Source organism: Carassius gibelio, chromosome A20 (genome assembly GCF_023724105.1).
Source record: "Carassius gibelio isolate Cgi1373 ecotype wild population from Czech Republic chromosome A20, carGib1.2-hapl.c, whole genome shotgun sequence".
Lineage (NCBI taxonomy): Eukaryota > Metazoa > Chordata > Actinopteri > Cypriniformes > Cyprinidae > Carassius > Carassius gibelio.
The window spans coordinates 24,504,106-24,576,194 of NC_068390.1; the positions used below are offsets into that span (position 1 = coordinate 24,504,106).

Consider the following 72,089-nt stretch of genomic DNA (forward strand, 5'->3'; position numbering starts at 1 on the left):
GCATTTGGCATGATGATTGTTAAAGGAAGGTGCATGATAAAGACTGCCCTCTAGTGGAACTGTATTTATCAGTCATTTAAAGCATTAAAGAGGGATGCGTTTCAATGAATGCATCACACAAGTTCTGCAAACATCATGTCAGTCTCTGAGATCTGGGACTCCCTCTACACAGACATCATGATCAATTAAAACCAATCAACGTTATTATCCCATGCAGCAGCGGGGTTGGCTGACATGCCGAACAATGTGTGATGATCAGAGTAATACACACATATGTGTACAATAAAGGATTGTCAGCGATTAAAATTAAAATTAATTACATGATGTGGTGATGAATTAATATATTTAATCATTTAATATTAAAAAAATTTAATTAAATCATTTAGTCAGTCATTTATGTTAGTAAAACAAATCTTCCTGTCAGTCATTATACTCCTAGAACGTGCTCTTCAAAAAATAAATCCGAAGGCGCACGCTGTAGCCTATATCATTTCATATTAAAGCATACAAGAAAATACAAGCATACAAAGTTGTTTATATGTATAAATGTTAAGTATATTAATCGTGATTAATCATGATTAATTTCAGAACAAAACATGCAATTAATTAGTTATTTTTTTTAAATCGAGTGACAGAACTAATATGTATATATGTGTGTGTTTGTGTGTGTGTGTGTGTGTGTGTTTTAAGTTTAGTTTCCATCACTTCTTTTCAATTTTACATTTCCCTGCTATTTGGTATTTATTTTGATGTTGGTGCCTCACTTGACAGGTTGACAAGCTGAATTCTTTTCAGGCAATTGTGTTCCAAAGCATTTTCAGAAATCTAATTTCCGAGCCTATCAGAGTGACGAGACTGATAACAAGTTACATTACATTCGAGACTCCAGAATGAACAGATGCCACCCCAAAACACACCCTACATTCAAAATCTCCAAAGGTTGCTGATATTGCATGGAAAGCTGGTCAGTGCTTTTATCAAACAAAGTACAGCGGACATGTGGTCAGGTTCAGAAAAGCCACAGTTTCGCTTGACTGATTGATTGATTGATGTCTTCACAACAGGTGAGAGGACTGTTATGTGAAATCTACCTCAACTTTCACTCACCCGAGAACAGCTTCTTATTTATTTATACCTAAAGAAGAGAAGTCACCTCAACGACCTCTCTGTAAATCCCAGAACCCTTACAGTTTGAGTACCTCCATTCAGATTCAATCATCAGATGCATCAGTCACTCCATGTAACTGCTAACCTAGCTTACTAGGGATGGTACTTTGTTCAAGCAGAGACAGTATTAGGAAAGATCTGCCTCTTCAATTGTATTTTTGACAGAGGATGCATTTGTTTATTTACTCTAGAATGCACGTCATGAAAGTTTTAGGCCAAGGCTTTTCCCATTCAAGTAGACTGAAGCATAAGCACAACTTGTATGTCAAATCAAGCAAACGCACCCTCTCATGTAAGTTTATACGTATGCTTTTAATGCATGTGACTAGTCGAGACCACTTCCATTAGTCATGGGGGAACCTGAGGAAGCATTTTTTATTTAAATGGGACATTAGTCACATGTCCTTGGCTGTAATCATGTCAGTCATGTGTATATGAGTGTTTTGCTATGGTACCTTAATCAATGCGCGCTTGTCTGCGAGCAGCACATTCCTCGATGCGCAGTTTGGGAATTCCCTCTGCCACAGCGTGAGCCATTCCTACCATTTCCTCAATCACAGTGATGAAATAAACAAGTCGCAAAGAGAACAGAACTCAGGTAAACACACACATATATCACAGATATTTCTAACCACTAAGAAACAAATCAGAATGCATTGGAGTATCAAGGCTTATTTTAAGCAACTACTTATTTTTATAATTCCAATAATTATTTTTATTTTATGACAGATAACTGATATGGCCATCATTCAATAAAGAATAAGAATAATATTAAATAGCATTAATTTATAAATTAGCATTAAGTAATAAATTATTTGAATTTATGCAACATTTATACAATTTACTTTTAATTTTTTATTAATACAATTTATTAATAAAATGTTTTAATACAATTTATTAAGTCAAGGCACATTTATTTATATAGCGCTCAGAACACAATGCAGATTGTTTTAAAGCAGCATCAGGGTAATAAACAGAAAAATTATCAATGTTAATGTTGCAAAATTCACCAATTACGAAACGAAATTCAATTTTAACAATTAAACTGTATTAATAAAACAATAACAAATCTGAATTTTTCATATGTACTTCATCTTCATATTGTACTTCATTATCATATTATAATTAAAAGTATCAATTATTTCATTATCATTATTATTTAATGTGTATTATGTAATATTTAACATGTATGAATAACAATTATAGCATGTATAATAATAATTTTACTCTATATTGGCAATATCAGCCATCCACCAAATGTTTTATTTATTTTTATTATTTAACATTATTAATTATATCAGTTATATAGTATTATTGGAATTATTGGAACAGTATAAATTGGCTTTATCAGATATCAGCCATAACAAAAGTTAGTATCATCCAAAATTTCCACTGTCTGTGTGTTGTCATTAATCATTTCATTATGTGCTTTTAAGACATATCAAGTGTTTAATTATAGATCTAAAATCAAGCGTTATGTAGAAATGTAAGGGGGGCCACAGGGCAGATGAGGTAGATTTAATCAGAACATCATTTGTTTAAAATACAGAAGCATTTTAGACAAATGATATGATAAAATGTCAAAAATGGGATGTAACACTATTATACTTTATTGCACCACAGCGTGTTTAATGTGACAAAAAGCAGGCCACAGTTAGAGCACAGTTAGAGTTCTGCAGGTGGTTCTGGAGCTGTGAATGTACTGTGTATGAAACCTGCAGAAAACCAAATACATCAATTGTTATTCTAAATTATTATTACATTTATAATGTATTATTAATATTAAATTAATTTAAATCATTAAAAACAATGTATTCATTCAGAAAAAGACCTTTCATTGCTCATCAGACTGGAGAAGATTACAAAACCATCTCTAAAAAGTTTAGACTCCACAAGTCCTCAGTCAGACGGATTGTGTACAAATGGAGGAATTTCAAAACCACTGTTACCCTCCCCAGGAGGGATCGACCAACAAAGATCCCTCCGAAAGCAAGACGTTTATTAGTCTGTGAGTCTGCAAAGGACCCCAGGGTAAGTTCCAAGCAACTGAAGGCCTTTCTCACAGTGGCTGATGTTAATGTTCATGAGTCCATCATCAGGAGAACAATGAACAACCATGGTGTGCACGGCAAAGTTGTAAGAAGAAAGCCACAGCTCTCTAAAAAGAACATTGCTGCCCATCTGCAGTTTGGTAAAGATCATGTGGACAAGCCAGAGGGCTACTGGAGAAATGTTTTGTTGACAGATGAGACCACAATAGAACTTTTTGGTTTAAATGGGCTGTGTTATATTTGAAGAAAACAACACACTGAATATAGCATTAGAACCTTATACCATCTGTGAAACATTTGATTTGGGCATGTTTTGCTGCATCTGGGCCAGTATGGCTTTCCATCATTGATGGAACAATAAAATCTGAATTATACCAGCAAATTCTAAAAGGAAATACCAGGACATCTGTCTGAGAACTAAATCTTGAGAGAAAGTGGTACATGCATCAAGACAACAACCCCAAGCACTCAAGGTATTTTAGCAAATAATGGTTAAAGAAGAACAAAGTTAATGTTTTAAATCATTTATTTTAAATTATAAAAATATACTTATATAAATGTTTATAAAATAATATTAATAAATGTTGAAAAATAACATATCTCTTTTTAGATATATTTGTAGATATTTTAAATATATTCAGTATTCAGTTCTGTATATATATATATGGAATTGTCTGGGGTGACGCTGGGGGTCAGGGGTCGAGGATACAGAAGTCGTCTGGATGTCAAAGTCACACAGGCTTTCCGTGCAGTCAACATCATGTATGCATTGAGTAAAGGAGAGCAGGTTTACTTTTTCAGGGATATTAAAAATAAATAAATAAATAAATAAATAAATAAAAATAAGAAATTAAATGCAAAATATTTCCTCGAGAAGCAAATCAGCATATTACTATTATTTCTGAAGGATCATGTAATACTGAAGACTGTATTATATCTATATGTTTTTACTGCACACACACACACACACAGAACAAGAGAGAGAGAGCATTATTATATTACATTTATATTACCATTATTCAAAGCATGTTACTAAATGTCCCATTTATGTATCCATTGAAGTTTGCAAACTTACAGGCATGTTTAGATTATACAGTTTAGAGCCTTTGCAAACTAACAATAATTGATCATCTAGGACGATGTACGTCACTTACATACACTCGGCGACATCATGATATTTTAAAACAAAATGTTTAATCAAAGAATCAAAATGAATGAATCAAAGCTTCCATTTAATGTTTTTAAAATATTCGGATGTTATTTGTGGCTAAGAGCCGCCATGAAATGACAGTTATAGTCAGGCCCGTCGCAACAAGGCAGGCAAACCAAGCAATTGCTTGGGGCCCCGAGCTAAGATGGGGCCACCAGGACAACGACTGGTTAAGAATAAAATGCAACGACACTGTGTGAGCGCCCCTTTGATCGTCAATTCAGTAACGTGTAATGACACTGTTATCGGGATCCCCCTCAAGGGGGCCCCTCTCAGTTGTCGCTGGCAGCAGCAGGCCAACCAAGTCAAGTGATCTCTGCTTTTTTTTTTCGAACGGAAGGAATATGGTTACTGTAATATGTTTTTTTTTTTTTTTTTAACGGGTTAAGGAAAACGCAGATCAGAAATCGCAGACTGCAAGGAGTCAGCAGTGTTTTGATTTGAGGGCTCAGGCAAACATAAAGAGAACGTCGTGGCATGTTTCGATTGCAAGAATCGCAGAATCCAGTCATAAAAACGGAATTTACAGTTTAACGCAGAATGACATGTAATTTGCCAAATTTTGAATGAATGAATTAAAAATAGGTCATTGCGCTTACATCAAACCACGATACGGACTAATATCTGTAAATATTAAGCAGGAACAGTCTGTTTAAATATGAATCCTGCATGTTCTGCGTGTCTCTGTTAATGAAAGGAGCAGAAGCGCGTCTTTCTTGAAGATGCACTGAAGCGCGCGTGACGCTCGCGGTGATTTCAGTCTCGCGTCTGATGTCTCACTAAATAAGGATGTGAACACATGAACAACATCTACAGAACTGCTCTTAACAAAAACTTTAGTTTGCTTAATTTTCAATAATTAAAAGATAAATTAATGTTTAGTGTTTAATGTGCATCTCAGAAAATGCTTTATTTAAAAACCCACCTCAATGGCACTTAAATGCACTTAATTCATCTGTCAACTTTATTGTCATTGTTCAAAGTACAAGTACAGACAGAGAAACAATAATTAATAATTAAAAGTTTTTTTTTTTTTTTAATGTATGCATTGCATTCTATGCATTTAAAAAAAAATCTAAAAAAGGAAACTTAGTTGTTCATTTAACACACCCCTGAGCTGGTAATAGTGACCTCTTTCAATATGCTAACAGTGAAATGGTAAAACGTACTTCACAGGTAATTTCAGATTTTAGTTTCAATTATTTCCCAGGTACACCATCAACTTCATCCTCAACATCAACAGATGCATCTCTTCTCAGTGCTGATGTTTCCTCTATAAAGCACACGGTACCACAAGCTCTATAATTATAGCTGATATCCTGCACAGCCCAGAGTTTAAACTAAGTATGTGCTGTCATATTATTAGAAGAAAAAAAAAGCACTATTGAAAAAAAAAGCGTTTGCTTGAATAGGGATTTGACATACAAGTTGTGCTTAATGCTTATGCTTCAGTCTACTTGAATGGGAAAAGCCTTGGCCTAAAACTTTCATGACGTGCATTCTAGAGTAAATAAACAAATGCATCCTCTGTCAAAAAAGCATTATTGAATTCTCACCAAACTATTTTTTCAAGCAGTATTTGCACTGTAAACTTTTTTTATTTTATATAAAGTGCGGGTGAACTTAAACTGTATGGCTATGCTGTGGTTCCTGTGGTGCTGTGGGGGGGGGGGGGGGTTGTCGGGGGGCCTCTATGTCCATTTTGCTTGGGGCCCCCAAATTCCTTCAAACGGCCCTGGTTATAGTTATAGTTACCGATTACTATTTTGAGGGTCTCAAAATCGCTGTCAAATTAATTTCAGCAGGTGGCGACATATCCCACTATAAATCTATCTATCTATCTATCTATCTATCTATCTATCTATCTATCTATCTATCTATCTATCTATCTATCTATCTATCTATCTATCTATCTATCTATCTATCTGTGTTTTAGAACTTCATAAAAATGCAATGAGAAGTCATTTTTAAAACCTGCCATGTCTCTGCATAAATAATGTTTTATACAAATGCATATTAATTTTGGTTAATGGAAAATATAATGTCTTGCCTCTCAGTTATGAAACACTGAATATTCTTACTGCCTGCTCTCTCTTATCTTATGCACAGAACAGATAATAATCAGAAATAAAATTGATCAGTTCCAGTTCCAACAGCACAAAGATTTCAAAGAGTTAAATTATCTTTATTAAGAGCAAGTTGATAAAATGTTAATTAAAGCCAAAGCACTCCACGGTGCATACTGAGTTTGTTCCACGTCTCATTTTTATACATTTGAATGAGACTTACAACAAATGTTTATAAGGGATAGATTGATATATAAAATATATTTTAAAAACAGTAACATGATCGTTCTGTCATATGCATTCAGCAGGATATGCTTTTATCAAAAGTGGCAATGCAGATAGTGGTTGTTAATGCCCCTCAGAATACAGAATTATCACCCATTACACCCTCCTGTAAAATACTAACCCTACTAAACTCATCACGGCAGTGGAGCCAGTCTAGTACAAATTAAAACACTGAGTTAATAATTCTGTTGTATTCATAGTTCCATGAAAGTGCAGTATATATATATAAAAAAAAAAACACTTGCATGTATCAAAATGAAACTGAGATGCTAAAATAGTATTAAGGTCATGTGTAGAAAGATACACCCATTTATTGGCAGAAAAAGAAAAGTTGAGAAGGTTTTATTGGTGGGGCGGGGACTCATGTTTCTCCTCCATTTGAGGACTTCAACCCTGCAAAAGCTAGTGTTTCACTCCAGTTTCAGCAGTTCCACGTCAAATATAAGAGTGGCATTGGGAGGAATGACACCAGGGTGTCCCGTGGCTCCATAAGCCATATCTGGGGTGCAGGTGATCTTCGCCCTCTGACCCAAACTCATCTGAAATTAGATGCAAACACTTTAAAGCGAGTGGAATCTGATAGAAATATTCAAGAATACATGCAGCACAGCATCAGACTCAATAACCTGTGCAACTCCTTCCTCCCAGCCCTTGATGACTTCCTGTCGGCCGATCTTGAATTTGAAGGGCTTGTTTCTGTCTCGTGACGAGTCAAACTTCTTTCCATTCTGCAGCATCCCTGCAATAATAATAATTAAAGAAAGTTAAATACACAATTATCATCATCATTACAACAAACAGTGTGACTCTGGATTACATAATCAAATTCCAAACATAAGGTACTCACACTACAATTACATTTTTATTAAATGTTTACTGATTACATTATTCACACAATAGCAATAAAATATTCATAACCCTTTATGAATTAAACAGGGAGCCAACAAGGGTGTTGAAGGAGGTTCCCTACAAAGTTTACTGTTCATAGTGTAAAAATCTAACCCTAAAATTAAGGAGAAAATGGAACAGCACAAGCTGCTAACAGATGTAAACAGACCAGCAGCTGATGAAGAAACTGCACAGTTGTGGTTCCCAGGCTTACAGGAGACAGTAATTGCAACATTGGACCAAGAATTGAAGAGATATCACCAGCACAACATTCTTAATCATTTATTTAACAGCAGATACACACTGCAACATAGTGGACAAAACAACAGTGCCCTAAAACAGCAGCTGATCAAACAGAGTCCACATCCACAATATCAGACCCAATGATCTTTCAAAATTAATTTTGAAATTGAATTTATCAGCAAATCTACTGGATTTCCTGACTAAAACAGCAGACCACACTAGAAGATTCTCTGTTTGACTCCTTCAGGGGTCTGCGGGGGTGCCTACAATCAGACAGGTGTGGTCCAGTAACACACAGCTGACCCACTGGAGGGAGCACATCTGTGCTTATCTAAATCTCCTGTGGAATCTGAGCTCTTGTGATCCAAATGAACAAAAAGAATCAAATATGAAACATTGGCCTAATTCACCAGATTATTCAGCCAGTTTAAGTAGGTCACCGCTTGCCTCCATCTTTATGACAGGAAGGAAAAGAGAAAGAGAGAGGAAGATATAATCAATAACACTCTGGTCTTTCATGATTACAGTACAATTATTCATAAGATAAAATACGTCTTGTGCCAAAGTGCCAAATGTAAAGTAAAGCATGTTAAACGTTTGTAAGATTAAGCAACAAAAGCTCAGTTTTGCCAGATGTACTTAAATACAAATGTAAAAATAAATAAATAAAAACAATGACGCTTTTTAATGTCTCATATTTTTTTAAATAGGGCTGTTAATCAAAATGTAAAATTGAACTCAACTGAAATATTAAATAGGTTTAATTGTATATGACGGTTAAAATTAATCAGCACAATTGTATCTTTTACTGTACTTTATTTGTAACCACTTTTTTATATTTAATTAATCACATCAAATTACCATTTTTACCACTTGTTTAATTTGAAAAAATATATAACAATAATTAATCATTAATCTAAATGTAAAAATCTTTGCCCTAGAAAGTACAAGCTTTCCTGGGCCTACAATTTATATTGTAGATGAGATATTGTGTTGCACAGAATTCAATATCACAAGCCCACATTTCACTATCAACACTAATTGTGTGAATAACCATCGAAATGTGAGGACAAATGTGTCTGTGCTTTGTTTAAATCAGAGTCTGACACACCATTAGAAGCATTTTATTCCTTACAGTTTCATCCATGCCGAGGGAGATATGAAAGATCCCTCACGCTGAGCGATGGTCCTCGTACAGCTCAGTATTAACTTTCACTCCCCCCTGGACTTACATGGAACTGAGACTCCCAGAAAGGACCCTGCGCCAAGATATCTGCAGAGTGGGCTTCATTCCAAAACCAGACAGTATATTATAATAGCAGCTTGTTCTATAACAAGGGTGAACTAAAGCTTATTTATGAATGATCTAAACTGACTGAATATATCCAGTGATGCTATAAACCTTAGTGGTTGTTAGAGCCAAAACCAGGCTCAGTACAAGTCACAGAATACCTTGCAGCTTCAATTATCAGCTCTCCTGCGATCATGATTATAATCAGAGGTCATGTTGGGAGGGAGCGTTTCTTTTGCTCATGAATATAGTGGGGGCAAGCCTGATCTGCTGACTGGCTTCACTGGAAAAAAACATGAAGTTGTTCTCTGTTGTTGAGCCTGTGCATGAGAGGTCGGTGGGAAAGAGTGCGAACCAGTATGGCAGGAAGCTATTTTTATCACGGCTTACAGTATCCATCTACAAGAGCTGGCAGCTGGTTTCTCTCAGTCAGCGTCAAATGTAATCAGATGCACACACTACCTGAATGCAACTGCTTCTTTTAGATTTGTTGGCACATTTCCACTAAAAAACGACACTGGTTCATGTATCATGTATCAAGTGCAAAGAGAGAAAGCTTAAATGTCATTTTAATTAATAAAAACTACTTTGCTCTCAAATACAATATTGGTAGTAACTAATATTAATTACCTTTAATATTACCTAATATTGCTTCTTTTTTATCCTTATATGTTGCAATTAAAAATACTATGCATATATAATATAATATATTCTTATTATGCAAGGCTTTTCTGCATCATTACTCCAATCTTCAGTGTCACATGATCCTTCAGAAATTTTACTAATATGCTGATTTGATGCTCAAGAAGCATTTCTTCTTCTTATTATTATTAATATTTTTGTGTAAACATACGTTTTTTTTTTTTCAGGATTCTTTGATGAAAGGGTAGTTCCAAAGAACAGCATGCATTTGAAATGTTTTTTGCAACAATGTAAAACCTTTACTGTCACTTCTGATCAATTGAATGCATATTGCTGAATGCACCAAGTCCTACTAACCCCTAACATCTGAAAGGTATGTACGTTTTCATGCTAAACTCAATCTCATATTACAGACTACTGTGTGGTGACCTGCCCGACTCATTCCCAGAACCTGAAACCCTTGCTGCATCCCAACTTTCAGACTATCCATTCTATATAGTATGCCAGAAGATTAGAGCATCAGGAATCATACTTAAAGGGGTCATATGATGTTTTTTTAAAGATCATTATTTTGTGTATTTGGTGTAACAGAATATGTTGACATGCTTTAATGTTCAAAAAACACATTACTTTTTAAATACTGTACATTATTGTAGATCCTCTATGCCCTGTCTCTCTCAAACACATTTTCTACAAAGTCCCTCCTTCCAACAAGTGCAGTCTGCTCTGATTGGCCAAATGACCCAGTGCATTGTGATTGGCAGAACACCGCAAGCACTCTAGGTAATGTAATGACCTCTCTCTCTCTCTCTCGCTCTATCACCCTCACATGCGCGTGTGCACAAAACTCCATTTGAACATTCAGTATTCTATTTTCGGTGGGGTTTCAATGCCTGTTTTTCAACAAATCTTATTACCTACAAGCCCCTGCACTATAAACGAAAAGCAATTTACTGCGATTGAGAACAAAAAACGTCATTTGTATTGTTATACCGTGAGAAGCTTGGACAACAAAACATATCCAAAACATCTTAAAATGGATAATAAAAAGAAATGTTTTTTGAGCAGCAAATCAGCATATTAGAATGATTTCTGAAGGATCATGTGACACTGAAGACTGAAATTCAGCGTTGTGTCATAGGAATAAATTACATTCTAAAATATATTCAAATATATATGGATGAGAATCAATTCCAGACTTGAGCAGCTTGGACAACAAAATATCTGCAAAATGTCCTCTTTTTTATACAGTTTGGTAAGAATAAATGAGAGACAATTTAGAGTCAATTACTCCATTAGTCAAAGTTAAAAAAAATCAAACATTATAGCTCTCATATAGGGTTTCTAGAATGAAGAGAAGGAAACATACCCATAACTGCACATGATGTCACTACTTTAAATGCCTCTGAATGCCTGGTCAGGGTTCAGGAAACTGGACACCTATAGTGGGTTTCTCCTCATTGCCATTACAGTGGCCTAATCCTGGAGCCCCCACCAATCACATGGGTGTCTCTTCAGAGCATATTTATACATAGTGTAGTTGCCATTGTTATTAATAGAGCCACCAGTCACGGGAGGCCTGACGGCTTCCTGTGCTCTAATAATAAACCCCAAGGGTTCCAATGGGGCTGGGCTAATTGATTTGTTCTGCCCGCTGGGTCAGAGAAAGGTAGATGTGCGACGGGAGTGGGGGTCTCTGCTAATTCAGACAGGAACCTGTGATAAAATCCATCCTGTTTCAATTGGCATGCAACCATGAGTACTGATAATATACAAACCTGAACATTATCTTACATTATAATATTAAAAAAGAGGAATGACAGGTTCCACTTCTTTCAAAGCAGCATCTATCATTTACAGCCTTTCCATTCATAATTCAGTCAAGTGAAAGATCAGTTTTCCATCAAAAAATAATAAAATAGATGCAACCAGTCAACAGTCACCCAGTGCCAGTGTGATTCAGAACTGGGTTCAGAAATTGAACCAAATTAAACAATTACCAAAACTACTGTTCAAAGATCATAAAAAAATAAATACTTTTTTTTTATCAAGGATGCATTAAATAGATCAAAAGTGACAGTAAATATGCAAAAAAGTTGTTCCTTTGAACATTCATCAACGAATACTGAAAAATATATCACTGTTTCCACAAAAAAAAAAAAAATTAAGCAGCACAACTGTTTTCAACTGTAACAACAGGAAATGTTTCTTGCAGCAAATCAGCATATAAGAATGATTTCTGAAAGATCATGTGACTCTGAAGACTGGAGTAATGATGCTGAAAATTCAGCTTTTCATCACAGTAACAAATTCGGTATTAAAATGTATTCAAACAGACAAACAGTTATTTTAAATTGTAAAAATCGTTTACATTATTACTGTTTTTACTTTATTTTTGATCAAATAAATGCAGTCTTGGTAAGTGTACAGTAAGAGACTTCTTTTAAAAAAAACACCATAAATGAAATGTGATTGAAATACCACTAATCATAACAATTGATACTACACAGGTAGTATTCTGATTTTATTCAGACTTTCATGAAAATAAGCATTTATGGTCTGTCACTTTATTGTGTCGCATTAGGATACATGTGACAGTCTTGGAGCTTTTCTTTTAGTTGATCATTTGCATTTCTTTGATTAATTCTCTGATGTGAGCTAAACAAAAATATGGAAAATTTTTTGCTCATTTTTAATCTGGACACTGTAGACAGATTTTACATTAAGAATCTTCAGACTGCGATCATAGCTAAATGACCATATGTGTATGTGCACAAATTTCCTTCCTGTTCCAGAAACCAAACATTTGCTCTATTGATTTAATTTATTTTTTTTTTTTTTGCTGTATTGACGTCTGCAGTGAGTCTGACCCTGTTACCAGCTCTGAGGGCTAATGACTGCCAGAAGCGCATCTCATAGTCAGTGTTGCCGGACTCATAGTTCTGCCTCAAGCTGTTTTCCTTTCTCCTGATACAGATACAGATAATTCTGCCAAGACAGAAAAAAAATACTTTCACTTTTATTTTATTGTGTTTTTAGCTTTTTTGTCAGTATTAAAAAATACTCTTGATCATAATGCTAAAAACACTATAAAAATAACTGAATAGGAATATTCAGTAATAAATAAAAATTTGTCCTATATCAAAATATAATATACTAATGAAAAGTTTGATCACAGTTAGATTTTTATTTTTTTAATTCATAAAAAAAATTATATATTCTTTTTTATTCAGCAATGACACATTCAATTGATCAGAAGTGACAGTAAAATTATTTTCAACATTGATAATAATAAAAAATGTTTGTTGAGCAGCAAATCAATACATTAGAATGATTTCTGAAGTATCACGTGACACTGAAGACTGGAAGAATGATTCTGAAAATTCAGCTTTGCATCACAGGAATAAATTACATTGTAAAATATATTCAAACACAAAAGTCATTTTAAACTGTAAAAATGATTCACAATATTACTGTTTTTACTGTATTTATGATCAAATAAATGCAGTCTTGGTGAGTATAAGAGTATACCAACGCCATACGTTTCAACAAGTAGTGTATAACTTAAAGGAATTATTTCACAATCTGCACAATTTCTAAGTGATTCATCTTGGTGACACTGATCATGTTTCTCCTACAGACAATCAGACAATCTTGCTTCGACTGAAGCACCTGGAGCTCTTTAGAACATCTAACATTATGCTGGAGAACATCATCGCAGGCCTGAAAGACTTTCTGAATTTCATGTCAATTTATCAAATTAAATTAATTTTTTATGCTGATATCATAATTAGTAAAGAAGAAATGTTTGGTAAATTATAAAAGAATACAAGCAAGCGCTCTCAGACTTTTTGACTCCATCAATGTTTTTGGTAACTATGAATATAATGAGTGGAAAAGACATACATTTTCTGATCTGGGTGGCAACATCCTGTACGTCAAGCACAATATAAAAGTCCAAAGTTCAAGCACTAATAATTATAAGGGCTTATTATGTAGTTGAGGACCAAGCAATTCAACATAGAGAAAGAAATGCAACATTCATCAAGTTCTACCTGCGTTTTCAAAAAGAAGCACTGGGATATTGAAAGGAAAGAAAACATTCAAGCAAGGGGAGACAGAATGTTGTTATCGACATCCCATTTCCTGTCTGTCTGAGCTGTTCGTCTGCAGGGCGCACCAGTCGCCTGAGCGAAGCGTCCAACAAACAACATATGAGAACCATTAGAGCAGATTGTTTACCTATGTAATGCACAACGCATGTCTGTCCTTTCTTCGGAAAGGTTCTTCCTGTAAGGAAATAGGAGAACAGAACAGTTAGTGGAAAGGTGATTCATATCATGTGAACCTTATATTGTAAGGTTTAGTATTGTCTGGTGATGAAGGAGGCTTTTCCAACTTGTAGTTCAGCATTGACCGTCCACTGAACGTCTGATATGTATTACACATACATGGCATGAACTGACTCAATTGACCAGGTCCAATCTAATTGGCTGGCTGACATATTCATCATCAGGTTATATAGCATAGAAAACAAATCCCATCTTCAGGATGCACTAACAAAACTTTAATGCACTGAAAGATTGTTTTATTGGTAGCTTGCCACTATAATTTAATCCACAAACGCCAAAGGGATCAATAAAATCACTTGGAAATCCAAAAAGCAGCTTCTACAGTCATGAGACCTGGGTTTGGTCTTAGACCTCATATGCAATCCTGATCTGAAGAAAGCATGTGTGTGTGTGTGTGTGTTGGAGGTGGTGTCTGGTTAATGTGTGGGAGCTGGACAGGAATGTGAGCCACATGACAGCAGGGGGTCAGATAGGATGTCAGTGGAGAGCAGCCCACAGACACAAGAGACCTGAGCAGAGTGAGAAAAGTGAAGGCGTCATTACATGGCACTCATTCCTGACACTGGTGACCCCAGAAGGCAGTTCTTGAGTTTGATGACTTGTGCCAAGAATTGTACGTCTGAAAGGTGTCAAAATCATATGAGATCATGGTCACTCTAGCACTTATTTACAGATTCTAATGATCATGTAAAGACAATGTTTAAAGACCGAAAGGCCAAATAAAAAGTCTATGAATAAAAATTACTTATGAGCTACCTTTGATGTTTTTTATAAAATATTAATAAATTACAAAATAAATGATATACAGCATCATATTAATACATATGAATATTAGCCGATATATATTATATATATATATATATATATATATATATATATATATATATATATATATATATATATATATATATACACACATGTATAAATTTTTTTTTTAGAAATTAATAGTTTTATCCATCAGCAACTGACCAAATTAAATTGATATGAATCATGGTTTTCACAAAAATATTAAACATCACAATTGTTTTCAACATTTTGCTTGTTTGTTGGTTTGTTTTTCTGAAGGATCATGTGACTGAAGCCTGAAGTAATGGATGTTTTAAAATATATTAAAACAGAAAATAGGGGTTTATATAATATTTCACAATATTTCCATAATATTTGACAATAGGACTGTTTTTACTGCATTTTGATCAAATTATTGCAGCCTTGCAGAGACTTTCAAAAAGCATAAAAAAAAACTTACAGACCCTCAATGTAAACCACATGTCGTCCAAATGCTATTATTCTCTAAATCAGTTTGGCCAATCAGATTTGAGGACTAGAACTAAACATACTACTAGAACTAGACATAGTCTACATCCATGTAAAAATAATGCTAAATTGTGTCAATGAAAGTGTCTTCATGTCCAAACGGTCAGTTGGGTTTCACCAGTAAAGAAGCAAAGCAACAAATGGCACACATAACAGCGTCTATACTGTGCCATTAGACCAGATCAGGTCTCAGAAACCCAGTGACTCTTCCAACTGTGCCAAATTACCCTGCAAAGCCCCCCTCACATTAACATCAAAGCTCAGGTCTAGCCAGGGCAAGAGTGCTGCCAACTGAGACATACATGATCAAAAATATCAACCTGTATTTCAGAAGCAAAATCAAACTACTGCACGCTGAAGATGATATCTGACAGCTGCAGCGAGAAATCATAATGAGAAGAGAGCTTGAGTTGGCACACATGGCACATATTATCCGCTGGGCACAGACACACGTTAAATCCCCGACTGGAAACATCCTCATAGCCATGGGATATAGCAATCATTGTATTTTCGTTAGAAATCTTAGTTTTCAAAGCTTTACGCAAATAATATGCAGTGAAAATTCTACTTATTCTATGTAGTTAGAGCGTAAGAATGTTTCCGCTTTTGCCGCAACCATGTAACAACATTCGAATCCGCAAGAATTTTTAGAACGTTCGTGAATTTGATATTCAGTTTATTAGATGATAGCGTCTTACCGTCTCCTGGAGATATTGTTTCAACCTCAACACCCATTCTGTAAGCGCGTGTAGATCCTACAGTAGTAAGACAGAGAGAGAGAAAGAAGACAGAGCGGAGACAGCAGCAGTAATGCACTCCGCCCACTGTCACATCACTCCGACTGAACGCGCCCTGCGATGGTCAAGCCGTGTTCAACTTTTAGACAAAACTACTCTCTGATTGCCCGACAAGATTTATTTTATTGTATTTTCTTTTTTTTTTTTTTTTATCGAGGTTCCTGCACGCTGCAGTAGTGTAGCCTACTGTTTAAAATCTACTGAACAGCACATGTTGTGCATATTTATATATATATATATATATATATATATATATATATATATATATATATATATATATATATATATATATATATATATATATATATATATATATAGGGCTATATATATATATATATATATATATATATATATATATATATATATATATATATATATATATATATATATATATATATAAATGTATGTATGTATATATACACACTTTACGTGCGTTTTTTGTCATAACTGAATAATAATAAACGTGTTTGTTTTAACATTTCAGGCTATTATTTTTTATGATTCATCATAAACAATAGCTCCCATATTATGACTCTTAGTTGCAGTCATGAAACAGTGACTACATGGGAGGGTAAGATTAATTTGCAGAAATATTAACAATTAAAACTTGATTGTATTTCTATCATTAAAACATGCTAACTTTGCTAACTATAAGTAATTGGTTTGTTTATTGTAATTGCAAAGAATTAGCGTAAAAATCATTTGCTTTACTAAATCATGGCTCCAACAACAAATACCAATTAATTTGACCAAACTATAATAAAACATATGTATATTGTTAGTTAACTGTATTATTGGCCTAATGTAAGGAATATTGAATGAAGGTGTAGGGGGCCATTTCGGATTCAGCCTCCGACTTCCCTTCACTAGTTTGAAAGTGTGTGACGTGAACTACAGTTCCCAGAATGCACGAGACATTCTCTTTCCGGTTGTCCATGACTTCAAAGGTCTCCGCCGGGAAATGCCGACACATGTTGACATGTTTTTCTACACGCGGAGTTGTTATAGTTACCGCAGTCTGTCACCGGGCTAATGGTATGTATGTAATATTGTCTTCGAAAAATGCTCGTGTGCGGTGACTTACATGTTCCGTTCATAATTTCAGGAATGTTCTAGATCTAGATTGCCTGCTTCACACATGTGAAACTTTCACATGACCGGGAACCAGTTATTTTTTGCTAGTCACTAACGTTACAGTTGTTGTTACTACTGTCAACTTAACATTACCAAAATTAGTAACCACGGTTTTTATATATCATGTTTAATACAGTTCGTTTTGCTATTATACAATCACAATACAAAACAGCATTCCCTTCTAAAGGCTTTTTAAAATCTTTCTATCATTGTCTTTAAGATGGCTTCATCTGGAAATCATCTGCTGTGTACAAACATCTGATAGATATCTTTAAGATGTCAGTTTTACATACATTCTAGTTAAATCATTTACATCTCAAAGAAATTTTCTAAACGCCTATTACGTCCTATAGATATATTGCAGATGAGCAAACATAAAAAATACATCTTGCAGATGTAAATGCAGACGTCTGTGATGTACCTGTGCTTTCAGGGAAGGAACAGTAGACTTTTTATTTTGGCTGCAGAATTTCGCTGAAATACACTAATGTGACTGCAACTTAATAGACTCAACAAATATATATATATATATATATATATATATATATATATATATATATATATATATATATATATATATATATATATATATGTGTGTGTGTCTTACATATATTTTTGTGCATTTCAGGCCTGGGACAGAGAAAAAGACAAAGTCAAAAGACGTAGCATCCCATCCTCAGAGGGTTTTATGACGTTGGGGGTCGTGTCAGCCTAATCTGGTCATCCTTGAGTGGAGCCTCACTCTGGCCAATAGGATTAGAGAGTGAGGGAAGAGGCTTTGTCTATTCTTGGAGTACGTGATGGCAGTCTTCTCCTACTGAAGCACAGAGTTGCATCTATCTCTCAACTCTGACTTCAAACTCTTTTTTTTCTGTATGACCAGGAACATTATTTTCCTTTCCATCGGAGAAACTGAACCAAGCATGGAGCTAGGAAAAGCCAAGCTTCTGAGGACAGGGTTAAACACCTTGCACCAAGCCATTCACCCGGTGCACGGAATAGCCTGGACGGACGGTAAGCAGGTTTGTCTCACGTCGTTGTATTCTGTCGATGGTGAGCCCAAATTTGGTGACACCAATGTTATTGGACAGTTTGAACATGTCTTGGGACTCTTCTGGGGACCATTGTGCTGCTCTGGATCCCCGGCGTTGCTTGCTGTCCAGCACAAAAAGCATATCACAGTTTGGCAACTTCAGCTGAGCACTACAGAGCAGAACAAACTCCTGTGCACGCAGACCTGCGAAATGAGTGAGCCGTTCCCGCTGCTCTCCCAGGGATGCGTCTGGCATCCCAAAATGGACATCTTAGCCATTTTGACCAAACGAGATGCCTCGGTCTTGTTTTGCGTTCGGGTTGATAATCGTCGTGTGAAGGCTGACATCAAGGGCAGCGGTTTGATCCATTGTGCCTGCTGGACTAAAGACGGAACCCGCCTGGTGGTCGCCATTGGTAGTGCTTTGCACTCGTATATTTGGAACGACATCCAAAAAAGCCTGGCGGCATGTTCCTTCTGCCCTATTTTCGATGTAGGTGGGTATATCTGTGCAATCGAGTCCACCGACGAAGCTCAAGTGGCTGTAGCCACTGAACTTCCCCTTGATAAAATTTGTGGGCTCAATGCAGGTATCACATTTGACCTGCCCAATGAGTCAGAAGCTTCGACGTGCCGCCCTTCTTCTGTTTTGACAGTGGATACAGACCATTATTTGGACAGACGGAGATCATGTGATTCTGAGCGCTTGGGACACGGTTCTTCATCTGGACCCATAGATCTAACGCACATTCTCGCCAAACACCGAAAATCAGACCCAAGTCCACTCATTCACTTGAGGCGGCGGGATAATGTGACTGGAACAGGTCAGGACTCGTCACATCTGATTCTGGTGACATATGAACGTAAGGTCACCACTACGAGGAAGGTCAGCATCCCTGGCATCTTGGTCCCTGATATTATCGCCTTCGATCAGAGCGGTAGCACGGTGGCTGTGGCATCAAACACGTGCAGCATGATCCTAGTATACTGCATCACAGATTCTTCCATGCCCAACGTGCAGCAGATCCAGCTGCAAAAAAATGAGAGGGCCAAAGGAGTGTGCTTTTTCACCAACAAAATGTTGCTCTTCATGATTGGCCGACAGAAGTCCAATGATCCTGCTTTCCTGCCCTCCTCCAACACGGACAAGTACATCTTGAGGCTAATAGCCAAGGAGCTTGTATTTGATGAGGAAGGTGCCACCCTGGTGGTTCCCAAATCCGAGTCGGCGAGCCAACATCATGGGATTAGACGTCATTCGGAGAACTTTTCTAAAGAGGACCGTCTATCAATTAAGGATCTAATACTTCCCGGAGGCTCGGTAATTGTTTCGCCATCCAGTCGGAGGAAACTAATCGAGGAGGTACGCAGCTCAGATTTGAGCCCCGTGGCAAGCTCCGTCGACTTCTCAGATAGAGCATCCAGTTCCTCCTCTATAACTCTGGAAACCTACGACATGGATCACATCAGCCGCATGGCCACGCTCGCCGTAGCCGGTCAGGCCAGCCGTGATTCCAGTCGACCCTGTTCGCCCATATACGAGGCCTCGGAAAAATTATACTCCGATGCCACTCCGCCAAAGAACAGCTGCCAGTCCAAAGAGAAGAACCTGGAGCAGCTGACGCAGAACATGGAGAGGATTTTCACCCGATTTGCTGACGTCCAGCAGTGCCTTGCAGAAATCAGAGACGTCACCCAGAATGGCAAGAAGATTGCATGCAGTTATCCGTCTGCTTATGAACCTCAATATGTGCACATTACATGTCAGGTATGAAATGATCCACCGATCCACCACTTTTAAATTGTGCGGGGAAAGTCTGCAGTCTTCTGTAGTAGAAAAATAAAAGAGTCCTTATTTGTAAATTTATTTATTTGAATTATTGCATAAAGGATTTGATTTCCAGCATTGTTTTGAAAAAACATTCTCTCGAAGGGTCAAGCCACATACTGTGTGATTAATTTTTTATAATGTTAAATTATTTTTATTACAATAATTTAAATGTTATGTTATATATTATGAAATATATTAATAACAATAATAATTACTATTCAATTTAAACCACTATAATTTATAAGTAACCTAAATTATAATTCATATAAATATATTTTTATTATTAATTACATAATTGTAATTTATAATGTAAATGTGAGCATACCATATAAGATCACAGACCCTTATTATTTATGTCATTTGTTTATAAATAATCAAAATTATTATTATTATAATTTATAATAATTGACATGACAATAATTTATAACACAATTTGTTGTCAACCATTTTTATGTTTTTTGACTATATGCATTAATCGAATTGTAGAGTTTCTTCATATTCCAAACGACTCCGCCGGGTTAAATACCCTCCACAATTAGTAAATCTTCATAGAGGTTTTTTTTATCATTTTTTTTATTTTTATTTGTATTTGAATGTTAAATTTCATATTAACAAATGATTACTTGATTAAATGATTTACTTCTGCAGCTAAGTCCTAATCCAAACCAAGACTCTCCAAAGCCCATTTTACTCTTAGTCAGACCAACTCGTAATTCCTCTCACTGTTGTCAATAAAACCCTTTGTCAGCAGATGCCAGATTGAAGTGATTCTGTTGACCCTGGCATAACTTGTTTTATGGGAATCATCAGACTTAATCCATGAGCACATGACCAGGTCTTTTGTCAATGATGAGTTCCCTTCCTAAGTGACTCATAGTGTTGCACTTTGTATTTGTCTTTCCTTTAGAAACAGTTGTCTGACAACGTGTATACAGACGAGAGAAGGCCGTTGTTGCTGTGTGGGGGGCGGATCTGTCTGCGGGTGGTGCAGGAACTCTTCAGCCTGACAGTCGTGGAGATGATGCATGGTACGTCTGAAAAAACTTGTCTCCATAACATGTAAATATGGAGGCTTTTTTCAAAATGCCAGTGCTACCGCCTTGATGAATGCATATGTAATAATATGAGACACTGTCCTTGTAGATCCAGTTACGTATGTACAATCCCTGTATGCTAGTGGTCAAACTTTCAGTTTGTGTGAAAACAAAGCCCAAACTAGACATTTTAGGCAATTAAAAAATGTTGGCCAAGACGTATCCAGGTCAAAAGAGTGATATTTTGAATAAAAAAAAAAAAAATGTTTGTGTTGACATTTCAGCCAGATTTGTTGTTTTGCAATGAGCAGATCTATGAATCCTATTTTATTTTGTTGAAGACGGATTGTTTGGTGTGCTTTGGCTAGGTTTAATTGTCAATGACTAAAATAGGAAGCGATTAGGTGGAGTAATTGGATTTAAGGGTTTAAGTTTGAATCCGCTTACAGCCTTTTGTGCTTTGCATCTCTACAGCTGATGTATTCTTGAACCATAGTCACTTATGCTAAGACCGCGTTTCTGCGCAGACATTTCTCATAGATTTAAAGAAATAGTTCACCCAAAAATGAAAACTTGCTGTAAATTTACTCACCCTCAGACCATCCAAAATGTAGATGGGTTTGTTTCTTCTTCAGAAGAGTTTTGTGAAATTTAGCATTCCATCTATTTCTCAATTTCTTCAAATCTGTTCAGATGAATAAACAAACTCATCTACATCTTGGATGACCTGGGGCTGAGTACATTTTCAGCAAACTTTTATATTTGGGTGAACTATTCCTTTAAATACATTTCTCTTCTTCTCATAGGTCCCATGTGGATCGTCTTGGTGGCTGATGCAGATGGTTTCGTTCCGCTCACATTTAAACACAAAGATGAGCTCACAATAAGGAGTGCAAGAAGGAAATCTCCTATAAGACCCCCGAGCTGCGCTGATGTATTTTTGCCAGAAAGTCCAGTGTCTCCTAATGCAGAAAAATAAAGCCTGTATCATCATAACAGGAATCATTAGAAATATTTGTATGATATTTGTCATGTGTTAGCTGGATATGTGTATCTAACACAGGGATATTCCAAACTCTTAGTTTGGAACTCAGGGAAAACTTCTTGCTGACATATTCACCACTGTGATATTTATTGGATGTTGATAGATTTGTGTAATGTGACAGACAGCTGTCAAGGGATGAACAGTTTTTAAATTTTCAGAAGAAATATTGAGTGCCTGCTTGGTTATTTTTTGCTTAAATAGTTTCTATTTGGTCCCACACAACAAAATGAAGGTACGTGTAATGTGAAATTAAAGACGATTCATAGTGATTGTATTCTTTTATGTTACATAATTGATTTGATTTTTAAGCTGTATGACATGTCATACCACATTTTGGTTCCGTATTAACAACCCACATTTAAAGAACTACATAGTTAAACTGAAACGTTTAAGTGGAAAAACTGAAAAAGTATTTTCTTGTAAAACAATAATCTTTAAAAAAAATCTCAATCCACCTTTGCACATTTTGCACTGCCTGATTATTATTTATATTCAATTTAAAGAATCCTTACGGTTCAAACACATACAGATAGATATATCAGTATATTTTACCTCAGGAAATCCTGATATATAACGATATATAGTCTGTCATTTTTTTATTATTATTATTTTTTTATGTTTCTGAAAGAAATCCTTATGCTCACCAAGGCTACATTCATTTGATTGAAAATACAGTCAAAACGGTAAAAATGCGAAATATTATAACAAATTCAAATAACTGCTGCCTATTTGAATATTTTGTAATAAGCAATTTATTCATGTGATGCAAAGCTGCATTTTCAGCATCTTTACTCCAGTCTTCAGTGTCACATAATCTACCAAATATGCCAATTTGCTGCTCAATAAACATTCATTATTTATCAATGTTAAAAAGTTGTGCTGCTTACTATTTTTGTGATTAGATTAATTTAATAAATCCTTGCCGAATGATTATTTTATGTAAAACTGACATCAAGGTCTTCACCTGAGCTCCTCCAGGGCGAGGTTGTTTCGTAATCTGACGTCTTCACTGATGGGGTACATCATGAGGATCATGAGGCCTGTGGTGATTGATACAGGCCACCGGGGCGGCACCGACGAGCAGCTTGAGCGTGTAGACCACTGGAGGGGGCTGTCTGCACGCTCCTGTGTCATAACCAACAAACCTATGGAAACCATGGACAACACATTTCAAATGTTTACGCCACTGTCTGTCATTATCATCTCCAGCCGTGAATACTGAAAGAGTGATCTCACTGTAGACAGAGCGTTGACACTCCAAGAGAAATGCCTGCAGCAAACTTTGTGAAGAAAGCATATAGGGAGTAGAAGATCGCCTCGTGTCCTCTTGAGCTGCGTAACATTGACCTGAGCAACAGGAAACACAAGTGGAGACCTCAGTCATCCCTTATTAAACATGGACATTGGTACCGTAAAACCATATCCTCTTTGTAGTAGGCACATAAAATCTGCTATTTACTCATTTTGGGCTTTTCCAATCAACCCAAGTGTGTCTTTAAAAACCAAAAAAATAGCATGAACAGCCATGAAACCTGTTATTTGGATACTGCTGGGTTATTAAACCTATGTATCCGAGTGGTAAGATCAAAGCTTGGGATGTTTAAATAAACACAATATGCTTTTATGGAACACAACACATGCAACTGAGGTACAAGAAGTATTGACATCCAAAAGTCATTGAAATCATTTAAAAATCACATCGACAGGTTAAAAGAAAAGCCTCAGGTCAAATATTAATTTATCACAAATTAACTGTTTGACAAACACTTCCTGCTCCGAAATGCCGATCTGAATCAACGGAGTCGCGAACAGGCTCCGAAGTGCCGATCTGAATCAACAGAGTCGCGAACAGGCTCCGAAGTGCCGATCTAAAACAACCGAGTCGCGAACAGGCTCCGAAGTACCGATCTAAATCAACCGAGTCGCGAAAAGGCTCCGAAGTGCCGATCTGAATCAACAGAGTCGCGAACCGGCTCCGAAGTGCCGATCTGAATCAACCGAGTGGCGAACATGCTCCGAAGTGCCGATCTGAATCAACCGAGTCGCGAACATGCTCCGAAGTGCCGATCTGAATCAACCGAGTCGCAAACAGTCTCCGAAGTGCCGATCTGAATCAACCGAGTCGCGAACAGGCTCCGAAGTGCCGATCTGAATCAACCGAGTCGCGATCAGGCTCCGAAGTGCCGATCTGAATCAATCGAGTCGCGAACATGCTCCGAAGTGCCGATCTGAATCAACCGAGTCGCGAACATGCTCCGAAGTCCCGATCTGAAAACTTCGACCAAAGAATGTAAAAAAGAACTCTATTTCTCTAATAACTCTAATAACTCTACAACTCTATGAAAGACTCAGATCACGTTTCTAAAAATAAATCACTATAGTAAAAGAAAAATAAGAGGAGTGAAGTTTCCTACCATTCTGCTGTGTTTGGTCCTCACGCGCGTCTGACGCTCTGAGGCGCGTCTCCGCCCTTCACACGCGTGTTTACAGCGCTAAATTAATCATCTTTGCTAATTATTATACATTTACTTCATTGTCAGCTTCAGGTACTTCATTTATTATTGTTCAATAAACTGTATGAAACAAAAAAAGTTTATATTTCAGTAATAATTCAAATTTATCAAAATAAAATATATAAAATAATGGTTTATATTTTAATATCCTTTAAAATATAATTTATTTCTGTGATGTGCAGCTGTATTCAGCATCATTCCTCCAGTCTTCAGTGTCACATTATCTTTAGAAATCATGAAAATATGATGATTTATTATTAGAACTATTAATAGTTGTGCTACCAAATATTATTTTGGAATCTGCAATACTTTTTTCAGGATTCTTCGATGTATAATTTTTTTTTAAAGAACACCGTTTATTCAAAATATAAATCTCTTATAACAATATTAATCTTTGATATCACTTCTTATCAATTTAACACACCCTGAATAAAAGATTCTAAAATCTAATAAAGAATACAAATTCTTATATAAAAAAAGAAAGGATAAAAATTTACTGACCCCAAACTATTGAACTGTAGTGAATATTGTTAGAAAATATTTATATTTTAAATAAATGCTCTTCTTTTTAACTTTTTATTTATCAAAGAATCCTGAAAAAAAGTATCACAGATTCCAAAATAATATTTATCAGCAAAACTGTTGATAATTCTAATAATAAATCATAATCTTATTCTGATTTTTGAAGATCATGTGACACTGAAGACTGGAGGAATTATGCTGAAAATACAGCTGCACATCACTTGAATAAATTACACCTTCATGTATATTAAAATAGAAAAATGTTAATAATATTTCACAATATTACATGTTTTCCAGTATTTGTGATCAAATAAATGCTGTCTTGATGAGTAAAATAAATTCCTGTACAAAAAAACATTAAAAATCATACTGATCCCAAACTCTGACCGGTAGTGTGTGTATATGTGTGTGTTTATATATATATATATATATATATATATATATATATATATATATATATATATATATATATATATATATATATATATATATATATATATATATATAATCCGACTAACACACTAGGCAAGGCAAGTTTATTTATATAGCACATTTCATACACAATGGTAATTCAAAGTGCTTTACATAAAAGAAAGTAAATTAATCATAAAGAAAAATTATAACAAAGATAAAACAAGCAATTTTAAAACTTTTAAAATGATTAAAAAATTTAATTAATTAAAATGAATTTAAAAACAGTTAAAAATTATTTTACATTAAAAATAAAACATTGAAAATACAGTGCAATCAGTTCGGACATTGCACAGTGCTCATTTAATAAATGCACAGCTAAACAGATGAGTTTTAAGTCTAGATTTAAATGTGACTGGTGTTTTAGCACATCTGATCTCTTCTGGAAGCTGATTCCAACTGCGAGCGGCATAGAAACTAAAAGCAGATTCCACTTGTTCTGTGTGAACCCTTGGTATTTCTAACTGACTCGATCCTAATGATCTGAGTGCTCTGTTAGGTTTATATTCAGTGAGCATATCTGCAACTGCAGTTTTTAAGGAGTTTGGAAATGTCCCAGAAAGAACATGCTCCGAAGTGCCGATCTGAATCAACCGAGTCACAAACACGCTCCGAAGTGCCGATCTGAATCAACCGAGTCGCAAACAGGCTCCGAAGTGCCGATCTGAATCAACCGAGTCGCGAACACGCTCCGAAGTGCCGATCTGAATCAACCGAGTCGCGAACACGCTCCGAAGTGCCGATCTGAATCAACCGAGTCGCGAACAGGCTCCGAAGTGCCGATCTGAATCAACCGAGTCGCGAACACGCTCCGAAGTGCCGATCTGAATCAACCGAGTCGCGAACAGGCTCCGAAGTGCCGATCTGAATCAACCGAGTCGCGAACAGGCTCCGAAGTGCCGATCTGAATCAACCGAGTCGCGAACATGCTCCGAAGTACCGATCTGAATCAACCGAGTCGCGAACAGGCTCCGAAGTCCCGATCTGAAAACTTCGACCAAAGAATGTAAAAAAGAACTCTATTTCTCTAATAACTCTAATAACTCTACAACTCTATGAAAGACTCAGATCACGTTTCTAAAAATATATCGCTATAGTAAAAGAAAAATAATAAGAGGAGTGAAGTTTCCTACCATTCTGCTGTGTTTGGTCCTCAGGCGCGTCTGACGCTCTGCGGCGCGTCTCCGCCCCTCACACGCGTGTTTACAGCGCTAAATTAATCATCTTTGCTAATTATTATACATTTACTTCATTGTCAGCTTCAGGTACTTCATTTATTATTGTTCAATAAACTGTATGAAACAAAAAAGTGTATATTTCAGTAATAATTCAAAATTATCAAAATAAAATATATAAAATAATGGTTTATATTTTAATATCCTTTAAAATATAATTTATTTCTGTGATGTGCAGCTGTATTTTCAGCATCATTCCTCCAGTCTTCAGTGTCACATTATCTTTAGAAATCATGAAAATATGATGATTTATTATTAGAACTATTAATAGTTGTGCTACCAAATATTATTTTGGAATCTGCGATACTTTTTTCAGGATTCTTCGATGTATAAATTTTTTTAAAGAACACCGTTTATTCAAAATATAAATCTCTTATAACAATATTAATCTTTGATATCACTTCTTATCAATTTAACACATCCTGAATAAAAGATTCTAAAATCTAATAAAGAATACAAATTCTTACATAAAAAAAGAAAGGATGAAAATTTACTGACCCCAAACTATTGAACTGTAGTGAATATTGTTAGAAAATATTTATGTTTTAAATAAATGCTCTGCTTTTTAACTTTTTATTTATCAAAGAATCCTGAAAAAAGTAGCACAGATTCCAAAATAATATTTATCAGCAAAACTGTTGATAATTCTAATAATAAATCATCATCTTATTCAGATTTTTGAAGATCATGTGACACTTTAGACTGGAGGAATGATGCTGAAAATACAGCTGCACATCACATGAATAAATTACACCTTCATGTATATTAAAATAGAAAAATGTTAATAATATTTCACAATATTACATGTTTTCCAGTATTTGTGATCAAATAAATGCTGTCTTGATGAGTAAAATTAATTCCTGTACAAAAAAACATTAAAAATCATACTGATCCCAAACTCTGACCGGTAGTGTGTGTATATGTGCGTGTTTATATATATATATATATATATATAATCAGACTAACACACTAGGCAAGGCAAGTTTATTTATATAGCACATTTCATACAAGATGGTAATTCAAAGTGCTTTACATAAAAGAAAGTAAATTAATCATAAAGAAAAATTATAACAAAGATAAAACAAGCAATTTTAAAACTTTTAAAATGATTAAAAAATTTAATTAATTAAAATGAATTTAAAAACAGTTAAAAATTATTTTACATTAAAAATAAAACATTGAAAATACAGTGCAATCAGTTCGGACATTGCACAGTGCTCATTCAATAAATGCACAGCTAAACAGATGAGTTTTAAGTCTAGATTTAAATGTGACTGGTGTTTTAGCACATCTGATCTCTTCTGGAAGATGATTCCAACTGCGAGCGGCATAGAAACTAAAAGCAGATTCCCCTTGTTCTGTGTGAACCCTTGGTATTTCTAACTGACTCGATCCTAATGATATGAGTGCTCTGTTAGGTTTATATTCAGTGAGCATATCTGCAACTGCAGTTTTTAAGGAGTTTGGAAATGTCCCAGAAAGAACATGATCCGAAGTGCCGATTTGAATCAACCGAGTCGCAAACACGCTCCGAAGTGCCGATCTGAATCAACCGAGTCGCGAACAGGCTCCGAAGAGCCGATCTGAATCAACCGATTCGCGAAAAGGCTCCGAAGTGCCGATCTGAATCAACCGAGTCGCGAACAGGCTCCGAAGTGCCGATCTGAATCAACCGAGTCGCGAAGAAAAATAATAAGAGGAGTGAAGTTTCCTACCATTCTGCTGTGTTTGGTCCTCAGGCGCGTCTGACGCTCTGCGGCGCGTCTCCGCCCCTCACACGCGTGTTTACAGCGCTAAATTAATCATCTTTGCTAATTATTATACATTTACTTCATTGTCAGCTTCAGGTACTTCATTTATTATTGTTCAATAAACTGTATGAAACAAAAAAGTGTATATTTCAGTAATAATTCAAAATTATCAAAATAAAATATATAAAATAATGGTTTATATTTTAATATCCTTTAAAATATAATTTATTTCTGTGATGTGCAGCTGTATTTTCAGCATCATTCCTCCAGTCTTCAGTGTCACATTATCTTTAGAAATCATGAAAATATGATGATTTATTATTAGAACTATTAATAGTTGTGCTACCAAATATTATTTTGGAATCTGAGATACTTTTTTCAGGATTCTTCGATGTATAAATTTTTTTAAAGAACACCGTTTATTCAAAATATAAATCTCTTATAACAATATTAATCTTTGATATCACTTCTTATCAATTTAACACATCCTGAATAAAAGATTCTAAAATCTAATAAAGAATACAAATTCTTACATAAAAAAAGAAAGGATAAAAATTTACTGACCCCAAACTATTGAACTGTAGTGAATATTGTTAGAAAATATTTATATTTTAAATAAATGCTCTGCTTTTTAAGATTTTATTTATCAAAGAATCCTGAAAAAAAGTAGCACAGATTCCAAAATAATATTTATCAGCAAAACTGTTGATAATTCTAATAATAAATCATCATCTTATTCTGATTTTGGAAGATCATGTGACACTGAAGACTGGAGGAATGATGCTGAAAATACAGCTGCACATCACAAGAATAAATTACACCTTCATGTATATTAAAATAGAAAAATGTTAATAATATTTCACAATATTACATGTTTTCCAGTATTTGTGATCAAATAAATGCTGTCTTGATGAGTAAAATAAATACCTGTACAAAAAAACATAAAAAATCATACTGATCCCAAACTCTGACCGGTAGTGTGTGTATATGTGTGTGTTTATATATATATATATATATATATATATATATATATATATATATATATATATATATATATATATATATATATATATATAATCAGACTAACACACTAGGCAAGGCAAGTTTATTTATATAGCACATTTCATACAAGATTGTAATTCAAAGTGCTTTACATAAAAGAAAGTAAATTAATCATAAAGAAAAATTATAACAAAGATAAAACAAGCAATTTTAAAACTTTTAAAATGATTACAAAATTTAATTAATTAAAATGAATTTAAAAACAGTTAAAAATTATTTTACATTAAAAATAAAACATTGAAAATACAGTGCAATCAGTTCGGACATTGCACAGTGCTCATTCAATAAATGCACAGCTAAACAGATGAGTTTTAAGTCTAGATTTAAATGTGACTGGTGTTTTAGCACATCTGATCTCTTCTGGAAGATGATTCCAACTGCGAGCGGCATAGAAACTAAAAGCAGATTCCACTTGTTCTGTGTGAACCCTTGGTATTTCTAACTGACTCGATCCTAATGATATGAGTGCTCTATTAGGTTTATATTCAGTGAGTATATCTGCAACTGCAGTTTTTAAGGAGTTTGGAAATGTCCCAGAAAGAACATGCTCCGAAGTGCCGATCTGAATCAACCGAGTCACAAACACGCTCCGAAGTGCCGATCTAAATCAACCGAGTCCCAAACACGCTCCGAAGTGCCGATCTGAATCAACCGAGTCGCAAACAGGCTCCGAAGTGCCGATCTGAATCAACCGAGTCGCGAACACGCTCCGAAGTGCCGATCTGAATCAACCGAGTCGCGAACAGGCTCCGAAGTGCCGATCTGAATCAACCGAGTCGCGAACAGGCTCCGAAGTGCCGATCTGAATCAACCGAGTCGCGAACAGGCTCCGAAGTGCCGATCTGAATCAACCGAGTCGCGAACAGGCTCCGAAGTGCCGATCTGAATCAACCGAGTCGCGAACATGCTCCGAAGTACCGATCTGAATCAACCGAGTCGCGAACATGCTCCGAAGTGCCGATCTGAATCAACCGAGTCGCGAACAGGCTCCGAAGTGCCGATCTGAATCAACCGAGTCACGAACATGCTCCGAAGTGCCGATCTGAATCAACCAAGTCGCGAACATGCTCCGAAGTGCCGATCTGAATCAACCGAGTTGCGAACAGGCTCCGAAGTACCGATCTGAAAACTTCGACCAAAGAATGTAAAAAAGAACTCTATTTCTCTAATAACTCTAATAACTCTACAACTCTATGAAAGACTCAGATCACGTTTCTAAAAATATATCGCTATAGTAAAAGAAAAATAATAAGAGGAGTGAAGTTTCCTACCATTCTGCTGTGTTTGGTCCTCAGGCGCGTCTGACGCTCTGCGGCGCGTCTCCGCCCCTCACACGCGTGTTTACAGCGCTAAATTAATCATCTTTGCTAATTATTATACATTTACTTCATTGTCAGCTTCAGGTACTTCATTTATTATTGTTCAATAAACTGTATGAAACAAAAAAGTGTATATTTCAGTAATAATTCAAAATTATCAAAATAAAATATATAAAATAATGGTTTATATTTTAATATCCTTTAAAATATAATTTATTTCTGTGATGTGCAGCTGTATTTTCAGCATCATTCCTCCAGTCTTCAGTGTCACATTATCTTTAGAAATCATGAAAATATGATGATTTATTATTAGAACTATTAATAGTTGTGCTACCAAATATTATTTTGGAATCTGCGATACTTTTTTCAGGATTCTTCCATGTATACATTTTTTTAAAGAACACCGTTTATTCAAAATATAAATCTCTTATAACAATATTAATCTTTGATATCACTTCTTATCAATTTAACACATCCTGAATAAAAGATTCTAAAATCTAATAAAGAATACAAATTCTTACATAAAAAAAGAAAGGATAAAAATTTACTGACCCCAAACTATTGAACTGTAGTGAATATTGTTAGAAAATATTTATATTTTAAATAAATGCTCTGCTTTTTAAGATTTTATTTATCAAAGAATCCTGAAAAAAAGTAGCACAGATTCCAAAATAATATTTATCAGCAAAACTGTTGATAATTCTAATAATAAATCATCATCTTATTCTGATTTTGGAAGATCATGTGACACTGAAGACTGGAGGAATGATGCTGAAAATACAGCTGCACATCACAAGAATAAATTACACCTTCATGTATATTAAAATAGAAAAATGTTAATAATATTTCACAATATTACATGTTTTCCAGTATTTGTGATCAAATAAATGCTGTCTTGATGAGTAAAATAAATTCCTGTACAAAAAAAACATTAAAAATCATACTGATCCCAAACTCTGACCGGTAGTGTGTGTATATGTGTGTGTTTATATATATATATATATATATATATATATATATATATATATATATATATATATATATATATATATATATATATATAATCAGACTAACACACTAGGCAAGGCAAGTTTATTTATATAGCACATTTCATAAGATGGTAATTCAAAGTGCTTTACATAAAAGAAAGTGAATTAATCATAAAGAAAAATTATAACAAAGATAAAACAAGCAATTTTAAAACTTTTAAAATGATTAAAAAATTTAATTAATTAAAATGAATTTAAAAACAGTTAAAAATTATTTTACATTAAAAATAAAACATTGAAAATACAGTGCAATCAGTTCGGACATTGCACAGTGCTCATTCAATAAATGCACAGCTAAACAGATGAGTTTTAAGTCTAGATTTAAATGTGACTGGTGTTTTAGCACATCTGATCTCTTCTGGAAGATGATTCCAACTGCGAGCGGCATAGAAACTAAAAGCAGATTCCACTTGTTCTGTGTGAACCCTTGGTATTTCTAACTGACTCGATCCTAATGATATGAGTGCTCTGTTAGGTTTATATTCAGTGAGCATATCTGCAACTGCAGTTTTTAAGGAGTTTGGAAATGTCCCAGAAAGAACATGATCCGAAGTGCCGATCTGAATCAACCGAGTCGCAAACACGCTCCGAAGTGCCGATCTGAATCAACCGAGTCGCGAACAGGCTCCGAAGTGCCGATCTGAATCAACCGATTCGCGAAAAGGCTCCGAAGTGCCGATCTGAATCAACCGATTCGCGAACAGGCTCCGAAGTGCCGATCTGAATCAACAGAGTCGCGAACTGGCTCCGAAGTGCCGATCTGAAAACTTCGACCAAAGAATGTAAAAAAGAACTCTATTTCTCTAATAACTCTAATAACTCTATGAAAGACTCAGATCTAAAAATATATCGCTATAGTAAAAGAAAAATAATAAGAGGAGTGAAGTTTCCTACCATTCTGCTGTGTTTGGTCCTCAGGCGCGTCTGACGCTCTGCGGCGCGTCTCCGCCCCTCACACGCGTGTTTATAGCGCTAAATTAATCATCTTTGCTAATTATTATACATTTACTTCATTGTCAGCTTCAGGTACTTCATTTATTATTGTTCAATAAACTGTATGAAACAAAAAAGTTTATATTTCAGTAATAATTCAAAATTATCAAAATAAAATATATAAAATAATGGTTTATATTTTAATATCCTTTAAAATATAATTTATTTCTGTGATGTGCAGCTGTATTTTCAGCATCATTCCTCCAGTCTTCATTGTCACATTATCTTTAGAAATCATGAAAATAAGATGATTTATTATTAGAACTATTAATAGTTGTGCTACCAAATATTATTTTGGAATCTGCGATACTTTTTTCAGGATTCTTCGATGTATAAATTTTTTTAAAGAACACCGTTTATTCAAAATATAAATGTCTTATAACAATATTAATCTTTGATATCACTTCTTATCAATTTAACACATCCTGAATAAAAGATTCTAAAATCTAATAAAGAATACAAATTCTTACATAAAAAAAGAAATGATAAAAATTTACTGACCCCAAACTATTGAACTGTAGTGAATATTGTTAGAAAATATTTATATTTTAAATAAATGCTCTGCTTTTTAACTTTTTATTTATCAAAGAATCCTGAAAAAAAGTATCACAGATTCCAAAATAATATTTATCAGCAAAACTGTTGATAATTCTAATAATAAATCATCATCTTATTCTGATTTTTGAAGATCATGTGACACTGAAGACTGGAGGAATTATGCTGAAAATACAGCTGCACATCACTTGAATAAATTACACCTTCATGTATATTAAAATAGAAAAATGTTAATAATATTTCACAATATCACGTTTTCCAGTATTTGTGATCAAATAAATGCTGTCTTGATGAGTAAAATAAATTCCTGTACAAAAAAACATTAAAAATCATTCTGATCCCAAACTCTGACCGGTAGTGTGTGTATATGTGTGTGTTATATATATATATATATATATATATATATATATATATATATATATATATATATATATATATATATATATATATATATATATATATATATAATCCGACTAACACTTTAGGCAAGGCAAGTTTATTATATAGCACATTTCATACACAATGGTAATTCAAAGTGCTTTACATAAAAGAAAGTAAATTAATCATAAAGAAAAATTATAACAAAGATAAAACAAGCAATTTTAAAACTTTTAAAATGATTAAAAAATTTAATTAATTAAAATGAATTTAAAAACAGTTAAAAAATATTTTACATTAAAAATAAAACATTGAAAATACAGTGCAATCAGTTCGGACATTGCACAGTGCTCATTCAATAAATGCACAGCTAAACAGATGAGTTTTAAGTCTAGATTTAAATGTGACTGGTGTTTTAGCACATCTGATCTCTTCTGGAAGCTGATTCCAACTGCGAGCGGCATAGAAACTAAAAGCAGATTCCACTTGTTCTGTGTGAACCCTTGGTATTTCTAACTGACTCGATCCTAATGATCTGAGTGCTCTGTTAGGTTTATATTCAGTGAGCATATCTGCAACTGCAGTTTTTAAGGAGTTTGGAAATGTCCCATAAAGAACATGCTCCGAAGTGCCGATCTGAATCAACCGAGTCACAAACACGCTCCGAAGTGCCGATCTAAATCAACCGAGTCCCAAACACGCTCCGAAGTGCCGATGTGAATCAACCGAGTCGCAAACAGGCTCCGAAGTGCCGATCTGAATCAACCAAGTCGCGAACACGCTCCGAATTGCCGATCTGAATCAACCGAGTCGCGAACACGCTGCGAAGTGCCGATCTGAATCAACCGAGTCGCGAACAGGCTCCGAAGTGCCGATCTGAATCAACCGAGTCGCGAACAGGCTCCGAAGTGCCGATCTGAATCAACCGAGTCGCGAACAGGCTCCGAAGTGCCGATCTGAATCAACCGAGTCGCGAACAGGCTCCGAAGTGCCGATCTGAATCAACCGAGTCGCGAACATGCTCCGAAGTACCGATCTGAATCAACCGAGTCGCGAACATGCTCCGAAGTGCCGATCTGAATCAACCGAGTCGCGAACAGGCTCCGAAGTGCCGATCTGAATCAACCGAGTCGCGAACAGGCTCCGAAGTCCCGATCTGAAAACTTCGACCAAAGAATGTAAAAAAGAACTCTTTCTCTAATAACTCTAATAACTCTACAACTCTATGAAAGACTCAGATCACGTTTCTAAAAATATATCGCTATAGTAAAAGAAAAATAATAAGAGGAGTGAAGTTTCCTACCATTCTGCTGTGTTTGGTGCTCAGGCGCGTCTGACGCTCTGCGGCGCGTCTCCGCCCCTCACACGCGTGTTTACAGCGCTAAATTAATCATCTTTGCTAATTATTATACATTTACTTCATTCCCAGATAGCAAAACTCATCTGGGCCAAATCTGGCCCAGACCAATCGGAAGATCTGGCCCAGATCCGCGCAACGGACTCGGGCCAGTGTCTTTTGGCACAACGGGCCAATACCGGCACGGATCCGTTTTTACCAGATCCGGACCAGAGCTGGGCCAGCTCTGGATTGCTTTATCATGATTTGGCCTAAATGTGGGCCTGATCTGGTCCAGTACCATTTTGGATCCGTGCCGGATCTGGGCCAGCTCATTTTATTTATATATATATATATATATATATATATTAGGGGTGTAACGGTTCACAAAATTCACGGTTCGGTTCGATACGATACACTGATGTCACGGTTCGGTTCGGTTCGGTTCGATACGTTTTAGATACAGCAAAATGTAAAAACATCTCAACTTTTCAGAATGCCGCAAGCGCACCGCGGGTCATGTGACAAGAACCAACCAATCAGCTTCATCCTTTCCCGTAACAAGGTTGAGAGCTCAGCCAAGATGAAGGAACAGCTGATCATAGTTGTATATGGATTGCAATTTTGAAATAAATTTAGTAGCAGAGCTACTGCAAGCGATTTTTAGAGCTGCAAATCCATTTATCCTTCGCTGAAATTTCCGCGTCTCATGGAGAGAGCACGTCATTGTTGCTTAGCAAAGACAGACGCCTCATGAGCGAGCCCGAGCGCTTCTGCCCGAGCGCTCTCTTGCCATCACCATTATAGCTTAAAGGGAATCCAAAGTGCACCCAAACATCAGACCTGTTGGTTATTGGAGGATCTTCTAATTTCTAGTCTGTTAAACGCATTGGCTATTTTGCAACGAGCCTTCAGCGCGTACTGAGTGAGCGAGCGCCTGCTGAGTAGCCTAACATAAACATATAAGATGGTGTTTTTTTCTTCTTCGGGAGTGTCAGGGGCGTTGCCTGTTACGTTGTTTGGGTTATTGGGCTACCTTGTTGAACGCATATCATTATATTTCTATCTCTCTCTTTTTTTTTTTTTTTCAAATATAATTAATTACTCCAACGAACCGTTCGGTATACATAATGCGTACCGCGTACCGAACCGAAAGCGTCGTACCGAACGGTTCAATACGAATACGCGTATCGTTACACCCCTAATATATATATATATATATATATATATATATATATATATATATATATATATATATATATATATATATATATATATATATATATATATATATATATATATATATATATATATATGCTAACACACACAAATAAGTTGCATACATATCTAGAATTCAAATACAGTTAGTTTATTTGGATAGTACTGTTCACAATACATATTTCAGAACACCTTTACAGAAAATGCATGTTTCTTTGTTACAAATAAAAAGTAATGTCCATATACCACAGTATTTGTATTTGTACAGTTACCTGATAATACAAATCACATAAGTAGATTATGAAATAATTAATACCATTAAAGCAATCATTACAAGCATCTTACATAATAATGAAATATTTTACTGTCTTATGGCACTGATTTTTTTTTTAAGTTGTTATAAAAAGCTCTTAAGACAACAAAATGTTTAAAGTACTGAGTACTGAACACTCTATTAAAACAATATTCATATTAAAACTATTGAATTACTACAAAAAAACAATGCAAAAGATGTGCAATTTTGCATCTTTTTTTACCTTTTGATAATTTATGCACAAAAAAGCCAAATTAAAGGTTTATTTGGTAACTACCCCAAGCATTATAAGTCTCTACTTCTAGTGCTTCCTGTACATAATATTCACTAAGCTTAAATGGTAAGTTCATCCAAATATAAAAATTCTGTCATTAATTACTCACCCTCATGTTGTTCCAAACTCGTAAGACAACTTGTTCATCTTTGGAACACAAATTAAGATATTTTTGATGAATTCTGAGACCTCTCTGACCCTCCCATAGACAGCAATGTAATTATCACGCTCTAGGTCCAGAAACGTGGCAAGAAGATCGGTAAAATAATCTATATGACAACAGGGATTCAACAATAATTTTACGAAGCTAAGAGAATACTTTTTGTACCCCCCCCCCCCCCCCCCCCCCAAAAAAAGACAACAAATATAATGACTTTATTCAACAAACTGTCTCCTTGATTTCACCATGGTGCTATTTTGGAGAGGATCCATGCTATTATGTGTATGTGTGAGCTGAAGGGTCAGAGAGGTCTCAGAATTATTCAAGAAATATCTTAATTTTTGTTCCAAAAGATGAATGGAGAACTTACAGGTTTAGAACGACATGAGGGTTAGTAATTAATACAGAATTTTAATTTTTGGGTGAACAGACCCTTTAAACCAGTGCTACACAATGAAAAAGAGAATAATCTGAATAATTACCACAGGGAAATGTTTATATCACAGGGAAATGTTCTTATAAATGTGTCACCATTGTGTGCTTGAGTTGGTTCTAGTAGTAATAGAGTCCTCTGCAATGCTGTTTTTGAGGTAAATGGGATTCCTCCGTCTGACTCCACAGCTTAAAGACAGTTCCCTCCTTTTCATTTGTCTCTAAAAAAACAAAGCAAAAAAAAACATGACATATGGACAAAAATGTTATTGCCACACACACACACACACACACACACCTATGCATGCATCCTGTACGTACATACACACACATACTGTAATCACACACATATAAGGTCAAAAGTTTACATACACCTTGCAGAATCTACAAAATGTTGAACATTTTTGACAAAAGAGGGATCATACAAAATGCATCTTATTTTTTATTTAGTACTAGCCTGAATCAGATATTTCACATAAAATATATTGTCCACAAGAGAAAATAGTTTACTTTATAAAAATGACCCTGTTCAATAGTTTACATAGACTTGGTACTTAATACTGTGTTGTAAGTACCACAAAGACTTATTATAGCATTGATATAGGACTATGACTGTCATAACAGGTACAGGTACATCTCAATAAATTAGAATGTCATGGAAAAGTTCATTTATTTCAGTAATTCAACTCAAATTTGAAAATTATGTTTTAAATAAATTGAGTGCACACAAACTGAAGTAGTTTAAGTCTTTGGTTCTTTTAATTGTGATCACATTTAACAAAAACACACCAATTCACAATCAGAATATGGTGACACGCCAGTCAGCTAATAAACTCAAAACACCTGCAAAGGTTTCCTGAGCCTTCAGAATGGTCTCTCAGTTTGGTTCACCAGACTACACAATCATGGGGAACACTGCTGATCTGACAGTTGTCCAGAAGACAATCATTAATACCCTTCACAAGGAGGGTAAGCCAAAAACATTCATTAACAAAGAAGCTGGCTGCTCACAGAGTGCTGTATCCAAGCATTTTAACAGAAAGTTGAGTGGAAGGAAAAAGTGTGGAAGAAAGAGATGCACAACCAACCGAGAGAACCGCAGCATTATGAGGATTGTCAAGCAAAGTCGATTGAAGAATTTGAGTGAACTTCACAAGGAATGGACTGAGGTTGGGGTCAAGACATCAAGAGTCACCACACACAGACGTGTCGAGGAATTTGGATACAGTTGTCGTATTCCACTTGTTAAGCCACTCCTGAGACACAGACAACGTCAGAGGCGTCTTACCTGGGCTCAGGAGAAGAAAAACGGGACTGTTGCTCATTGGTCCAAAGTCCTTTTTTCAGATGAGAGCAATCTTTTTTATCTAATTTGGAAACCCAGGTCCTAGAGTCTCGAGGAAGGGTGGAGAAGCTCATAGTCCAAGTTGCTTGAAGTCCAGTGTTAAGTTTCCGCCGTCGGTGATGATTTGGGGTCCAATGTCATCTGCTGGTGTTGGTCCATTGTGTTTTTTGGAAACCAAAGTCACTGCAACCATTTACCAAGAAATTTAGGAGCACTTTATGCTTCCTTCTGCTGACCAGCTTTTTGAAGATGCTGATTTCATTCTCCAGCAGGATTTGACACCTCCCCCACTGCCAAAAGTTGGTTAAATGACCATGGTGTTGGTGTGCTTGACTGGTCAGCAAACTCACCAGACCTGAACCCCAGAGAGAATCTATGGGATATTGTCAAGAGGAAGATGAGAAACAAGAGACCAAACAATGAAGATGAGCTGAAGACCACTATCAAAGAAACCTGGGTTTCCAGACCACCTCAGCAGTGCCACAAACTGATCACCTCCATGACACGCTGAATTGAGGCAGTAATTAAAGCAAAAGGATTCCCTACCAAGTATTGAGTACATGTACAGTAAATGAACATACTTTCCAGAAGGACTACAATTCACTAAAATCTTTTTTTTTAACGACATATTCTAATTTGTTGAGCCAAAATCATCACAATTAAAAGAACCAAAGACTTAAACTACTGTCTGTGTGCACAGAATTTATTTAATACACGAGTTTCACAATTTGAGTTGAATTACTGAAATAAATAAACTGAATATAGTGCAGGATGCTGAGTGTGAAGTTATTTAAAGGGGCATTTCTCCAGAAAGCTGCAAACCACAATCGGTCCTAACAGACATTATGCTTTGAACAGCACTAGTTGTAACATTATCAGGCACTCAATATTATCAATACACAATTATACATTGTAGCATTCAAATAGTTTTAATTACTTAACCTCCACTGAAATAGAAAAAAGGGGGACTCACCTTACTATTTGACAGTCCCTGCTCTGGAACCTGAAATTGAAACAGATTGTAATTTAGTGTTACTGGACAATTTCTCAATACATTTACTTAATAAAAATGGATCATACTGTTAGCAGAAATAAAAGCATCTTTTGGCAAAGATTTTATAAATATAAAAATTAAAACATACCAAACAATATAATGTAATACATGTCCCTCTCTGTTTTTATCATTCAGGATGCCCGAGAACGTTCGGTCTGCTTAATAAGGGTACTGTCAAAAGTTTGGACACATTACTATTTTTTATATTTTTGAAATATGTCTCTTGCTTATCAAGCCAGCATTTATCTGATCAACTGTAATATTGTTCAAAAATTTAACATTTCAAATAATGGTTTTCTATCTTAAAATACTTCAAAATATTATTTATTGCTTTGATCAAAGCTCGGTGTTAGAAACGTTGTGCTGCTTATTTTTTTATTTAATTTTTTCAATTCAATTTTTGGGGGGGGGGGCATGTGATACTTTTCTTTAGGATTTATTGATGAATAAAAAGTTATTTATTCAGCTTTTCATCACATAAATAAATCATATTTTAATGAAAATATTAAGAGACTTATAATGAGTTCAAATATTAATTTTCTTTGTGAATATATTGTGAAATGTTATTTATTTCTGTAATCACATCTGTATTTTCAGCATCATTCCTCCAGTTTTCAGTGTCACATGATCTTCAGAAATCATGAAAATATGATGATTTCCTGCTCAAGAAACATTTCTGATTATTATTATCAATATTCAAAACAGTTATACTCTTTAATATATTCAAAAATCATGATATACAACCATTCAAATGTTTGATATGTCTGTTATTAAAAAGAAATGACTGTTTTCATTCAGCATATAGCCATTAAATTGATAGAAGTAAAACATTTATAATGTTGCAAAAATATATTTCACATAAATTAAAATTATGTTCTTTTGAACTTTCTGTTCACCAAAGAATCATAAAAATGTTTCCAGGAAATTTTAAGCAGCAAAAGATAAACCAAAATAAATCCAGCACTCAACCTGCATTTTGGAATAATTTCTGAAGGATCATGCTCTGAAGACTGCAGTAATGATGCTGAAAATTTACAGGAATAAACTACATCTTAAAATACATTCAAACAGAAAATTATTTAACATTGTAATAATATTTCACAATGTTAGTTTTAACTTTATATTTGATAAAATAAATGCAAGCAGTCTTAACGGATTAACTCACTTCTAAATTAATTTACTCATAATTTACTCCCTTTATTTATTGTCTTTCTTTCTTCAGTCAAAAAGAAATGAAGGGTTTTGAGGAAAACATTCCAGGGTTTCTCTCTTTATTGTGGACTTCAGTGGGGTCCAAATTGCATCTTCAAAACATGATCCCAGACGAGTAAGAAGGGTCTTATCTAGCAAAACGATCGGTAATTTCCTACAAAAAAAAAAAAAAAAGGAATGACAATTACTTGGGTTTGTCCTCAAAAGCTTGTCTTGTATAGCTCTGCAATGCGCGCGTACACTCTGTGCAGTTCCACTCTGTGGAAACAGATCAAAAATGCAAGTATTTCCTCAGCTGATAGTGTACAGCCCTTTGAAACTGCACTGGAGCTGCAATTTTGATTTTTCCCATATTGAACCCCACTTAAGTACACTATAGAGAAAAACTCTGGAAGGTTTTCCTCAAAAATAAGAACATTTTAATTCAGAAGTGAACTAACGTTAATCCTATTTTAGAGTTAGCACTTAAACGTGGCTAGCTCACTATAATTACCACGCAGCGATTTAAAAAAAAAATATATAGAAAGAGTTAAAAGAACTAAAGTTTAAATTAAGTAGTTAAGTTAAACATTTGTTAATTATGTATAATTGCAGACCTCTGGACGTTTTCTTCATGTTAGCAAGTCTTCTGATAACATAGGCCTTAGTGTTCGCCAACAATACAGTCTGACACATCTAAGAATCAATAAAAACACCAAACCTTTAAGTTGTCGAGTAAGTTACACAGCATAAGACATTGATTTAGTTTGTTCGCACGGTGTGTCATACCTTGGTGAGGTTTTTGAGGATAACAGCGAGCAGTCTGTATTTTCCTCGACCGTCTTGACATCTTCTCCTGTTCTGAACTTCGGGGAAAAAAACGCGCGCTCGTTTCCACGGACGCGGCCCGGATCCGCTCTGCGACTGTAGTTCCCGCCCACTGAAACCGCACCTGTGCTGGATCCGTGTTACAGCCCTGTAACGGATGTGACTGTAACGCGGATTTGCCGGTTTGAAAACGGATCTGGATCGGAGTCGTCTGCTGTCTGGGTTGTCAGCTTCAGGTACTTCATTTATTATTGTTCAATAAACTGTATGTGTGGTATCCTGAATAATTGTCATAATTATAATTATTTTCAGTTTATTCTTGTATATATTTCATGTGGCAATATCCATTTTCCTTGATTTGATTTATATTTGATTTATATAATTTCGATCATATTATAAATGCTGTGTTAATCAAAATACATGTTGCAACTATTTCGGGATTTTTCATAAGAGTTATCGTTCCGATTTAATATGCATATTATCAGCTGGAGATGGATGTGTGTGATTGGTTGAATGAAAAGGTGCGCGCCACTGTGTGCGGGAGTTCTCGCGATATGCTTCATTCATGATAAAGCATCGGTGAAGAAACATCGCTTGAACGCTCATTCATTTAATATCATCCTTTACAGGTATAAAATGTACACAAGACACACCATCACTGCTTTAATCGTTTTGTAAGAAAGGCTGTTCTCTATACTGTTTGTTTTTCGAGATGCATATGATTGATATGTTCATAAACTCGGTCTAAGGTTAACCATCAAATCCGAGCACATGGTTAGCATAAATGTGCCGTGATTAGATCGCACGCTGGTTATTAGGACACGGATGTAAAATACATGTACTGTTATATGCATTTCATGTTATACTTTATTCATTATATATGTTGTTATTCCTTATTCCTTCTGTTATGAGTTTATTTCATGCTTTTTCACTGATATGTATGTATGACGCCCAGAGAAGACTATGTAGTCGAGTGGACCTATTTACATACCTGGCCTTGTGTCATAAATTGTGATTTGTGGTTACAGTAACAGCATCTAAGTCAATACTGTGTTGATACTATGCATTTGTGAATATACTGTTGAAAAGTGTGAGACTATGCACATGTGCAATTCACATCATTTGTATTGATTCATGATAAAGCATCGGTGAAGAAACATTGCTTGAACGCTCATTCATTTAATATCATCCTTTACAGGAGTATTACAATCTTGGAGGCACCGCTGGGATTGATGTTCGATGGAGTGACTCCCTGACCGGTAGAGCCCATTTAGCAACATCATCCCCTTTTTAGTGACCCAGATGAACTGCAGTGTGAGGCATTCAGGACGAGTGGTGAAAAGAAAAAAAGTCTATTGAGCAGTGCATGCGCTGGGGGTTCAGTTTGTGACCAGTGGCATCCAGGTCAAGTCAGTAAGGTAAACACTACTCTGAACAGCCTGTCTACACAGTAACAAAAATGGAGGAGCTTAAACATCTTCAGGATGAAATTGGGGAGAAATTATGCACACTATCACTTGAAAAGCTGGCAAAACTCAGTGTCTTCCTTCACCTGACACGAGAGGATGAGACAAATGTAACTCGTTTGTATCTGTTGCGACTCCTTAGTAACTATCTACTGAGAGCTGAGCTAGAAGAGCTAGAAGATGGCGGCATGGCTGAACTTTTAACAATTAATGATAAACTGAGCCAGCTAATGGGAATAACAATTAATGCTTCAGAACAGGCTACAGAGAGAGTGGAGAATAAACCTGGAGATGTTAACACAGTCCAGAGGGCAATGCAAGGAAGTGGAGAAAGTGCAACTGAATTGTTTTCTGCAATGCACATTAGTCCTACAGCACCACAAAATGCAGTAAACAGACATACATATGAAGACCATGGCCAAGTTTATTCTCAACCCACATTTCAGAGACAAGTTACCTCAACATGGCAGAAAGATTTCAAGATTTCTGGTCTCATAGGAGATCTAGGGCAGAAAGACCGGCTCTCATTTTCTAGTCTGGCACGGCAGATAGAAGGTGGACTCAACAAGGGCTATGTAGAACAGGAAATAGTATTTTCTGTCATCAGAGCTATCACACCAGGGCTTCAGCTGCGGAGCTATCTAGAAGGAAAGGCAGGATTAACACTCCCAACACTGAGACGGATACTCCGTTCTCATTTTCAGGAAAAAAATGCTACTGAACTATATAAGCAGCTCACCACAGAAGCTCAGCGCTCTAGAGAAACGCCACAAAGCTTCCTAATAAGAGCTCTTGATCTGAGACAGAAAATTTTGTTTGCTTCTCAGGAGGATGACTCAGGGTTAAAATATGATCCTGCCCTAGTTCAGAATATGTTTTTGCACACAGTCTTGACTGGATTGCAAAACGACCGCATCCAAAGTGAACTTCAACCATACCTATCAGACCCCACCATTCCAGATGAAGTGTTGCTGGAGAAACTCAATGTGGCTTGTTCCAATGAGTCTGAAAGGCAAAGCAGACGAAAATATGAGAAAAATGTTACCGTTCATGCTGTGCAGCCAAACGAGCCTGCCCCTGAACAAAAATCTCAGTCCAAACAGTCTAAGTTTGATTTAATGTCACAACTGAAAAGCCTGAGTGATGATATCATGCAGATTAAAGAGACAATCCAACAGCCCTTAACTGTTCCTCAGCAGTGTTTTGCAGTCTACAACAAAGAACCAGCAGCAGCAGTGTCCTCACAGCATCAAATCTCATCTCAGGGTTCCCAACAGACATCAGGATGGACCCAAATTCAAGAGCATCAGACCTGGAAGCCAGATACGGCTATATATCAACGACAGGCAGGTCCATACATGTCTCCACACCAGTTCTCACAAAGCCCACAACAGGTGAGGGAACAGAAAATACCTCTTCCACCTGCAAACCCAGTTCAGTTGTCTGCTGCTTCACAAGAACATTCTCTCCAGCCTCATCAGCATTATTCAGTGCCAGAAACTCACCATGGGCAGCCGTTTGTTTATCCTTCTCCTCAGCAGCATCCCATGTCCTTCAATTATGCAACTCAGCCATCAAGTTTTGCAGCACCACAGCATTATTCCCAGCAGTATATGGTGCCACCACAACAGTACCCTCGTCAGTTCCGCCAGCCCCATTCCTCACTAGCCAGACAATGTTTCCATTGCCAGCAGCGGAAAGCAGAAGAACCTTGCACCCATTGTTACCACTGTGGCAGCAGCGAACACTTCTCAGCTGGCTGTAGGAGTAAAGGTGCCAGGCCTCAGATAGGAGCTCCGTTAAACAAGAGCGGGTTGCCCCCGAGGGACAGGGTGTGACCCGAGCAGTAGGGAAGTCCCCAAAATACGAGAAATGTAGAATGGGCCATGAGAGACAGCTTGAGTTTCAGTCGCTTGATAATATTTTAGCTGCCCCTTGTCAAGTTAACCAGCATTCTGCCATCACGTCCTTAGTAGGTAAACAATGCCTTGTGACCTGTTATCTACAGAAGAAAAAGACAGAAGCATTATGGGACACAGGCTCTCAAGTATGCATTATAGATGAGCAGTGGAAAGCCAAATACGCACCTACAGTGACATTGAGAAACATTTCTGAGGCAACTGAAGCACCAGACAGTCTGCGGTTGGTGGCAGCCAATGGAACAAACATGCCATACAGCGGATGGTGGAATTGAATTTCAAGCTGGCATCCCCTGTAACCGATGAGAAAGAGTTAAAAATTCCTGTGCTTGTCTTGAAGGACCATGAATTATCCCGACCCATCATTGGGTATAATGTGATAGAACAAATAATGAGACAGAATGAAACAAATGGATCTCATGATGTGACTAATGTGTGTTTGTACAAGACTGTTAGAAATGCTTTCCCCAGCATAAAGAAGAAAAGTGTACATACCCTCATCAGTTTGGTGACTACAGATGTTTCCAGCGAGTACATAGTAAGAACCATGAAAGAGCCTGTAAACATACTGAAGCACACCGTTATGCAGATTCAGTGTCTGGTAAAAGTGCCTTACGTGAAACAAGAAAGTGTACTGCTGTTTGAACCACCTGTTAACCCACTGTACCCTGATGGCCTTGAACTTTTTGATACCCTCCACATTCTGAAAAGGGGAGCCCGCCCAGTGATTACTGTCATTGTGCAGAATGGAACAGACCATGACATCATGCTCAGTGGTAAAACCGAGATAGGAACTTTGCAGCCAGTCAAGTCTGTCTTACCAATAGCAAGTCCACAGTCTGCAGCCACAACCTCTGTCACTCAGGTTCTACCGGAAACAATGGAAGGAGACGGTAACGGAGATTCATGGGACCCTCCAGTAGATTTGAGCCATTTAACTCTGCCTCAACAACAACAAGTGAAGCAGATGTTGCGGGAAGAATGTCATGCCTTCTCGCAGTCAGATGATGTTATTGGCTGTGTTCCAGGGTTGCAACTGAGTATTTCACTAAATGATAACACCCCTGTTGCCCGCACGTATACATCAGTCCCTAAACCATTATACCAGGAAATGAAGGACTACTTACACGACCTGATTGCTCAAGGATGGGTGGCTAAGTCTCATTCCCCTTATTCGTCCCCAATTGTCTGCGTCCGTAAAAAGGATGGCAGCCTCAGGCTGTGTATTGACTATAGGGACCTGAACAGCAAAACAATCCCTGATCGCCAGCCAATACCCAGGGTGCAGGATATCCTAGATGGCCTTGGGGGCAATGCGTGGTTCTCTCTGCTTGACCAGGGAAAGGCGTACCATCAAGGCTTCATGTCCCCAGAGAGTAGGTACCTTACTGCATTCACAACACCGTGGGGTCTCTATGAATGGATCCGTATCCCTTTCGGCCTCATGAATGCACCTGCAGCATTCCAACGGTTTATGGAGGAAAGTCTGGAAGGTTTGAGAGACAAAATATGCATACCATATTTAGATGACATCCTGGTCTTTACTGAGACTTTTGACGGACAGATGGAAGCAGTAAGGAGAGTGCTGCAAAGGCTGCAGTCCCATGGAGTGAAGTTAAAACCCAGAAAATGTGAGCTCTTTAAGAAGGAGGTGCGTTATCTGGGCAGAATTGTCTCAGCTGAAGGCAGTCGTATTGATCCAGCAGACACAGTTGCTGTAACGGCACTAAAGGAACGGAAACCAAGCACTGTGGGAGAGCTGCGCAAGATTCTGGGCCTGCTCAGCTACTATCGTCAATACATTAAAGACTTCTCCCGGATCGCCAGTCCCCTCTATGACCTGCTAAAATGTAAGGCTGATGGTAATGAGCCACAGAGAAAAGGAAGACACAAAGAAAAAAATAACAAACGGAATCATGTGGTGTCATCAAGTAAACCAATTGAGTGGACAGAACACCATCAAGAGATCCTTGAAAAGTTGATTAACTGCTTGATCGAGCCTCCAGTCTTAGGATTTCCAGACTACTCCCAGCCGTTCATCCTCCATACAGACGCATCCAATCAAGGGTTAGGTGCCGTTCTATACCAGAACCAGCATGGCAAGCTGAGAGTTATTGCCTATGGCTCCCGGACCTTGACAGCGGCAGAGAAAAATTATCATCTGCACAGTGGGAAGCTGGAGTTCTTAGCTCTAAAATGGGCTATCACTGAGAAATTCAGAGACTACCTGTATTATGCACCAACCTTTACAGTGTTTAGTGACAATAACCCATTGACCTATGTGCTGACCTCTGCAAAGTTGAATGCCACCGGGTGTAGATGGGTGTCGGAGCTCGCAGACTTCCACTTTACCATCCGCTACCGTCCAGGTAAAGAAAATATAGATGCGGACTCACTCTCCAGGATGCCAACGGATCTGGAAACGACAATGAGAGAATGCACGGAAGAGTTCTCCTCTGAATGTGTGGGAGTTGTGATTCAAGCGGTGGAGCTCCAGAATAATCCAGATGTCTCCCTTGCTGTAGCCTGTCAGAATGTATTAATATGTGGGGAGGAAAATGAGGGACTCCTCAAACCCCTGTCAAAAGAAGAAATTAGACAAGCACAAAAGGATGACAAGGACATTAGAGGAATCATTGAACACTTGCAAACTGGATCTAGGCCTCCTCAGCAGTGGCGTTCGGCCAACTCGTCATCCAAAGTTCTTCTGAGAGAATGGGATAAGCTGAAGCTGGATGAACATGGCATTCTCTTCCGCCACACATCTCAAAGGACACAGCTAGTATTACCAACTCAATTCAAAAAAACTGTTCTAAGGGAAATGCATGATGAGATGGGTCATCAGGGCCTCGACCGCACCACAAGCCTCATTAGGGATCGGTTCTTCTGGCCCTACATGCAGAAAGACATTGAGAACTATGTCCTGAGAACCTGCTTCTGCATCAAACAAAAAAAACCATGCCGTGAGACAAGAGCACCCCTTAAAAGTATCAAAACAACCCACCCTTTTGAATTGGTGTCAATTGACTTTCTACATTTGGACAAATGCAAGGGGGGCTATGAGTATATCTTAGTAATTGTCGACCACTTCACCCGATTTGCTCAGGCTTATGCCACAACCTCAAAGTCAGCAAAAACAGTGGCTGAACGATTATTCAATGATTTTGCCCTCAAGTTTGGGTTTCCGTCCAGGATTCACCACGACCAAGGGGGAGAATTCGAAAATCAGCTACTCACCCAACTCAGGAAGTACAGTGGCGTCGCTGGCTCAAGGACCACCCCCTACCACCCACAGGGAAATGGGCAGGTGGAAAGATTTAACAGGACGTTACTGCAGATGCTGAAAACCCTGACTGAAAAACAAAAATCGAATTGGAAGGATGCGCTCAACAAATTAATCTTTGCCTATAACTGTACTAGATGTGATGTGACTGGCTTCTCACCATTCCATCTGCTGTTCGGTCGTACACCAAGGCTGCCCATCGATGCTCTTTTTGGTCTCAACTCAGACAACAACTCTCAAAGTTATAATGAGTACATGGAGCAATGGACGAAAGGGATGCAGGAAGCTTGTGAGATAGCAAGAGAACAGGCAAACAAGTATGCTGACAGAAACAAAAGAAATTACGATCGAAAAGTGAGGTGTACTGATCTGTTCCCAGGAAGCAGGGTCCTTGTGAAAAACTTGAGTCCAAGAGGTGGAACCGGGAAACTGAGGAATTACTGGGAAGATGAAGTTCACATTGTCACACGCCAGGTTGCGAGTGATGCACCAATTTACGAAGTAAAACCTGAACAGGGTAAGGGTAGATCAAGAGTTTTGCATCGCAATCTTCTTCTTCCATGTGACCATCTACCTCTTAAAATCACACCAACTCGAGGTGCCAAACCAAAGGAACCGAAGAGCAGCAGAACTCAGCCCCCCAAGGAAAGAGAAATTGAACCAGAGTGTGATAATGAAAGCGAAGAGGATGAGTACTTCTTCCTAGTGGAGCCTTATCAGATAAGACCACGAGAAAGCGGTGATTCCCCAGAAAAACTGGATAAGCTACCACCACAGCCAGTATCTTCTGAACCTCGATCTAGCTCTCCAGTATGGGAACCAAGGCCACAGTCACCCCAAGCCGAACTAGAGATAGGTCTTCCAGAACCTGCATCTGCACCTGAAAAAAGACAAGAACTTGATGAAAACTAATCAACTGTTGACACAATGCAACGAGGCTTACCTGTTAATGAAACAACTGAAGTGCCTGTGTCCAAGGACAGGACCTCAGAGGAGGAAAATGGGTACCAGTTCACCAGGAGAAAGCGACAGCCACCAAAAAAGTTTACATATGACAATCTTGGGACCCCATCGTGCTACAATGTGCAGATAGTAGGCAAAAACCACTACCCACACTTTGCATCTAGGGCAATGACAGCTGTGGCACCCTGGTTAACAACACCACTTTGTTACCCCCAGCCCTCATACAATATGTGCTATTAACTGAATTGCTACCACATGAACTTATCTCCCATAATTAGTTACTGTATGGACTGTGTTGAAGGTATGAAATGCCACTGTATAGCACATTAACCAGAGACTGTGTATTGCGCATAGTAAGAAACTATGGCAAAACAAAAACCATGGACTGTTATCAGATATTAAGAAAGTGGACTGTTGTGCAGTTTTGAAGTTGTGGACACTTTGAGACTATCTTTTTGACAATTTTTGAATCTTTTTCCCTTTGCGAGGAACTTTTTGCCATTTTTGCTGGAGCAGATGAATGGACTGTTTTTTTTCTTTAAAGAGACTTGTTGGTAGTTAAAAAAAAACAAAAAAACAAACAAATTTGCACTACCTTATGGGACTATTTACAAACATGTGCCTCTAGTCTATTGACTATTAAGAACTCTTGTCTTGAAAATGGGCAATATCACCATTGTAAATGTTTGCTTGTTAAAAACAAAAAAAAAAAAGCTGTGAAAAAAATGCACAAGGAAATTGTTGATAACAGTAGGCTACTGTTATATCTGATATCAGAGATAACTGCTGGTTAAAGCTAAAAGTTTAAATACTGTGAATTGAGCATTACTGTGACAAATTAAGCAATTTGATGTCGGGAAGACATCTTTTCTTTGAGGGGGAGAGTGTGGTATCCTGAATAATTGTCATAATTATAATTATTTTCAGTTTATTCTTGTATATATTTCATGTGGCAATATTCATTTTCCTTGATTTGATTTATATTTGATTTATATAATTTCGATCATATTATAAATGCTGTGTTAATCAAAATACATGTTGCAACTATTTCGGGATTTTTCATAAGAGTTATCGTTCCGATTTAATATGCATATTATCAGCTGGAGATGGATGTGTGTGATTGGTTGAATGAAAAGGTGCGCGCCACTGTGTGCGGGAGTTCTCGCGATATGCTTCATTCATGATAAAGCATCGGTGAAGAAACATCGCTTGAACGCTCATTCATTTAATATCATCCTTTACAGGTATAAAATGTACACAAGACACACCATCACTGCTTTAATCGTTTTGTAAGAAAGGCTGTTCTCTATACTGTTTGTTTTTCGAGATGCATATGATTGATATGTTCATAAACTCGGTCTAAGGTTAACCATCAAATCCGAGCACATGGTTAGCATAAATGTGCCGTGATTAGATCGCACGCTGGTTATTAGGACACGGATGTAAAATACATGTACTGTTATATGCATTTCATGTTATACTTTATTCATTATATATGTTGTTATTCCTTATTCCTTCTGTTATGAGTTTATTTCATGCTTTTTCACTGATATGTATGTATGACGCCCAGAGAAGACTATGTAGTCGAGTGGACCTATTTACATACCTGGCCTTGTGTCATAAATTGTGATTTGTGGTTACAGTAACAGCATCTAAGTCAATACTGTGTTGATACTATGCATTTGTGAATATACTGTTGAAAAGTGTGAGACTATGCACATGTGCAATTCACATCATTTGTATTGATTCATGATAAAGCATCGGTGAAGAAACATCGCTTGAACGCTCATTCATTTAATATCATCATTTACAGGAGTATTACATATGAAACAAAAAAGTTTATATTTCAGTAATAATTCAAAATTATCAAAATAAAATATATAAAATAATGGTTTATATTTTAATATCCTTTCAAATATAATTTATTTCTGTGATGTGCAGCTGTATTTTCAGCATCATTCCTCCAGTCTTCAGTGTCACATTATCTTTAGAAATCATGAAAATATGATGATTTATTATTAGAACTATTAATAGTTGTGCTACCAAATATTATTTTGGAATCTGCGATACTTTTTTCAGGATTCTTCGATGTATACATTTTTTTAAAGAACACCGTTTATTCAAAATATAAATCTCTTATAACAATATTAATCTTTGATATCACTTCTTATCAATTTAACACATCCTGAATAAAAGATTCTAAAATCTAATAAAGAATACAAATTCTTACATGAAAAAAGAAAGGATAAAAATTTACTGACCCCAAACTATTGAACTGTAGTGAATATTGTTAGAAAATATTTATATTTTAAATAAATGCTCTTCTTTTTAACTTTTTATTTATCAAAGAATCCTGAAAAAAAGTAGCACAGATTCCAAAATAATATTTATCAGCAAAACTGTTGATAATTCTAATAATAAATCATCATCTTATTCTGATTTTTGAAGATCATGTGACACTGAAGACTGGAGGAATGATGCTGAAAATACAGCTGCACATCACAAGAATAAATTACACCTTCATGTATATTAAAATAGAAAAATGTTAATAATATTTCACAATATTACATGTTTTCCAGTATTTGTGATCAAATAAATGCTGTCTTGATGAGTAAAATAAATTCCTGTACAAAAAAACATTAAAAATCATACTGATCCCAAACTCTGACCGGTAGTGTGTGTATATGTGTGTGTTTATATATATATATATATATATATATATATATATATATATATATATATATATATAATCCGACTAACACTTTAGGCAAGGCAAGTTTATTTATATAGCACATTTCATACACAATGGTAATTCAAAGTGCTTTACATAAAAGAAAGTAAATTAATCATAAAGAAAAATTATAACAAAGATAAAACAAGCAATTTTAAAACTTTTAAAATTCACGCTCCGAAGTGCCGATCTGAATCAACCGAGTCGCAAACAGGCTCCGAAGTGCCGATCTGAATCAACCGAGTCGCGAACACGCTCCGAAGTGCCGATCTGAATCAACCGAGTCGCGAACACGCTCCGAAGTGCCGATCTGAATCAACCGAGTCGCGAACAGGCTCCGAAGTGCCGATCTGAATCAACCGAGTCGCGAACAGGCTCCGAAGTGCCGATCTGAATCAACCGAGTCGCGAACAGGCTCCGAAGTGCCGATCTGAATCAACCGAGTCGCGAACATGCTCCGAAGTACCGATCTGAATCAACCGAGTCGCGAACATGCTCCGAAGTGCCGATCTGAATCAACCGAGTCGCGAACAGGCTCCGAAGTGCCGATCTGAATCAACCGAGTCACGAACATGCTCCGAAGTGCCGATCTGAATCAACCAAGTCGCGAACAGGCTCCGAAGTCCCGATCTGAAAACTTCAACCAAAGAATGTAAAAAAGAACTCTATTTCTCTAATAACTCTAATAACTCTACAACTCTATGAAAGACTCAGATCACGTTTCTAAAAATATATCGCTATAGTAAAAGAAAAATAATAAGAGGAGTGAAGTTTCCTACCATTCTGCTGTGTTTGGTCCTCAGGCGCGTCTGACGCTCTGTGGCGCGTCTCCGCCCCTCACACGCATGTTTACAGCGCTAAATTAATCATCTTTGCTAATTATTATACATTTACTTCATTGTCAGCTTCAGGTACTTCATTTATTATTGTTCAATAAACTGTATGAAACAAAAAAGTGTATATTTCAGTAATAATTCAAAATTATCAAAATAAAATATATAAAATAATGGTTTATATTTTAATATCCTTTAAAATATAATTTATTTCTGTGATGTGCAGCTGTATTTTCAGCATCATTCCTCCAGTCTTCAGTGTCACATTATCTTTAGAAATCATGAAAATACGATGATTTATTATTAGAACTATTAATAGTTGTGCTACCAAATATTATTTTGGAATCTGCGATACTTTTTTCAGGATTCTTCGATGTATAAATTTTTTTAAAGAACACAGTTTATTCAAAATATAAATCTCTTATAACAATATTAATCTTTGATATCACTTCTTATCAATTTAACACATCCTGAATAAAAGATTCTAAAATCTAATAAAGAATACAAATTCTTACATAAAAAAAGAAAGGATAAAAATTTACTGACCCCAAACTATTGAACTGTAGTGAATATTGTTAGAAAATATTTATATTTTAAATAAATGCTCTTCTTTTTAACTTTTTATTTATCAAAGAATCCTGAAAAAAAAGTATCACAGATTCCAAAATAATATTTATCAGCAAAACTGTTGATAATTCTAATAATAAATCATCATCTTATTCTGATTTTTGAAGATCATGTGACACTGAAGACTGGAGGAATTATGCTGAAAATACAGCTGCACATCACTTGAATAAATTACACCTTCATGTATATTAAAATAGAAAAATGTTAATAATATTTCACAATATCACATGTTTTCCAGTATTTGTGATCAAATAAATGCTGTCTTGATGAGTAAAATAAATTCCTGTACAAAAAAACATTAAAAATCATACTGATCCCAAACTCTGACCGGTAGTGTGTGTATATGTGTGTGTTTATATATATATATATATATATATATATATATATATATATATATATATATATATATAATCCGACTAACACTTTAGGCAAGGCAAGTTTATTTATATAGCACATTTCATACACAATGATAATTCAAAGTGGTTTACATAAAAGAAAGTAAATTAATCATAAAGAAAAATTATAACAAAGATAAAACAAGCAATTTTAAAACTTTTAAAATGATTAAAAAATTTAATTAATTAAAATGAATTTAAAAACAGTTAAAAATTATTTTACATTAAAAATAAAACATTGAAAATACAGTGCAATCAGTTCGGACATTGCACAGTGCTCATTCAATAAATGCACAGCTAAACAGATGAGTTTTAAGTCTAGATTTAAATGTGACTGGTGTTTTAGCACATCTGATCTCTTCTGGAAGCTGATTCCAACTGCGAGCTGCATAGAAACTAAAAGCAGTTTCCCCTTGTTCTGTGTGAACCCTTGGTATTTCTAACTGACTCGATCCTAATGATCTGAGTGCTCTGTTAGGTTTATATTCAGTGAGCATATCTGCAACTGCAGTTTTTAAGGAGTTTGGAAATGTCCCAGAAAGAACATGATCCGAAGTGCCGATCTGAATCAACCAAGTCGCGAACATGCTCCGAAGTGCCGATCTGAATCAACCGAGTCGCGAACAGGCTCCGAAGTCCCGATCTGAAAACTTCGACCAAAGAATGTAAAAAAGAACTCTATTTCTCTAATAACTCTAATAACTCTACAACTCTATGAAAGACTCAGATCTAAAAATATATCGCTATAGTAAAAGAAAAATAATAAGAGGAGTGAAGTTTCCTACCATTCTGCTGTGTTTGGTCCTCAGGCGCGTCTGACGCTCTGCGGCGCGTCTCCGCCCCTCACACGCGTGTTTACAGCGCTAAATTAATCATCTTTGCTAATTATTATACATTTACTTCATTGTCAGCTTCAGGTACTTCATTTATTATTGTTCAATAAACTGTATGAAACAAAAAAGTGTATATTTCAGTAATAATTCAAAATTATCAAAATAAAATATATAAAATAATGGTTTATATTTTAATATCCTTTAAAATATAATTTATTTCTGTGATGTGCAGCTGTATTTTCAGCATCATTCCTCCAGTCTTCAGTGTCACATTATCTTTAGAAATCATGAAAATACGATGATTTATTATTAGAACTATTAATAGTTGTGCTACCAAATATTATTTTGGAATCTGCGATACTTTTTTCAGGATTCTTCGATGTATACATTTTTTTAAAGAACACCGTTTATTCAAAATATAAATCTCTTATAACAATATTAATCTTTGATATCACTTCTTATCAATTTAACACATCCTGAATAAAAGATTCTAAAATCTAATAAAGAATACAAATTCTTACATAAAAAAAGAAAGGATAAAAATTTACTGACCCCAAACTATTGAACTGTAGTGAATATTGTTAGAAAATATTTATATTTTAAATAAATGCTCTTCTTTTTAACTTTTTATTTATCAAAGAATCCTGAAAAAAAGTATCACAGATTCCAAAATAATATTTATCAGCAAAACTGTTGATAATTCTAATAATAAATCATAATCTTATTCTGATTTTTGAAGATCATGTGACACTGAAGACTGGAGGAATTATGCTGAAAATACAGCTGCACATCACTTGAATAAATTACACCTTCATGTATATTAAAATAGAAAAATGTTAATAATATTTCACAATATTACATGTTTTCCAGTATTTGTGATCAAATAAATGCTGTCTTGATGAGTAAAATAAATTCCTGTACAAAAAAACATTAAAAATCATACTGATCCCAAACTCTGACCGGTAGTGTGTGTATATGTGTGTGTTTATATATATATATATATATATATATATATATATATATATATATATATATATATATATATATATATATATATATATATATATAATCCGACTAACACACTAGGCAAGGCAAGTTTATTTATATAGCACATTTCATACACAATGGTAATTCAAAGTGCTTTACATAAAAGAAAGTAAATTAATCATAAAGAAAAATTAAAACAAAGATAAAACAAGCAATTTTAAAACTTTTAAAATGATTAAAAAATTTAATTAATTAAAATGAATTTAAAAACAGTTAAAAATTATTTTACATTAAAAATAAAACATTGAAAATACAGTGCAATCAGTTCGCACATTGCACAGTGCTCATTCAATAAATGCACAGCTAAACAGATGAGTTTTAAGTCTAGATTTAAATGTGACTGGTGTTTTAGCACATCTGATCTCTTCTGGAAGCTGATTCCAACTGCGAGCGGCATAGAAACTAAAAGCAGATTCCACTTGTTCTGTGTGAACCCTTGGTATTTCTAACTGACTCGATCCTAATGATCTGAGTGCTCTGTTAGGTTTATATTCAGTGAGCATATCTGCAACTGCAGTTTTTAAGGAGTTTGGAAATGTCCCAGAAAGAACATGCTCCGAAGTGCCGATCTGAATCAACCGAGTCACAAACACGCTCCGAAGTGCCGATCTAAATCAACCGAGTCCCAAACACGCTCCTAAGTGCCGATCTGAATCAACCGAGTCGCAAACAGGCTCCGAAGTGCCGATCTGATTCAACCGAGTCGCGAACACGCTCCGAAGTGCCGATCTGAATCAACCGAGTCGCGAACACGCTCCGAAGTGCCGATCTGAATCAACCGAGTCGCGAACAGGCTCCGAAGTGCCGATCTGAATCAACCGAGTCGCGAACAGGCTCCGAAGTGCCGATCTGAATCAACCGAGTCGCGAACATGCTCCGAAGTACCGATCTGAATCAACCGAGTCGCGAACATGCTCCGAAGTGCCGATCTGAATCAACCGAGTGGCGAACAGGCTCCGAAGTGCCGATCTGAATCAACCGAGTCACGAACATGCTCCGTAGTGCCGATCTGAGTCAACCAAGTCGCGAACATGCTCCGAAGTGCCGATCTGAATCAACCGAGTCGCGAACAGGCTCCGAAGTACCGATCTGAAAACTTCGACCAAAGAATGTAAAAAAGAACTCCATTTCTCTAATAACTCTAATAACTCTACAACTCTATGAAAGACTCAGATCACGTTTCTAAAAATATATCGCTATAGTAAAAGAAAAATAATAAGAGGAGTGAAGTTTCCTACCATTCTGCTGTGTTTGGTCCTCAGGCGCGTCTGACGCTCTGCGGCGCGTCTCCGTCCCTCACACGCGTGTTTACAGCGCTAAATTAATCATCTTTGCTAATTATTATACATTTACTTCATTGTCAGCTTCAGGTACTTCATTTATTATTGTTCAATAAACTGTATGAAACAAAAAAGTGTATATTTCAGTAATAATTCAAAATTATCAAAATAAAATATATAAAATAATGGTTTATATTTTAATATCCTTTAAAATATAATTTATTTCTGTGATGTGCAGCTGTATTTTCAGCATCATTCCTCCAGTCTTCAGTGTCACATTATCTTTAGAAATCATGAAAATACGATGATTTATTATTAGAACTATTAATAGTTGTGCTACCAAATATTATTTTGGAATCTGCGATACTTTTTTCAGGATTCTTCGATGTATAAATTTTTTTAAAGAACACAGTTTATTCAAAATATAAATCTCTTATAACAATATTAATCTTTGATATCACTTCTTATCAATTTAACACATCCTGAATAAAAGATTCTAAAATCTAATAAAGAATACAAATTCTTACATAAAAAAAGAAAGGATAAAAATTTACTGACCCCAAACTATTGAACTGTAGTGAATATTGTTAGAAAATATTTATATTTTAAATAAATGCTCTTCTTTTTAACTTTTTATTTATCAAAGAATCCTGAAAAAAAGTATCACAGATTCCAAAATAATATTTATCAGCAAAACTGTTGATAATTCTAATAATAAATCATCATCTTATTCTGATTTTTGAAGATCATGTGACACTGAAGACTGGAGGAATTATGCTGAAAATACAGCTGCACATCACTTGAATAAATTACACCTTCATGTATATTAAAATAGAAAAATTTTAATAATATTTCACAATATCACATGTTTTCCAGTATTTGTGATCAAATAAATGCTGTCTTGATGAGTAAAATAAATTCCTGTACAAAAAAACATTAAAAATCATACTGATCCCAAACTCTGACCGGTAGTGTGTGTATATGTGTGTGTTTATATGTATGTATATATATATATATATATATATATATATATATATATATATATATATATATATATATATATATATATATATATATATATATATATATATATATATATATATATATATATATAATCCGACTAACACTTTAGGCAAGGCAAGTTTATTTATATAGCACATTTCATACACAATGGTAATTCAAAGTGCTTTACATAAAAGAAAGTAAATTAATCATAAAGAAAAATTATAACAAAGATAAAACAAGCAATTTTAAAACTTTTAAAATTCACGCTCCGAAGTGCCGATCTGAATCAACCGAGTCGCAAACAGGCTCCGAAGTGCCGATCTGAATCAACCGAGTCGCGAACACGCTCCGAAGTGCCGATCTGAATCAACCGAGTCGCGAACACGCTCCGAAGTGCCGATCTGAATCAACCGAGTCGCGAACAGGCTCCGAAGTGCCGATCTGAATCAACCGAGTCGCGATCAGGCTCCGAAGTGCCGATCTGAATCAACCGAGTCGCGAACAGGCTCCGAAGTGCCGATCTGAATCAACCGAGTCGCGAACATGCTCCGAAGTACCGATCTGAATCAACCGAGTCGCGAACATGCTCCGAAGTGCCGATCTGAATCAACCGAGTCGCGAACAGGCTCCGAAGTGCCGATCTGAATCAACCGAGTCACGAACATGCTCCGAAGTGCCGATCTGAATCAACCAAGTCGCGAACATGCTCCGAAGTGCCGATCTGAATCAACCAAGTCGCGAACAGGCTCCGAAGTCCCGATCTGAAAACTTCAACCAAAGAATGTAAAAAAGAACTCTATTTCTCTAATAACTCTAATAACTCTACAACTCGATGAAAGACTCAGATCACGTTTCTAAAAATATATCGCTATAGTAAAAGAAAAATAATAAGAGGAGTGAAGTTTCCTACCATTCTGCTGTGTTTGGTCCTCAGGCGCGTCTGACGCTCTGTGGCGCGTCTCCGCCCCTCACACGCGTGTTTACAGCGCTAAATTAATCATCTTTGCTAATTATTATACATTTACTTCATTGTCAGCTTCAGGTACTTCATTTATTATTGTTCAATAAACTGTATGAAACAAAAAAGTGTATATTTCAGTAATAATTCAAAATTATCAAAATAAAATATATAAAATAATGGTTTATATTTTAATATCCTTTAAAATATAATTTATTTCTGTGATGTGCAGCTGTATTTTCAGCATCATTCCTCCAGTCTTCAGTGTCACATTATCTTTAGAAATCATGAAAATACGATGATTTATTATTAGAACTATTAATAGTTGTGCTACCAAATATTATTTTGGAATCTGCGATACTTTTTTCAGGATTCTTCGATGTATAAATTTTTTTAAAGAACACCGTTTATTCAAAATATAAATCTCTTATAACAATATTAATCTTTGATATCACTTCTTATCAATTTAACACATCCTGAATAAAAGATTCTAAAATCTAATAAAGAATACAAATTCTTACATAAAAAAAGAAAGGATAAAAATTTACTGACCCCAAACTATTGAACTGTAGTGAATATTGTTAGAAAATATTTATATTTTAAATAAATGCTCTTCTTTTTAACTTTTTATTTATCAAAGAATCCTGAAAAAAAGTATCACAGATTCCAAAATAATATTTATCAGCAAAACTGTTGATAATTCTAATAATAAATCATCATCTTATTCTGATTTTTGAAGATCATGTGACACTGAAGACTGGAGGAATTATGCTGAAAATACAGCTGCACATCACTTGAATAAATTACACCTTCATGTATATTAAAATAGAAAAATGTTAATAATATTTCACAATATCACATGTTTTCCAGTATTTGTGATCAAATAAATGCTGTCTTGATGAGTAAAATAAATTCCTGTACAAAAAAACATTAAAAATCATACTGATCCCAAACTCTGACCGGTAGTGTGTGTATATGTGTGTGTTATATATATATATATATATATATATATATATATATATATATATATATATATATATATATATATATATATATATATATATATATATAATCCGACTAACACACTAGGCAAGGCAAGTTTATTTATATAGCACATTTCATACACAATGGTAATTCAAAGTGCTTTACATAAAAGAAAGTAAATTAATCATAAAGAAAAATTATAACAAAGATAAAACAAGCAATTTTAAAACTTTTAAAATGATTAAAAAATTTAATTAATTAAAATGAATTTAAAAACAGTTAAAAATTATTTTACATTAAAAATAAAACATTGAAAATACAGTGCAATCAGTTCGGACATTGCACAGTGCTCATTCAATAAATGCACAGCTAAACAGATGAGTTTTAAGTCTAGATTTAAATGTGACTGGTGTTTTAGCACATCTGATCTCTTCTGGAAGCTGATTCCAACTGCGAGCGGCATAGAAACTAAAAGCAGATTCCCCTTGTTCTGTGTGAACCCTTGGTATTTCTAACTGACTCGATCCTAATGATCTGAGTGCTCTGTTAGGTTTATATTCAGTGAGCATATCTGCAACTGCAGTTTTTAAGGAGTTTGGAAATGTCCCAGAAAGAACATGATCCGAAGTGCCGATCTGAATCAACCAAGTCGCGAACATGCTCCGAAGTGCCGATCTGAATCAACCGAGTCGCGAACAGGCTCCGAAGTCCCGATCTGAAAACTTCGACCAAAGAATGTAAAAAAGAACTCTATTTCTCTAATAACTCTAATAACTCTACAACTCTATGAAAGACTCAGATCACGTTTCTAAAAATATATCGCTATAGTAAAAGAAAAATAATAAGAGGAGTGAAGTTTCCTACCATTCTGCTGTGTTTGGTCCTCAGGCGCGTCTGACGCTCTGCGGCGCGTCTCCGCCCCTCACACGCGTGTTTACAGCGCTAAATTAATCATCTTTGCTAATTATTATACATTTACTTCATTGTCAGCTTCAGGTACTTCATTTATTATTGTTCAATAAACTGTATGAAACAAAAAAGTGTATATTTCAGTAATAATTCAAAATTATCAATATAAAATATATAAAAGAATGGTTTATATTTTAATATCCTTTAAAATATAATTTATTTCTGTGATGTGCAGCTGTATTTTCAGCATCATTCCTCCAGTCTTCAGTGTCACATTATCTTTAGAAATCATGAAAATACGATGATTTATTATTAGAACTATTAATAGTTGTGCTACCAAATATTATTTTGGAATCTGCGATACTTTTTTCAGGATTCTTCGATGTATAAATTTTTTTAAAGAACACCGTTTATTCAAAATATAAATCTCTTATAACAATATTAATCTTTGATATCACTTCTTATCAATTTAACACATCCTGAATAAAAGATTCTAAAATCTAATAAAGAATACAAATTCTTACATAAAAAAAGAAAGGATAAAAATTTACTGACCCCAAACTATTGAACTGTAGTGAATATTGTTAGAAAATATTTATATTTTAAATAAATGCTCTTCTTTTTAACTTTTTATTTATCAAAGAATCCTGAAAAAAAGTATCACAGATTCCAAAATAATATTTATCAGCAAAACTGTTGATAATTCTAATAATAAATCATCATCTTATTCTGATTTTTGAAGATCATGTGACACTGAAGACTGGAGGAATTATGCTGAAAATACAGCTGCACATCACTTGAATAAATTACACCTTCATGTATATTAAAATAGAAAAATGTTAATAATATTTCACAATATCACATGTTTTCCAGTATTTGTGATCAAATAAATGCTGTCTTGATGAGTAAAATAAATTCCTGTACAAAAAAACATTAAAAATCATACTGATCCCAAACTCTGACCGGTAGTGTGTGTATATGTGTGTGTTTATATGTATATATGTATATATATATATATATATATATATATATATATATATATATATATATATATATATATATATATATATAATCCGACTAACACTTTAGGCAAGGCAAGTTTATTTATATAGCACATTTCATACACAATGGTAATTCAAAGTGGTTTACATAAAAGAAAGTAAATTAATCATAAAGAAAAATTATAACAAAGATAAAACAAGCAATTTTAAAACTTTTAAAATGATTAAAAAATTTAATTAATTAAAATGAATTTAAAAACAGTTAAAAATTATTTTACATTAAAAATAAAACATTGAAAATACAGTGCAATCAGTTCGGACATTGCACAGTGCTCATTCAATAAATGCACAGCTAAACAGATGAGTTTTAAGTCTAGATTTAAATGTGACTGGTGTTTTAGCACATCTGATCTCTTCTGGAAGCTGATTCCAACTGCGAGCTGCATAGAAACTAAAAGCAGTTTCCCCTTGTTCTGTGTGAACCCTTGGTATTTCTAACTGACTCGATCCTAATGATCTGAGTGCTCTGTTAGGTTTATATTCAGTGAGCATATCTGCAACTGCAGTTTTTAAGGAGTTTGGAAATGTCCCAGAAAGAACATGATCCGAAGTGCCGATCTGAATCAACCAAGTCGCGAACATGCTCCGAAGTGCCGATCTGAATCAACCGAGTCGCGAACAGGCTCCGAAGTCCCGATCTGAAAACTTCGACCAAAGAATGTAAAAAAGAACTCTATTTCTCTAATAACTCTAATAACTCTACAACTCTATGAAAGACTCAGATCTAAAAATATATCGCTATAGTAAAAGAAAAATAATAAGAGGAGTGAAGTTTCCTACCATTCTGCTGTGTTTGGTCCTCAGGCGCGTCTGACGCTCTGCGGCGCGTCTCCGTCCCTCACACGCGTGTTTACAGTGCTAAATTAATCATCTTTGCTAATTATTATACATTTACTTCATTGTCAGCTTCAGGTACTTCATTTATTATTGTTCAATAAACTGTATGAAACAAAAAAGTGTATATTTCAGTAATAATTCAAAATTATCAAAATAAAATATATAAAATAATGGTTTATATTTTAATATCCTTTAAAATATAATTTATTTCTGTGATGTGCAGCTGTATTTTCAGCATCATTCCTCCAGTCTTCAGTGTCACATTATCTTTAGAAATCATGAAAATATGATGATTTATTATTAGAACTATTAATAGTTGTGCTACCAAATATTATTTTGGAATCTGCGATACTTTTTTCAGGATTCTTCGATGTATAATTTTTTTTAAAGAACACCGTTTATTCAAAATATAAATCTCTTATAACAATATTAATCTTTGATATCACTTCTTATCAATTTAACACATCCTGAATAAAAGATTCTAAAATCTAATAAAGAATACAAATTCTTACATAAAAAAAGAAAGGATAAAAATTTACTGACCCCAAACTATTGAACTGTAGTGAATATTGTTAGAAAATATTTATATTTTAAATACATGCTCTGCTTTTTAACTTTTTATTTATCAAAGAATCCTGAAAAAAAGTAGCACAGATTCCAAAATAATATTTATCAGCAAAACTGTTGATAATTCTAATAATAAATCATCATCTTATTCTGATTTTTGAAGATCTTGTGACACTGAAGACTGGAGGAATGATGCTGAAAATACAGCTGCACATCACATGAATAAATTACACTTTCATGTATATTAAAATAGAAAAATGTTAATAATATTTCACAATATTACATGTTTTCCAGTATTTGTGATCAAATAAATGCTGTCTTGATGAGTAAAATAAATTCCTGTACAAAAAAACATTAAAAATCATACTGATCCCAAACTCTGACCGGTAGTGTGTGTATATGTGTGTGTTTATATATATATATATATATATATATATATATATATATATATATATATATATATATATATATATATATATATATATATATATATATATAATCAGACTAACACACTAGGCAAGGCAAGTTTATTTATATAGCACATTTCATTCAAGATGGTAATTCAAAGTGCTTTACATAAAAGAAAGTAAATTAATCATAAAGAAAAATTATAACAAAGATAAAACAAGCAATTTTAAAACTTTTAAAATGATTAAAAAATTTAATTAATTAAAATGAATTTAAAAACAGTTAAAAATTATTTTACATTAAAAATAAAACATTGAAAATACAGTGCAATCAGTTCGGACATTGCACAGTGCTCATTCAATAAATGCACAGCTAAACAGATGAGTTTTAAGTCTAGATTTAAATGTGACTGGTGTTTTAGCACATCTGATCTCTTCTGGAAGATGATTCCAACTGCGAGCGGCATAGAAACTAAAAGCAGATTCCCCTTGTTCTGTGTGAACCCTTGGTATTTCTAACTGACTCGATCCTAATTATATGAGTGCTCTGTTAGGTTTATATTCAGTGAGCATATCTGCAACTGCAGTTTTTAAGGAGTTTGGAAATGTCCCAGAAAGAACATGATCCGAAGTGCCGATTTGAATCAACCGAGTCGCAAACACGCTCCGAAGTGCCGATCTGAATCAACCGAGTCGCGAACAGGCTCCGAAGTGCCGATCTGAATCAACCGATTCGCGAAAAGGCTCCGAAGTGCCGATCTGAATCAACCGATTCGCGAAAAGGCTCCGAAGTGCCGATCTGAATCAACCGAGTCGCGAACAGGCTCCGAAGTGCCGATCTGAATCAACCGAGTCGCGAAGAAAAATAATAAGAGGAGTGAAGTTTCCTACCATTCTGCTGTGTTTGGTCCTCAGGCGCGTCTGACGCTCTGCGGCGCGTCTCCGTCCCTCACACGCGTGTTTACAGCGCTAAATTAATCATCTTTGCTAATTATTATACATTTACTTCATTGTCAGCTTCAGGTACTTCATTTATTATTGTTCAATAAACTGTATGAAACAAAAAAGTGTATATTTCAGTAATAATTCAAAATTATCAAAATAAAATATATAAAATAATGGTTTATATTTTAATATCCTTTAAAATATAATTTATTTCTGTGATGTGCAGCTGTATTTTCAGCATCATTCCTCCAGTCTTCAGTGTCACATTATCTTTAGACATCATGAAAATATGATGATTTATTATTAGAACTATTAATAGTTGTGCTACCAAATATTATTTTGGAATCTGCGATACTTTTTTCAGGATTCTTCGATGTATAAATTTTTTTAAAGAACACCGTTTATTCAAAATATAAATCTCTTATAACAATATTAATCTTTGATATCACTTCTTATCAATTTAACACATCCTGAATAAAAGATTCTAAAATCTAATAAAGAATACAAATTCTTACATAAAAAAAGAAAGGATAAAAATTTACTGACCCCAAACTATTGAACTGTAGTGAATATTGTTAGAAAATATTTATATTTTAAATAAATGCTCTGCTTTTTAAGATTTTATTTATCAAAGAATCCTGAAAAAAAGTAGCACAGATTCCAAAATAATATTTATCAGCAAAACTGGTGATAATTCTAATAATAAATCATCATCTTATTCTGATTTTGGAAGATCATGTGACTGGAAGGAATGAAGACTGGAGGAATGATGCTGAAAATACAGCTGCACATCACAAGAATAAATTACACCTTCATGTATATTAAAATAGAAAAATGTTAATAATATTTCACAATATTACATGTTTTCCAGTATTTGTGATCAAATAAATGCTGTCTTGATGAGTAAAATAAATACCTGTACAAAAAAACATTAAAAATCATACTGATCCCAAACTCTGACCGGTAGTGTGTGTATATGTGTGTGTTTATATATATATATATATATATATATATATATATATATATATATATATATATATATATATATATATATATATATATATATAATCAGTCTAACACACTAGGCAAGGCAAGTTTATTTATATAGCACATTTCATACAAGATGGTAATTCAAAGTGCTTTACATAAAAGAAAGTAAATTAATCATAAAGAAAAATTATAACAAAGATAAAACAAGCAATTTTAAAACTTTTGAAATGATTAAAAAATTTAATTAATTAAAATGAATTTAAAAACAGTTAAAAATTATTTTACATTAAAAATAAAACATTGAAAATACAGTGCAATCAGTTCGGACATTGCACAGTGCTCATTCAATAAATGCACAGCTAAACAGATGAGTTTTAAGTCTAGATTTAAATGTGACTGGTGTTTTAGCACATCTGATCTCTTCTGGAAGATGATTCCAACTGCGAGCGGCATAGAAACTAAAAGCAGATTCCACTTGTTCTGTGTGAACCCTTGGTATTTCTAACTGACTCGATCCTAATGATATGAGTGCTCTGTTAGGTTTATATTCAGTGAGCATATCTGCAACTGCAGTTTTTAAGGAGTTTGGAAATGTCCCAGAAAGAACATGATCCGAAGTGCCGATCTGAATCAACCGAGTCGCAAACACGCTCCGAAGTGCCGATCTGAATCAACCGAGTCGCGAACAGGCTCCGAAGTGCCGATCTGAATCAACCGATTCGCGAAAAGGCTCCGAAGTGCCGATCTGAATCAACCGATTCGCGAACAGGCTCCGAAGTGCCGATCTGAATCAACAGAGTCGCGAACTGGCTCCGAAGTGCCGATCTGAAAACTTCGACCAAAGAATGTAAAAAAGAACTCTATTTCTCTAATAACTCTAATAACTCTACAATTCCACGAAAGACTCAGATCACGTTTCTAAAAATAAATCGCTATAGTAAAAGAAAAATAATAAGAGGAGTGATGTTTCCTACCATTCTGCTGTGTTTGGTCCTCAGGCGCGTCCGATGCTCTGCGGCGCGTCTCCGCCCCTCACACGCGTGTTTATAGCGCTAAATTAATCATCTTTGCTAATTATTATACATTTACTTCATTGTCAGCTTCAGGTACTTCATTTATTATTGTTCAATAAACTGTATGAAACAAAAAAGTGTATATTTCAGTAATAATTCAAAATTATCAAAATAAAATATATAAAATAATGGTTTATATTTTAATATCCTTTAAAATATAATTTATTTCTGTGATGTGCAGCTGTATTTTCAGCATCATTCCTCCAGTCTTCAGTGTCACATTATCTTTAGAAATCATGAAAATAAGATGATTTATTATTAGAACTATTAATAGTTGTGCTACCAAATATTATTTTGGAATCTGCTATACTTTTTTCAGGATTCTTCGATGTATAATTTTTTTTAAAGAACACAGTTTATTGAAAATATAAATCTCTTATAACAATATTAATCTTTGATATCACTTCTTATCAATTTAACACATCCTGAATAAAAGATTCTAAAATCTAATAAAGAATACAAATTCTTAAAAAAAGAAAGGATAAAAATTTACTGACCCCAAACTATTGAACTGTAGTGAATATTGTTAGAAAATATTTATATTTTAAATAAATGCTCTTCTTTTTAACTTTTTATTTATCAAAGAATCCTGAAAAAAAGTATCACAGATTCCAAAATAATATTTATCAGCAAAACTGTTGATAATTCTAATAATAAATCATAATCTTATTCTGATTTCTGAAGATCATGTGACACTGAAGACTGGAGGAATGATGCTGAAAATACAGCTGCACATCACATGAATAAATTACACCTTCATGTATATTAAAATAGAAAAATGTAAATAATATTTCACAATATTACATGTTTTCCAGTATTTGTGATCAAATAAATGCTGTCTTGATGAGTAAAATAAATTCCTGTAAAAAAACACTAAAAATCATTCTGATCCCAAACTCTGACCGGTAGTGTGTGTATGTGTGTGTGTGTTTATATATATATATATATATATATATATATATATATATATATATATATATATATATAAATATAATCCGACTAACACACTAGGCAAGGCAAGTTTATTTATATAGCACATTTCATACACAATGGTAATTCAAAGTGCTTTACATAAAAGAAAGTAAATTAATCATAAAGAAAAATTATAACAAAGATAAAACAAGCAATTTTAAAACTTTTAAAATGATTAAAAAATTTAATTAATTAAAATGAATTTAAAAACAGTTAAAAATTATTTTACATTAAAAATAAAACATTGAAAATACAGTGCAATCAGTTCGGACATTGCACAGTGCTCATTCAATAAATGCACAGCTAAACAGATGAGTTTTAAGTCTAGATTTAAATGTGACTGGTGTTTTAGCACATCTGATCTCTTCTGGAAGCTGATTCCAACTGCGAGCGGCATAGAAACTAAAAGCAGATTCCACTTGTTCTGTGTGAACCCTTGGTATTTCTAACTGACTCGATCCTAATGATCTGAGTGCTCTGTTAGGTTTATATTCAGTGAGCATATCTGCAACTGCAGTTTTTAAGAAGTTTGGAAATGTCCCAGAAAGAACATGATCCGAAGTGCCGATCTGAATCAACCGAGTCACAAACACGCTCCGAAGTGCCGATCTGAATCAACCGAGTCGCAAACACGCTCCGAAGTGCCTATCTGAATCAACCAAGTCGCGAACAGGCTCCGAAGTGCCGATCTGAATCAACCGAGTCGCGAAAAGGCTCCGAAGTGCCGATCTGAATCAACCGAGTCGCGAACACGCTCCGAAGTGCCGATCTGAATCAACCGAGTCGCGAACATGTATGAAGGTATTTTTGATTCAAATTAACTGAACACCTGTGACAGTGCAATTTGTAGTTGTAGAGAAAAGCCACACGTGTGTATCAGTAAATTTGAAGTCACAGAGTGAAATGTTTTAAGAGTTGCAAACCTGTAGCCTTTTTTTCTCTCCCACAAACACACCACAACAGTTACACCTTCTCAAATTCTTCATTGCAGGTGCACAAATCCTATTCTACAAATCACACATTTAGAAACTCGTACGCTCACATTTTTTAAACAATTGCTGCAGTGAATGTGGTGCAAAACGCATTTACACACCCGCATCAAGAAATGTGCAGTTGTGGAGAAATGTTGAACATCCGCAAATCAATACGTGAATTCATCAAATGAGAGTTGCACACTTGTAGAATATTTTCTCAGAATGTCTTGTATATTTTTCTAACACAAACACAAAGTACATAACTACAGCTTCTTGAATCTGCTGCGATGAATCTCAAACACTGTTTTTTCGCTTTCAACCGACAAGTTTCGTGCTCTCCCTTTTGCACCGAGATATTTGGTTCAAAAGTGATTTGTGCATCTGTAGAGGTAGTGGGCGGGACTGTTTAGAGATTACAGAATTTCAGCCAATCAGAAGAGCTACTGAGCCAGTAGATATACGCCCCAAGCAGTTTTACGCCCCTGTTGTTCCTCATGCGTCCAGTAGGGGGAGGCTGTATATTAGTATATGAGCCCAGTCATTTATAAGAACAGCAGACCATATCTATATGTATGATAGCAGCAGACCTTCTTGAAGCGATACGGATGAGGTATGTTAAATAATCTGCTAAAGTACTTGTTGTTGATTGTATTGTGTAATGATGCAACATTTATTATTTATAAAAGATTGATCAATTAAATAAGAAAGAATAGCGATATCAATTCAAAAGATGGATCAGTTTATTTCGAGAGGCAAAAGTACTTGATTGAGTCAGATGTTCTGTCTGACTCAAACTTAACTAACCACAGTCTATCATCAATGGACAAAAAAAAAAAAAAAAAAAATAATCAAAGTGACTTGACACTTTTTCCAAGTGTTCCATCAATATTGTTCATTGAAGATCAGGAGCGAAATGATGTTATCTACACTCAGATGACTTCAATTTTGGATGGCACACCTACACACACCCACAGTGACCAGATCAGATTCATTATGGATGTCCCTTTTCCAGAGGTATGGTCTTGTGTGTTAGTTGTGCTCTGCATGGTGTCATATTCACATTGTTTTTAATGTCAAATAGTTTATCCATAATGTTAGATAATTTCTATAAAATAATAGTTTTGTGCTTAATATAGAAAAGGAACTTTGGATTTTGTTGTAAAAAAAAAAAAAAAGCTAAATGATGCTTGGCTTATTTGGGCTGTGATAAATCTTTCTCTGGTGGTCCATCATCTGTGCTCTTGCTGTTGTGAAACATGTGTCCATCTTGGAGGCTGAGGAGAAATTCCTGCGAGGACCTGTCATTGACGCAAGGCACTGTAAGGATCCTATAAAGGAAAAAAAAAAATTGAAACATGACATCCTGCCATTATTTATAAATAACCATTGTTTTCTACCACTATGCAACTTTTGCTTTTTTATTTATTTTTATCAGTGAGTGGGATCACTTTGACCGCAGGATAAAGAAACAATTAAAGAAGAGTGGCAAACCATTGGAGAGTCATCTACAGGAGTCATGCTGTTAAGAAATAACCAAGTCATGGTGTTAATAAATTTTTTTTGTGAACAACAATATTGTCTTTCTTTTAAAGGACCCTTGGAACTTTAGAAAATTGTTAAATTTGGTTGGTCTTCATAAAATGCTATATAGGACATGTTTTGTTGCTGTATAACGAGCAATTGTGAATTGTAAAGCAAATATTTCATTTAGGATCCATATGATTACACAGTACTGTATGTCTAATGGCCTGAATATGGTTAATATCTAAATATAACTTAATATAAATTCACAACATCATATATCAGTCAATCTCTGTATATAAAAACAGTTTATAAATATATATAAATAATACATTTTACAGTAGGTCATAGGTCTGCAGCCTCCCCCTACTGGACGCATGAGGAACAACGGGCGTAAAACTGCTTGGGGCGTATATCTACTGGCTCAGTAGCTCTTCTGATTGGCTGAAATTCTGTAATCTCTAAACAGTCCCGCCCACTACCTCTACAGATGCACAAATCACTTTTGAACCAAATATCTCGGTGCAAAAGGGAGAGCACGAAACTTGTCACTTGAAAGCGAAAAACAGTGTTTGAGATTCATCGCAGCAGATTCAAGCAGCTGTAGTTATGTACTTTGTGTTTGTGTTAGAAAAATATACAAGACATTCTGAGAAAATATTCTACAAGTGTGCAACTCTCATTTGATGAATTCACGTATTGATTTGCGGATGTTCAACATTTCTCCACAACTGCACATTTCTTGATGCGGGTGTGTAAATGCGTTTTGCACCACATTCACTGCAGCAATTGTTTCAAAAATGTGAGCGTACGAGTTTCTAAATGTGTGATTTGTAGAATAGGATTTGTGCACCTGCAATGAAGAATTTGAGAAGGTGTAACTGTTGTGTTGTGTTTGTGGGAGAGAAAAAAAGGCTACAGGATTGCAACTCTTAAAACATTTCACTCTGTGACTTCAAATTTACTGATACACATGTGTGGCTTTTCTCTACAACTACAAATCGCACTGTCACAGGTGTTCATTTAATTTGAATCAAAAATACCTTCATAAACATGCTCCGAAGTGCCGATCTGAATCAACCGAGTCGCGAACAGGCTCCGAAGTGCCGATCTGAATCAACCGAGTC

General features: G+C 35.2%; 2 protein-coding genes across 4 annotated transcripts; one reads left to right on the forward strand and one right to left on the reverse strand.

The window, feature by feature from the left end:
- Positions 1-6,592: 6,592 nt before the first annotated feature.
- LOC127938036 (peptidyl-prolyl cis-trans isomerase FKBP1B) lies at positions 6,593-16,333 on the reverse strand. Its single transcript, XM_052534413.1, has 4 exons — positions 16,208-16,333; positions 14,086-14,133; positions 7,406-7,518; positions 6,593-7,318 (listed from the first exon to the last, which is right to left on the reverse strand). The coding sequence occupies exons 1-4, from the start codon at positions 16,242-16,244 to the stop codon at positions 7,190-7,192; spliced, it is 327 nt and encodes a 108-aa protein (XP_052390373.1). The 5' UTR covers positions 16,245-16,333; the 3' UTR covers positions 6,593-7,189.
- An 873-nt stretch (positions 16,334-17,206) lies between these two features.
- LOC127939033 (WD repeat and coiled-coil-containing protein) lies at positions 17,207-23,256 on the forward strand. 3 transcript variants are annotated; one of them, XM_052536012.1, is made up of 5 exons: positions 17,207-17,341; positions 18,069-18,233; positions 18,324-20,241; positions 21,212-21,332; positions 22,145-23,256. In XM_052536012.1, exons 3-5 carry the CDS (start codon positions 18,364-18,366, stop codon positions 22,315-22,317), a joined length of 2,172 nt encoding a protein of 723 aa, XP_052391972.1. In that variant the 5' UTR covers positions 17,207-17,341; positions 18,069-18,233; positions 18,324-18,363; the 3' UTR covers positions 22,318-23,256. The 3 variants fall into 3 exon arrangements, with proteins under 3 accessions (XP_052391972.1, XP_052391971.1, XP_052391974.1); XM_052536011.1 differs by having other exon boundaries at positions 18,069-20,241; XM_052536014.1 differs by lacking the exons at positions 17,207-17,341; positions 18,069-18,233 and having other exon boundaries at positions 18,324-18,454; positions 18,532-20,241.
- Positions 23,257-72,089: the final 48,833 nt, after the last annotated feature.

Excerpts from the sequence above, each read along its gene's own strand:
- LOC127938036 (XM_052534413.1), bottom strand. The coding sequence starts at position 16,244 with ATGGGTGTTGAGGTTGAAACAATATCTCCAGGAGACG. Across the intron at positions 7,519-14,085 it reads ATGCGTTGTGCATTACATAG|GGATGCTGCAGAATGGAAAG; the intron begins GTAAACAATCTG and ends TTATTATTGCAG. Across the intron at positions 7,319-7,405 it reads GGGAGGAAGGAGTTGCACAG|ATGAGTTTGGGTCAGAGGGC; the intron begins GTTATTGAGTCT and ends ATCTAATTTCAG.
- LOC127939033 (XM_052536011.1), top strand. The coding sequence starts at position 18,316 with ATGACCAGGAACATTATTTTCCTTTCCATCGGAGAAACTGAACCAAGC. Across the intron at positions 20,242-21,211 it reads ATGTGCACATTACATGTCAG|AAACAGTTGTCTGACAACGT; the intron begins GTATGAAATGAT and ends TCTTTCCTTTAG. Across the intron at positions 21,333-22,144 it reads AGTCGTGGAGATGATGCATG|GTCCCATGTGGATCGTCTTG; the intron begins GTACGTCTGAAA and ends TTCTTCTCATAG.